The following is a 58,181-nucleotide window of genomic DNA, read 5'->3' on the forward strand; positions in this document are numbered from 1 at the left end:
AAATTTAAATATGGCCTCTTGAATTTTGGGAAAATGCTTGATTTTAATGTCCTACCCTCTTTATTTATGTTTTCTTTCTTTCTTTATTATTTCATGGATTCTGGATGTAGTAAAAATTCAGTAATACTTAGCTTCATTACTGAGTTTAGGACAGATGTATGATTTGGAGGGACCAAACTTCTATAATTGTCTTGTTTATTATTTCAGGGATTCTGTCAATAATAAGAATTCAATAAGAATTAAGCCCAATTTTATTGATTTCCTTTGAATTGAATAATTTACATACCTGAAACTGTGCACTGAGATTCTGACTGGCAGTCCTAGAATCCACACGTAACTAGAAGATTGCAGGTCAAGAAAACTGATTTAGGATGAAAGCAGCTCAATTTCCCATTAAATGCAATTTGTTTTCATCAAAGATCAGTCATTCCTGTTAGGTAAAGAATGTCTTTTTCCATCTATACAGAACATCGACATGTCCAGAAATTTCAGGCTTCATCTCTCCCAAGCTCGAAAGAATCAAATACCAACGCATAAGTGAAAAGCTAACAACAAAACTTTTTTAATGTTCCACCAAACTTGAATTAAAAAATAAAACTTCTTTTCATGAAGTTGCACACCGGGAGGAACAAAACCACCGAACATGACCTTAGACTAATTACAAGGTATTGGTCTTACTTTATGAGTCATTTTCTGGTGTTTTTTATATAGATGGGATATTTCTTCTTAAGGACAACTGGAAACACTGTGATATTCCCTGGCAATTTTAGTTCTTGAAGACTCCTCTGCTGTACATGAGTCTTCATGTAGTTTTTCTTTTGGAAAACAATATTTGATATAATGTAGGCTGTTTACATCAGCTGACATCAATAAGTTTGAAGGAACCACTGGACTCCTAGAGGATCTAAAATTCCAGAGAGACTAGAAGACTTTTTCCTTAACAAGGTCTCATGATGGAAGCCCATCCGGGGATTTGGTAAACACCAGAGGACAACCTGGATCTTGGAGGAAGCATTCCTTACAGCAGAGTTAGGAAACCTATTGACTTCAGATGCTGGATATTTTGGTTTACAACTCATAATTCTCTGATCATTTGCCATGCTGGCTTGTTTTATAGGAATTGTAGTCCAAAAGATCATGCCTTCAGTGGCATAATTGATATCGTCACTACACTTCCATAACTACATGGAAAATATTTGGGAGAAACACCATTTCAATATCTCTCCTCTTCCCTGAGCTCCAGAAATGCCAGTTTATTTTCAGTTCCATTCACATTTCTTCCCTATCTTCAGATCTCACACAATTTGAATCTCAAACAGTGTCGTTTGTTCATAATTAAACTATTCATGTTGTTGATTAAACTCTAGTGACTCATCTAGAACCTCATATAGTGTCCTAACAGTCAGGAAACACGCTGAGACGATGGTTAGTTCTCTATGTTTATTGCTGTTAATGAGACAGAATCCTAACAAACTGAAGAAGCGTGGGAAAAACCCAGACAGATAAACCGCAAAAGCTAAGGCGGGTCTGATCTGTGTCTCTTTGAATGGCTGCTTAATTCCTCAGTACTACGCATGCGTTTTGCCACCTGGATAGGGGCCCCCTCCTGCTCGCCATCAGTATCACGACATATGGGCAGATGTTGAAACTGAAATTATAAGCAAATCAATCAATCCTGGCTTTAGTAATCATAAGAGTGCATGACTTGCTATTCCTGTGACAGCAGTTCTATCATTTTAGAAATTGAGGCTGCCCCACAGGCTGCCCCATCCAGCCAAGATTCTAAGCAGGTCACATCATAAAACAATATATCACAAATATATATTAAAATATTCCCCATAGTTAATTAGGTAACGAAGACAGCCAGAGAGACGACCTTGGCGAACGTATTCAGAAATGGTTACAAAAGCAAAAGGATGCTTTAAGCCCAGGCCTTTTTGCTTCAAGATCCATCAGTAAACCAGCTGTTCTTGAAAACCCTCCTGAAGTTTTGTTAGATGAAGGGGCACTCAGGAAGCCCTCACTGGGACCTCTTGCCATTGTCCCACTGGCAAGGGCCTTGGTAACAGCTCTCCACCAAGCACACCTCTGCTGGTGGTGACTGAGGGGTGTATACTGCAGAACCAGTTAGCCAGCTAATGCCCCCACTAAGCAGGACCATTTCTGAGTGCAGCCAAGGGTGTTGCCAGCCCTTATGGGGATTTGGGTGGCTTATAAATTTAATAAAGTATTACTGTTGGTTGCACAGTCAACCATTTAGACTGGGTTTGGCATTTTTGTCCACCTATTGAGTCTTCCCCTTCAGCAAAGGATCGTTACCTTGTCATGGTGCTGGAGCTTGAGCACCTCAACTATGCCATGAGCTAAACCGTGAAGGGCCACCCAAGACGGGAAGGTCATGATAGAGAGCTCAGACTAAATGCGATCCCTGGGGAAGGTAATGGCAACCCACCCCAGTATTCTTGCCGTGAAAACTAAATGGATCAGTACAACCAGAGATATGTCGGTATACCATTGGAAGATGAGACCCCCAGGTCGGAATATGGTCAAAATGCTACTGGGGAGGAACAGAGGATGAGTTCAATTAGCCCCAGACGTGATGACGCAGCTAGCTCAAAGCCGAAAGGATGGCTAGTGGCCGACGGTGCTGGTGGTGAATGGCGAATCCGATGTTCTAAGGATCAACACACCATTGGAACCTGGAATGTAAGATCTATGAGCCAGGGCAAATTGGATGTGGTTATTGGTGAGATGTCAAGATTAAAGATAGACATTTTGGGCATCAGTGAACTGAAATGGACTGGAATGGGCCACTTCACATCAAATGACCACCAAATCTACTACTGTGGACAAGAGGACCACAGAAGAAATGGAGTAGCTTTCATAATTAATATTAAAGTGGCTAAAGCAGTGCTCGGATACAATCCAAAAAACGATAGAATGGTCTCAATTCGAATTCAGGACAAGCCATCTAACATCACAGTGATCCAAATATACGCCCCAACCACAGATGCTGAAGAAGCTGAAGTAGAGCAGTTCTATGAGGATCTGCTGCACCTACTGGAAAACACGCCTAAAAGAGATGTTATTTTCATCATGGGAGACTGGAATGCTAAGGTGGGCAGTCAAATGACACCTGGAATTACAGGTAAGTATGGCCTGGGTGAACAAAACGAAGCAGGACATAGGCTGATAGAATTTTGCCAAGACAACTCAATGTGCATAACAAACACTCTCTTCCAGCAACCTAAGAGACGGCTTTATACATGGACTTCCCCAGATGGACAACACCGAAACCAGATTGACTACATCCTTTGCAGCCAAAGGTGGTGGACATCTATACAGTTGGTAAAAACAAGACCTGGAGCTGACTGTAGTTCAGATCACGAACTTCTTCTTGCACAATTTAGGATCAGACTAAAGAGATTAGGGAAGACCCACAGATCAGCTAGATATGAGCTCACTAATATTCCTAAGGAATATGCAGTGGAGGTGAAGAATCGATTTAAGGGACTGGACTTAGTAGATAGGGTCCCAGAAGAACTATGGACAGAAGTCCGCAACATTGTCCAAGAGGCGGCAACAAAATATATCCCAAAGAAAGAGAAAACCAAGAAGGCAAAATGGCTGTCTGCTGAGACACTAGAAGTAGCCCAAGGAAGAAGGAAAGCAAAAGGCAACAGTGATAGGGGGAGATATGCCCAATTAAATGCAAAATTCCAGAGGTTAGCCAGAAGAGATAAGGAATTATTTTTAAACAAGCAATGCGCGGAAGTGGAAGAAGACAATAGAACAAGAAGGACAAGAGACCTCTTCCAGAAAATTAGGAACATCAGAGGTAAATTCCAGGCAAAAATGGGTATGATCAAAAACAAAGATGGCAAGGACCTAACAGAAGAAGAAGAGATCAAGAAAAGGTGGCAAGAATATACAGAAGACCTGTATAGGAAGGATAACAATATCGGGGATAGCTTTGACAGTGTGGTCAGTGAGCTAGAGCCAGACATCCTGAAGAGTGAGGTTGAATGGGTCTTAAGAAGCATTGCTAATAACAAGGCAGTAGGAGACGATGGCATCCCAGCTGAACTGTTCAAAATCTTGCGAGATGATGCTGTCAAGGTAATGCATGCTATATGCCAGCAAATTTGGAAAACACAAGAATGGCCATCAGATTGGAAAAAATCAACTTATATCCCCATACCAAAAAAGGGAAACACTAAAGAATGTTCAAACTATCGAACAGTGGCACTCATTTCACATGCCAGTAAGGTAATGCTCAAGGTCCTGCAAGGTAGACTTCAGCAATTCATGGAGCGAGAATTGCCAGATGTACAAGCTGGGTTTAGAAAAGGCAGAGGAACTAGGGACCAAATTGCCAATATCCGCTGGATAATGGAAAAAGCCAGGGAGTTTCAGAAAATCATCTATTTCTGTTTTATTGACTATTCTAAAGCCTTTGACTGTGTGGACCATAACAAATTGTGGCAAGTTCTTAGTGGTATGGGGATACCAAGTCATCTTGTCTGCTTCCTGAAGAATCTCTATAACGACCAAGTAGCAACAGTAAGAACAGACCACGGAACAACGAACTGGTTTAAGATTGGGAAAGGAGTACGGCAAGGCTGTATACTCTCACCCTACCTATTCAACTTGTACGCTGAACACATCATGCGACATGCTGGGCTTGAGGAATCCAAGGCTGGAGTTAAAATTGCTGGAAGAAACATTAACAATCTCAGATATGCAGATGATACCACTTTGATGGCTGAAAGCGAAGAGGAACTGAGGAGCCTTATGATGAAGGTGAAAGAAGAAAGTGCAAAAGCTGGCTTGCAGCTAAACCTCAAAAAAACCAAGATTATGGCAACCAGCTTGATTGATAACTGACAAATAGAGGGAGAAAATGTAGAAGCAGTGAAAGACTTTGTATTCCTAGGTGCAAAGATTACTGCAGATGCTGACTGCAGTCAGGAAATCAGAAGACGCTTAATCCTTGGGAGAAGAGCAATGACCAATCTCGATAAAATAGTTAAGGGCAGAGACCTCACACTGACAACAAAGGCCCGCATAGTTAAAGCAATGGTGTTCCCCGTAGTAACATATGGCTGCGAGAGCTGGACCATGAGGAAGGCTGAGAGAAGGCAGATCGATGCTTTGGAACTGTGGTGTTGGAGGAAAATGCTGAGAGTGCCTTGGACTGCCAGAAGATCAAACCAGTCCATCCTCCAGGAAATAAAGCCAGACTGCTCACTTGAGGGAATGATATTAAAGGCAAAACTGAAATACTTTGGCCACATAATGAGAAGACAGGACACCCTGAAGAAGATGCTGATGCTAGGGAGAGTGGAGGGCAAAAGGAAGAGGGGCCGACCAAGGGCAAGGTGGATGGATGATATTCTAGAGGTGACGGACCTGTCCCTGGGGGAGCTGGGGGTGTTGACGACCGACAAGAAGCTCTGGCGTGGGCTGGTCCATGAAGTCACGAAGAGTCGGAAGCGACTAAACAAATAAACAACAAATTGAGTCTTCCCAAGGACTGGGATAGGCAGATGTTGTTGTTTAATAATATTAAAGGTATCATCGCAAAATATAAGCTGTTCCAAGTAAAGCTGCCTTTTGCAATTGGCAGATGGTGATTTTGTCAATGCCGAAGGTGTTCAAGTGCTGCTCCAGATGTTTTGGAATTGCACCCAAGGAGCCTACTATTAATAGAAGAGAAAGAACTGGAGAAAATCTTTGCTCTCTTTTGCCACAGTCATTCTACTTCTGTTTGCAGAAATTTATATTTTGTGATTTTCTCCAGTTCTTTCTCTTCTCTTCTGCTGTCTCCAGATATTGCAGTGTCCCCTATCCAGACTTTTTTGTCTTTCTTATCAACAGTTGTTAAGTCTGGAGTGTTGTGTGGCAGATGCTTGTCTTTTTGAATTCTAAAATCCCAGAGCACTTTGGCTTCTTCATTTTTTATTACTTTAGCTATTTTGTACTCCCACCAATGTTTCCTTGCAGGCAGGTGGTATTTCTTGCAGATATTCCCATGCACCGTTGTTGTTACTTTGTCATGTCATGGTTTAAAATCATGTGAACACCAGACAGTATGGAAGAAAATGAATGGAACGGAAATAAACTGGCATTTCTGTATCTCAGGGCAGAGCAGGAGGAGACACATTCCAGTGGTGCTTGGCCCAAAGTTTTTCCATGTGGTTATTGATCACCATGACAGATAGTATGCTCAGGAACAATATAAATTATTCCACTGGCAGGCATTCCCTTTTGGACTACAATCCCTATAAAACTCAGTCAGCAGGGGAAATGGTCAGAGAGTCCTGGAAATGGAAATCAAAATATCCAGCATCTGGGTTTCCTAACTCTGCTGGAAGCAATGCTTTCCCCAAGGTCCAGATTTTCCTCTGGTGTTCGTTTACCAAATCCCCAGGATGAATCCTCAAGCTTCTCTCAAGAGATCTGGTTACAGAAAAAAGTCCTCTTGTCTCTCTAGAATTTATGATCCTCTAGGAGCTGAGTGGTTTTAAAGGCTCCTCCCTAGTCTTTCATGTTGGCTGATGCAGAAAGCCTACAAGTATGAAATGCTTTTGTCCAGAGGAAGGGATATAGGAAGGCTCATCTGTGGCAGGAGTATCTTCAAGACCTTGAATTGCCAGAGCATATTAGCGCGTTTCCAGTTTTTCACAAGAAGAAATATTTCGTCTTTCAAAAAATATCCGAAAACTATTCAAAGGTAAGATTAATACTTAGTACTTTCCCTAAAGTCATGTTTGGGGGGTTGGTTCTTCCTTTTGTACAACGTCATGAAAAGTTCTATTTTAAATGATATTAAGTAGAACTCGAGGAGAGTTTTATTGTTAATGTTCCACTTATACTTTAGTAGTTGATTTTTTTCAACCTGGAACAGATCATGCCTGTAATTTCTGCACATTTTGATGTTCTGCCTAGCTAGAAAAAGTGTTCTTTACCTAACAGGAATGGCTGCTCATTGATGATAAACAATAGAAGCAAATCACATTTAATAGGCAATTAACCCACTTTTGGTCTAAACCAGTTTTCTCAACCCTGCAATCTTCCAGCTATCTTAGGATTTCAGCATTTCCAGTCACAATTTAATCACACAGTTTCAGTGATGGAGAATTCTTGATTCAAATGAAATTGATCCAATTCTTACTGAATTCTTGTATTGACACAATCCCTGAAATAATAAACAAGAAAGTTATAAAAGCATGGTCCAGCCAAACCAAACATCTGCCCTAAATTCAAGATGGCCATATTTAAATTCTGGCATTGAAAATTCAGCCGAATCTATTCAGAGATATACTCCTAGAATGGTTGCCTGAGTTACTAGTAGTATGTAATCACTCCCAAAATGCACATGGCACTAAATTAAATTTGTACTCCCCATTTCCTGTTTTCAAGGAATTGATCCAACTTCCTACTTCTAGTATAAGGAAACAGGATATAGATTTCAAGGGTAACAAGCCCATTTCATTTTTAAAAATTGTGAAGAAGAACGGTTTAATTACTCATTTAACATTCCTCTTGTGTTCTCAGGCATTGGTGTGGATGATACCATGAAAGAAGACAACCAGTCCTGTCTGACAGAGTTTGTCCTGCAGGGCTTCTCAGATTTCAAGACTATGCAAGAACTTCTCTTTTGCCTGGTTCTAATATTCTACTTCATGACCTTGATGGGCAACAGCCTGATTTTGATCCTCACCAGTCTCAGTCCTACCCTCCATACCCCAATGTACTTCTTCCTCTGGAACTTGTCCTTTCTGGAAATTGGTTACACCTCGACCATCAGCCCAAAGATGCTTGTGAATTTGTTATCAGAGAAACAGACTATATCCTTTTGGGGCTGTGGATGTCAAATGTGTTTCTTCATTCTCTTTGGTCTCACTGAGTGTTGTCTTCTTTGTGCTATGGCATATGACCGCTATGTTGCCATTTGCAAACCCTTGCAATACCCCTACATCATGAACTACAAGGAGTGTGCTAAGCTTGCTGTGGCCTCATGGGCCATTGGGGTTTTTGTGAGTTTGGGGCAATCTACTTCCATCTTCACCCTTCCCTTTTGTGGGTCAAATCGAATCAGCCACTTCTTCTGTGATATTAAGCATGTTCTGAGACTGGCTTCTACCAACACTTACAAAGATGAATTGGCCATTTCCATACTAGCAGTTCTAATTATCCTGGTACCCCTTTTGCTCATCCTTTTTTCCTACATCCTCATCATCTCCTCTATTCTCAGGATGCCAGTGGCCAAGAACAGGAGCAAAGCATTTTCCACTTGTTCCTCACATCTCACGGTTGTCTTCATTTTCTATGGAACCGCAATTGTTACCTACATTCGTCCCAGCTCAGCACATTCAATGGACAGTAGCAGATTTCTCGCCCTGCTCTACACAGTAGTGACCCCAAGCTTGAACCCCATCATTTACAGCTTGAGGAATAAAGAGATAAAAGCTGCTTTCATGAAATCTGTAGCAAGGAAACAGGTCTTCATGGAGTAATCCAAGGATATCAATAGGTTTGATCTCTTCAACAGAATGCAGTTCTCATGCACATATTTAGGAGGTGGAATGGACTTCAGGTGATACCAGTGGCAGATATTGCTCTTTCCTCCAGAATGACTGAGAAGTGTGATAGATGTATTTAAACTAAGGAGAGAGCTCTGAAAGAAAATCTAAGCTCATTATTCTGATAAAATTCAAATAAAGGGTTGAGTGGCCACTTCCTTAAAAGGAAAGTGGCCAGTCAGCTCAGAAAGTGTGCAGAAAAAGGGGACAAAAGGAAGGAGATAAAAGATGCTTTCAGATTAAAAAAAACAGTAGCAAGGAAATGGATCTTCTTAATGTAATAATCCAAGCATATAGTTGTTTCCATCCCTTTATCAGATTGCAGTGCTTGTGCATGTGTTTACAAGTAAAAATGAACTCTAGAAGATTCTAGTAGCAGATGTTACCCTTCCCTCCCACATGACCCAGATTTGGAGAGAGATTTATTAAAAGAAGGGAAGAGCCCTGGCAGGAAACCTAAGTTTTTTATTCTGGTAAAACATAAGGAAAGGATTGACCGGCCACACCCTTACAAGGAAGGCTGCCAGACAGTTCAGGGAATGTGGGGAGAAAGGGGGATGAAATAAGAAAGAGGCAGTGTGTAGGGGAGAAGGACCAAGGTCAGGTGCAGGGAGGATGAGACTTAGAGGTTCACTGCAAGAACAATGCCTGGGTGTCAGCCACACCTCCTGCTGGGGAACAGGCGGCTCTTGGTCCACTGGGGTGTCAAAGGATGTTTTAGGGTTCTGTTTGAATCAGGGGCCATGACACAAGCGCATTGAAGGGCAGATTGATTTATTGACAGCTCTGGATTAAAGGGCATGCATAAAGGGGCATGGGGTTAAAGTCCCTCTTCTTAGACTTATTTAGATTAGAATAGACACGTGACTGGATACAGCAGCAATTTATTTCCTTGGATGGAACACACCAGGGGCCTAGTGATGCCCACGAGGTAAATAGGGTGTGACTACGAGGCAGTGGGGAAGACTACCAACACAACAGGGGTTTTCAAAAAAAAGAAACAAGGTGGGCAACAGTCTATCAACACAGTCTCCGTGTAGGGAGTTGCTATCTTGCTTCCCAACAGCTCTGCTCACCTGGTGGTATCACCATCATTCCTCGGTCAGCTCAAGGTTCTACGACTGAGTTTTAGTTACTCTGGAAAAGTGTTCTTGTAGGCAGGATAGTCGTCTAATGTGAAACTATATAGCTGGGCCAGCGCTTTCTTTTTGCCGGGAAGACATATTGTCATGAGTAAGGACGGCGAGCAGCATTTCTTGGTTTTCTGCAGACATTTCTAAAAATCTCCGTAATTCCTTGTTCCTCCCTCTTTCGATGGGAGTAGGAGTTTGTTAGGATTGATGTCCTGACTCCCAGGAAACACTCTGAGACAGGGAACTGTTCTCTAATGTTTTATTGCTAATACATAACAGTAATCCTAACAAACTGAACAAGCGTGGGAAAAACCCAGCCATATAAACCCCGCAGGTTAAGGCGGTCCCAATCTGTGCCTCTTGGAATGGCTCACCAATTCCTCAGTGCTACGCATGCGCTTAACAGTCTGGAAAGGAGCCCCCTGCTCGCCATCCTTACTCATGACACATATTTGGGTTAGGAGCTTTTAACCTGAATTGCAGAACTCCTACCCTGTGAGGTGTATTACTTTCATGCACAGGGAGATCAAGGGGGACCAGACAGTATTATTTATTCAAATGCAAGTGCATATACAACTGAGCCCTGAATTCAGAGATGGTGCAATGTGAGAACTTTGGACTAATTTTGATTTTTTTTTAAAAAAATTCCCTGATGTTCCATTCTTATTAAAATTGCAACAATAATAAACTAACTCTGTTCCTTCTTATTAAAAAACCTCTTATCCATTTATGCATTTATGTGATATCAGTGGGTAATGGTCCTGTATTGAAATATTTCACCCCACATTCTTCTCATTCTTCACTGACAAGCCTATTGAATCCCTGATTTAACATCTACAAATGCAGTCATACAAGTCTGGTGACGGAACAACCATGCAAGGATGTAGCTAGTTGTGGGAGATGTGGTCTCCCCTGACAGGGATGTTGCCTCTCGGCCACTGGGTGCAGAAATCCAGGTGATCCCCTGGATATTTCCCAACCGTTGTTCCCGAAGAGACTGCAGCCATAGTGGCGTTTCAAGAATGGGGGCGACAAAGTACATCAGAACTGTAAAATCTTTAGCATAAAAATAGTCCCGTATCAAAATCTGATATTGAGGCATATTCATTTCCGCGAAGTCCTTACAGTGCTCTGAGTACAAGCTGCTTCTGTTTTCGTTCCATTGAAGATGTATTGATGATGGTGGGAAGGAGAATTGCAGGAATAGTTATGGTAATCCTGAGTTTTGAAATGTGAGTGGCTGTATAGTTTACAGGATTGCCTAATTCTATCCTCCTTGTCTCAGAATTCTTGATTCACTGTAGTTCTCCATTTCTTTGTTTCGAAGGTTGGCGGTTCGAATCTGTGTGACGGGGTGAGCTCCTGTTGCTAGTCCCAGCTCCTGCCAACCTAGCAGTTCGAAAACATGCAAATGTGAGTCGATTCATAGGTACCGCTTCGGCGGGCAGGTAACGGTGTTCCGTGTAATCATGCCGGCCACATGACCATGGAAGTGTCTACGGACAAACGCCGGCTCTTCGGCTTTGAAACGGAGATGAGCACCACCCCCTAGAGTCGGACATGACTGGGCTTAATGTCAAGGGAAACCTTTACCTTTTTCCCATACAGCATGTTCACATATTCCCATACACATATTCACATCCTGGCCCGGATGGTTGCTGGAGGAAGGCCTTTGTCCTGTGCCAACTGCCTAACTTGTATTTTTTAGCATTCCCCTTTTCCCCTTCTCAGAATTTCCCCCCTTGCAGAGGGCAGAGATTGCCCAAACAAGCTATCTCTTCCCAAGCTGCTCTTCAGCGCAGCACTTCCCTAAAAGGTGCCAGCCACAGGTTAATTAGCACCCTTGGCCAGCTTGTGCTGCTGTCTGAAGTCGACCCTAATCGGTTTGATCCCAAAGACCTTCTTAAGTGGCTTGGGCTTGCAGCCCCCAGCATGCTAAGCAAGCAGCCAGTGCCAAGGCATTCCTTTCAATGGGTGTTCCCCTCATTGTGTACTCAAAGGCATTCCCTTCAATGTGTGCTCTCCCATTGTGAACTTGCTACTTTCTTCTAATCTCTTCCTCTCCAATCAATGTAAATACAGACATTAATTTCCCCTTGCTGGTTACCCCAGAACTGAGGGGAGGATTCCAAAGGGTGGCGGAGTGGGGAAAAAGGCCTGTAAGAGCTACCCCTTTTTCCCAGCTTCCCTGTGAGTCGAGTTCCAGAACATGAACCTTCCCCGCCGTTTGGGCTCACCTGGCTGTTTGGGGTCGTATCCTCCTGACGCTGTAACTATTTCGGTGTGATTTCTTAATAAACTTTTGTTAAAATGTACCACCATCCTGGCGCCTCTCTTGGCGTTCTCTTTCTTTGGTCTCCGACCTGCAAATCCTAAACTAAGTGTCGACACGCAGATGAACAGAAACAGCCTTATGTGTCCTAACAGCCAGGAACCACGCTGAGACGAGGAGTAGGTCTCTAGTGTTTATTACTGCTACATAAGATGGAAAATCCTAACAAACTGAAGAAGCGTGGGAAAACCCAGGCAGATCAACCCCAAGAGTTAAGGCGGGTCTGGTCTGTGTCTCTTTGAATGGCTGCTTAATTTCTCAGTACTACGCATGCATTTTCCCCCCTGGATAGGGGCCCCCTCCTGCTCGCCATCAGTACTCATGGCATTATGTATGTGAAGGTAGTGGCTTGCACTGAAAAGTGGGAGGCACAGGTGGAGAAAGCCTTACGCTTCCCATCAGTGGAATGGATCCTCAGAATGGTGGCAATAATGTGAGTATAGGAAATCAAGGTGATTAGAAAAGCCCCCACGCCAGATACACCACCCACAATGAGGACAACCATCTCAGCCACGTAGGTGGAAGCACAAGATAAGGCCAACACTGGTGGGATGTCACAGTAGTATTGGTTGATTCTATTGGAGTTGCAGGAAGGTAGGGTGAAAGTCAAGGTTGTGTGCAACAAGGAGTCGAGGAAGCCGGTGATCCATGTTCCCACAGCCATCTGAAGTCATCTGGCTCCCTTCATTAACTAACTACCTATTTGTTTGTTTGTTCAAATTATATAGCTGTCCATCTCACATAGGTGACTCTGGGCAGCTCACACAGTTAAAAAGAAAAAAGAAAAAGAAAAAAAATACAAATACAAATACAAATAAGTAAGCAAAAGAATAACTGCAAAAAAGCCATTAAAAACAATTAAACCCATAAAGCATAATGTGCAGGAGAGTGCAATCCATACCTTACAAATGATACAACTCTTTTGTAGGCTCCATATCTCCACCAGATCCCCAGACCCAATGGCAAAGCTATAGCCAAACTATACAGAATGTTTATATGGATCTTTTCAAAATGTTGGTTTATAATGTCAGCTGCTCAGAATATTGGCATGATGGGGCAATCAGTAATTTGAGTATAAGTCGATAGAATCAATAAATGCTACTACCACCTGAATCCCCTCTGAATCACTCAACTTCTACTAAGTTGATAAAACTGCCATAACAGGAATAGGAAGTCATGCATTCTTAAGATGATAAAAGCCAGGATTGATTGATTGATTGATTGATTTGCTTATTTCAGTTTCTACATCTGCCCACTCATAAGATTCTGGGTTGACTTCAAAAAGTTAAAACCAATAATAGGAATAGTTTAATTATGAAGAGCAGAAGAACCAGGTTAGGGGCAGATCATCATGGAGAAAATCTATCTACTAAAAATAGACAAAGACTTGATGGCACATAATCAATCAATCAGTCAATTATGAAGAACACACTACACTGTTTGAGATTAAAATCATCTGAACATTAGGTGGTATGGAAGAAATGTAAATGGAACTGAAAATAAACTGGCATTTCTGTTGCTCAGGGAAGAGATACTAAAATAATACTTTACCCAAAGATTTTACATATGGTTATTAACCACCATGGCAGGAAGAGTAGGCACAATATCAGTTATTCCATTGTAGGCATTATCTTTTGGACTACAATTCCTATAAGACCCAGCCACCATGCAAATGGTCAGAAAATCTTGGAAATTATGTACGAAAATATCCAACAACTAAGGGCACTGGGTTTCCCAACTCTGCTGTAAACAATGCTTTTCACCAGGTCAAATTTTCCCCCTGACATTCATCTATCAAATCCCCAGGATGAATCCTCAGGCTTCTGTCAGGAGACCTTATTAGAGAAAAGTCCTCTAGTATCTCTAGAATTTATGATCCTCTAGGAGTCAAGTGGTTTTAAAGGCTCCTTCGTAGACCTTGATGTTGGCTGATGCAAAACACCTACATATATGAAATACTATTTTCCAGAGGAAGGGATACAGGAAGACTCACATAGGACAAGGGAATCTTCAAAACCTCGAATTGCCAATGAATGTCAGAGCATTTCCAGTTTTTCACAAGAACAAGTATCCCATCTTTCTAAAAATTTCAGAAAACAGTTCAAAAGTAAGATCAATCCCTCAATGTTTACCTAAGGTCACGTTTGGTGGGTTGATTCTTCCCATTGTGCAATTTCTTGAAAATGTATTTTATTTGTAAATGATATTCAGTGAAACATTAAGGAAATTTTATTTTCAGCTTTTTGCTTGTACATTTGTATTGTATTTTGTATTTTGGGCCTGGAACAGATAGTGACTGCACAAATATATGATCACCAACAAATATACTATCTAGGTGGAAAACAGCATTCTTTAATTAACAGGAATTGCGGATAATTGATGATAAAGAATGGGCATAAATCTCATTTAATGGGAAATTAAGCTCCTGTCAGTCTAAATCAGTTTTCTCTGAACTCCAAAGCTTCACCTACCTTAGGATTTCAGAATTCCCATTCAGAATGTCAGCCAATTTCAGATATGAAAAGCATGTTATTTCAGGAGAATCCGTTAAAAAAATGAAACGTACTGTTATGGAATTCTTATTATGACATAATTCCTGAAATATTAAACAAAGAAATTATAAGAGGGCAGAACATCCTAATTAAACTTGTGTCCTAAACTGAAGATGGAACACATTTAAAATATTAGCACCGAAAATTCTGACCAATCAATTTTAGGAAAGGATACTAGAATGGTTGCCTAGGATGATGTAATCACATAATACATAGAACACTAAATTAAAATTGCAGACTCCCTTTCCTTTTTCCAAGGACTTGACCCAACCTATTCTTTTTTAGTAACCAGATTATTTGTCACAGAAAAAATCCATCTTTGTGGTCAGTAAGAGTCGACACTGACTTGATGACACAAAATCAATTTATCAGAATAGAATATAGGCCCCTTGTGTAAGAAGCATCTTCAATTGTTAATAATTGTTAATGATAATTGTTTAATATTTTATTAACATTTCTCGTGTGTTCTCAGGCTTTGATCTGGATGATACCATGAAAAAAGACAACCATTCCTGTTTGACCGAGATTGTCCTGCTGGGCTTCTCAGATTTCAAGACTCTGAGAGAAATTCTGTTTTGTCTGGTCCTAATGTTCTACATCATGGCCTTGATGGGCAACAGCCTGATTTTGATCCTTACCAGTCTCAATCCCACCTTTCATACCCCAATGTACTTCTTCCTCTGGAACTTGTCCTTTCTGGAAGTTGGCTACACCTCAACCATCAGCCCAAAGATGCTAGTGGATTTGTTATCTGATAACCAGAATATATCATTTTGGGGCTGTGGATGTCAAATGTGTTTCTTCCTTCTCTTTGGTGTCACTGAGTGTTGTCTTCTTTGTGCTATGGCATATGACCGCTATGTTGCCATTTGCAAACCCTTGCAATACCCCTACATCATGAACTTCAGGGAATGTGCTAACCTTGCTGCTGCCTCATGGGCCATTGGGATTTTGGTGGGTGTGGGGCACTCTATTTCAATCTTCACCCTTCCCTTCTGCGGGTCGAATAGAATCAGCCATTTTCTCTGTGATCTTATGCCTGTTTTGAGACTGGCTTCCACCAATACCTACAAAAATGAAGTGGCTATTGCCACACTAACCGTGGTATTTGTCCTGGTACCCCTTTTGCTCATCCTCTATTCCTACATCCTGATAATCTCCACTATTCTCATGAGGCCGGTGGCTAAAAACAGGCACAAAGCATTTTCCACGTGTTCCTCACATCTCATTGTTGTCTTCCTTTACTACGGAACTATCACTGCTACCTACATTCACCCCAACTCAGAGTATTCCATGGACAGTCACAGAATGCTTGCCCTCCTCTACACAGTTGTGACCCCGACCTTGAACCCCATCATTTACACGCTGAGGAATAAAGAGATAAAAACTGCTTTCAAGAAATCCATAGCAAGGAAATGGGTCTTCTTTAGGTAATAGTCCAATTATCTAACTTAGTTTCATCTCTTCAACGGATCACCTTCTCATCCACATACTTATGGGATACAATGAACTCTAGAAAATTCCACTTGCTGATGTTACCCTTAACTCTGGAATGACTAGGATCTGGAGTTAGATTTATTTAAAGAAGGGAAGAGTCCTGAAAAGAAACTTAAATGTATTATTCTGGTAGAATGCAAGCAAAAGGTTGACTGTCCATTTTCTTAGAAGGAAGGCTGCCAGGCAGTTCAAGGTATGTAGAGAAAAAGAGGCAGTGTGAGGATTAGGAGACTAAGGTCAGATGCAAGGAGGCTGAGGCCATAGAGGTCCACTACAATAACAATCCACAGGTGTCAACCGCTCCTCCCACTCTTGGTCCTTTGGGGTGAACAGGCAGCGGGACGAGGCCGAAGATCACAGCTGTGGGACAGCTACTATGTGCCCATGGCATGAGACTTCCAGTCAGCAGCTGCCAGCGTCCTGATCTGGGTGGGCTTTCCTAGTATCTATAATAAATACGGTCTGGGTAAAACCTGACAGGCAGGTTGAAGGTTGGATGACATTAAAAAGAGAGAAAGGAAAAGGAGATGATCAATATCTGTATCAACCAGAAGGAAAGGGACTCTGCCAGCTCTTGTAATTAATCAAGCATTTGGAATAAAGCACAAAGGAGTCTGGATGGTGCATTTCTTAAAGAAAAGAAAAAGGGCATTCCGTGTTCATACAATGTTATTCTTAACGTTTTAATTCTTCAGAAATAACTGACCCTCTGAATAAAGGTGATGGAATATAATAAGCCTTTCGCTCCACTCAGCTTCTCTGAGTTATTACGTTATTAGGAGTGGAACTGGGAAAACAGGAAATAGCAATATAAGATCCCTTTGCAGTATAATAATTTGTGTTTGGGGCATTGGGGTTTCTCAAGTATATCTATTCATCCCCAAAAGAGAGAAATTTGCTTTCATGAAATTAGCAAGTATCACAAACCCCTTCCAGTTCCCACTGCAAATGAAACACCTAAAGAAAGTCTTATTCTAATTGGTTTTTATTCTGCTATAAAGCAAACAGAATGGTGTAAAACCAGTGTTTTTCAGACTTGGCTACTTTAAGGTGAGAGGACTTCAACTCCCAGGATTTGAAGTCCACATATCTTAAAGTGGCCAAGCTTGAAAAACATTGATGTAAACTAAAACCAATAACATGATATATGCAAGGCTTCCTTGGGAGAAGAGCAATGACAAATCTCAATAAAATAGTCAAGAGCAGAGACATCACACTGACAACAAAGGCCCGCATAGTTAAAGCAATGGTGTTCCCTGTAGTAACATATGGCTGCGAGAGCTGGACCATAAGGAAGGCTGAGAGAAGGAAGATCGATGCTTTGGAATTGTGGTGTTGGAGGAAAATTCTGAGTGCCTTGGACTGCCAGAAGATCAAACCAGTCCATCCTCCAGGAAATAAAGCCAGACTGCTCACTTGAGGGAATGATATTAAAGGCAAAACTGAAGTACTTTGGCCACATAATGAGAAGACAGGACACCCTGGAGAAGATGCCGATGCTAGGGAGAGTGGAGGGCAAAAGGAAGAGGGGCCGACCAAGGGCAAGGTGGATGGACGATATTCTAGAGGTGACGGACTCGTCCCTGGGGGAGCTGGGGGTGTTGACAACCAACAGGAAGCTCTGGCGTGGGCTGGTCCATGAAGTCATGAAGAGTCGGAAGCGACTGAATGAATAAACAACAACAACAAAATGCAAGGCTTAGAAAGTATCAAAAATATCTTAGAGGATTCGAAGTCAAGCAGTATGTTTAAAAAACAGGCATGTTTCTCTCTCCCTAGATGGTCTAGGGAGAAAGCAAATCAATTGTATGTGATCTAGCTTCCAGTGAATAATAATGCCCTATCGTTATGGCATTTCTTATTTACATGTGAACTATTGCATGTAGATGACAAATATTTTTAAGTCATAAGGCTCCTCTGAAGACCCTGAGATGGGATATTTTTCAAGGACAACCAGCAGGTGCTTCCTGGTTCCCTTATCTCACCATAGCATTCCTAGCAGTTCAGGCATTGTCCATGTTATATTTTTGCAGACCCAAGGAAATCAACCATTTCATTATAAGCAACCTCTCCTTGCAGGAAAATCATCCTGACTGAGGTATTGCACATGTCCTTCTCCACTGCTCAAAGCGACCTTGGCACCCTTGGTGTTTATCATTGTAGCATTCCTGTACTTCTCCTGGCCATCTTGAGAAGCTCTTGAGCAGGAAAGTAGAAGGCCTTCTCAGTCAGCACTTTCCACTTCAATGTGGTGAACTTGAATTATGGGACCATCATTGTCATGGATGAGGTACCCCAGAAATCACTCCCCAGACTTCCAGAAAGCAGTACTTTTTGTATATAATTGTGCACACAGTGCATGGCATGTATTTAATTGCATCATATGCAGCTTTCTTAAGAAAAACGTCAGGGTCTTCAAGGTGTCTCATAGTTTAGGAAGAATTTGGGGATTACAGAGCGCCTTGTCATGTAGTCTTAATGACATAGATGTCCTTGAAAAATATCCCATAGCAGTGTACTCAGGGTCTTCAGAGGAGCCTTAGGACTTAAAAATATTTGTCATCTGGTGTCATCTCAAATAGTACATTTTTCATCAATCTTTCTTCTCAGCCATCAAGGGTCCTTTGGGCCTTATTTTTATGGCTGAGTCAATACTATAAGATGAAGGGGGGGAACACTGCAGGACTGGCCACCAGTAATAGAATTTCAGATTGGGACTTCTGCTGTCAGGGACAGAACACACCCAATATTAGGGTTTACCAGTATGGGCTAAATTTCACTCTTCAAAACGTCTTCATTTTCTTATATACTCTTGGGACACTGTTTTGTGGCTTTTTTTGTAAATACAGTGCAAAATGAAGTGTGAGATGGAAGTGCTGGTATTCTAAACTGCCACATTCCAGCATGTGTGTCATATCTTCTGTTCTTTCCTTTCTACAACAATCAAGTAGTAAACAACTACATCACAGCTACCTCACATTTTATGCCTTGATGCATCATATTAATACTGTACATGCAATATCATTTTGTTTTGTTACCATTCAGTGACATTTAGAAATATGATTCATGGACTCTTTCAAAATGGGTAGTTCTTTTAAAAATCATCAATCGATTGTAAGCCTATATTTATAGCCTGCCACCTTCTGGAGACAAGGTCACGTGGATCTTGTGTGAGGTGTGAAGAACAGCATGGGGGTGGGAGAAATGAGATTTGAATGAGGGAAACTAGAAAAATGGACATGTCCAGGGGAAAAGAAATTACCCCACCACTTTTCTTAACCTTTTATTCACCCACCCCTGTACAGCGTTAAAATCATTTAATTTCAACTCCCTCAGGAAACATCGGCATCCAGAGAGCGTATGTCCAGACAGAAAGGTATGCTATTCCCAGACATGCCACTTAAAGGTGCTGTTCAGTGCAGGCTGTTCCTGCCTGCATCTTACACCTGCCACTCTGTGTTGGACTCTCTCTGAGGCCTCTCTGCACAGTCTTCCCCTCGGGTCCTGCCTAGTGTGGTAGACCCCTGCTTCTGTGGATCTGGGGCTTAGTGCCTGTTCTTGTGCTGCTACAATCAGGGCCTCAGTGCTGCCCTTTAGTCCCGCCCTTTCCAGCCATTGGTAGGATTTCCCAAGGTCAGCCACCTCAGCTACCTGTCAGTGGTACATCCCATGCAGGTTCTTGTCTTGCCATGGCACTTCCTCTGCTTTTTATCTTGGATTTGCAAAAGGGATATGCTAAGCTGATGAAGGACTTTCTGAGAAGAGAAATCAACTGAGAAAGAGAATAAACTTTTGGGATACTATTTAAAGGCGTTAAAGGTCAAGATTCTTAAAAGTAAATGGAAGGAGTACAAAGTTGATTTATTTGATCAAGGTTAAAATATATACAACATGTTGTTGTTTCTGGTAGCTCTTAATGGATTTTTTTTTCTTTTACTAAGACCAAATGATGAGGCTTTAAAGATTTCTTTATAGATAAGACATAACAAATGGGAAAAAGAGATTCTTTGCTGTATTTTTAAAGAAACTGATAACATGTGGAAAGGAAAGGAATATAAAACTGTTTTATTTGATTAAGGTCAAAATATATGTTACTGTTTCTGGTAACTCTTAATGGACTTTGCTGATTAGGGCTGAATGATAAAGCTTTATAATTTGTTTTTTGATAAGAGATCAACAAAGGGAAGAAGAGATCTTTTGTTGAAATATCAGAGAAGGTGATAAGTTACTAGTTATTTGTACTTGCCTTGATGGAGGGGACAGTCATATATATCGAGTGTAGGCTGTGTGTGTGTGTGTGTATTCTTTAATTTTTTCTTTTCTCTCTGCACTTTTTATTTGTCTTTTTGTCTTTTTCTTAGTTTGTATTAGTTTTTTTATCTCTGTATTCACAAACTTGAATAAAAATTATTATTAAAAAAAGAACAGTTTCATGTACCAAGTTCTAACATTTATTTCAAGTAAAAGAGATGAAAATGTACCCTCTCCCAATGCAAAAATAAATAGCTACCATTAGAAAAGAAAACATGCACTGGATTGGTCCCCAGGGCAACAATGTTCATCAGCACAGAAAGTACCAGACAGTCTTAAAATTCTGATGAGGAGGCAGGTTCATTACAGTGCGTTTTATGCTCTTGATGTGACCTGCTTATTATTTATTTATTTATTTTTATCAAATTTGTCACCACTCATCTCCTCTCACCAGAGGGATTCTGGGTGGTTTACAACAAGAGTAATCAATTAAAAAATAAATATAAAATACAATACAATATATAAAAATATAAACACCAGTAATAAAAACTATGAAGATAGGAGTAAAATAACGTCCAAGTGGCACTTTATGCTTTCATTCCATTCTGGTTTATAACACAGCTTAGAAGCTGGCACAGAAAAAGAAAATTATCTTAGATAGCTTCAATGACCATGCCAGAGAAACACAGGTCATTGCTCTTACACATTCAGCCCTCCCAAGCGTAAAGAATCACACGCTTAGACATATTAGGTTAAGAAGTAAAAAGAAGCTTACTGACTTTATTCTTTGTTGTTCCTGCTACATCCATCTTGGTGGAAAAGATGAAGTTCTTTTGTTCTTCTTTTCTTTCTAATTACATAGTTTGCCCTAAACTCTCAGCCCTACAGCTGCCAAGAGCTGTGTGGAAGAAAGGGGCAGCATCCCTCATCAAGGCCCAAGCACATGGCCCTGATGAAGAGAGCAGCATCCATGCTGCCTCTCCCCGGGTGGAGAAGGGGGAAAAGGAGAGAGAAAGAGGGAGTGGCAACAAACAGCTTTCTCAGAGTTGCTTTTGTGGGGCAACTTAATTTACATGTTAATGAGGCATGCTGGGTTTGCCAAAACTTCCAACAGTTTCTTCTTGGGCTACTGGATCTTTTGGTTTGCTTAAGATATTCTGGAGGGCTTTGGTTGGTGATGCCGTGTGGTTGTAACAGAATCCTTTCTGTGTGCTCTGAAAACACACAAGGGGGAGAGTCATCCTTTCTGGCACCAGCCAAATTTCCTCTGTGAAGTCTGCAGTGCAGTGGGAATTACAGAGGCTGGGGAAATGGAGACGCTAAAGCTTTGTCAGCAACTGTGTTCTTTCCCGAGCAAATCTCAGCCAAAGAACTATTTCTCAGAGCAGCAGGAGAAGGTCCTGAGTTCAGAATGATATGCCCCCTCGTGCCGCTCTTCCTGACATGGCAAAGTGCTGCAACAGAGAAGAAAGCAGAGCAAATCTTGCCAAAGTTTAATCAGGCACAGTTGGGGTTTATCAGCAGCTGGCTCATACCATGGGCTAAACTATGGTTTATAGTTTATCAGTCATGATGCTTATAAGCCATGGAGGGCCCGATCAATTCCAGATCAAGATGAGGCCTTCTTTCGGTTTCCGATGGCCTCATCACTTTGCTGTTGAAGATTTGCTATGAAACAGGATTTGGAGTGGAAAAATGAAGCAAAAGCCAGATATAAATTGGGGGTGTACAGCCAGTTTGGGGAAACAACAGCTTTTTCCTTCAGACTAAAAGCAGCAGGGTTAAGCGTTCTGTTTTTGTTTTGTTTTGTTACTGAACAGGGGCATCTGCAGGGTTGGTTAAAAAGGCAAGATGCAGCCATAACCACATGCTCTCGGCCCCTTTCTAACATCATGGGCACATAAAAGGGAGGCAGGGCTTTGTGCAGCCAGATCTTGACATTTTTTGCCCACTCCCCCATGAATGGAGTCTTTGCTATTGAACTATTTTAGTGAATAGAGTGAGGTGTTGCGTTCACATAGGGCCCCAAGTGCTTCTCCCGAATCCCTTTTGAAGGAGGAAGAGTGTAATGATTGCCCCAGCCCAAATACTCAGACTCACAAGAGGCTGCTATATGAAATCTGATTTATTAAGGAACTTAGGACAAATACAGAGAAAGCTGAGAATGAGCAAAAGCGTGCCAAATACAAACTTAAACCCTTGGTGCAAACGTATCCCGCCTCCCTCGTAACAGCCCCGCCCGTCACAGGTGCTAGCAATCGTCAGAGCTGCTAGCCTGGGAAAGTAACCTTGAACACAGTAGATAATGCAAATACATTCCAGAGCAAAGCCAAAAGATAAATACTCCCATCCTCCCGAGAAAGATGAAACACGCATCCAGCTAATGACATGCGAAACGTTACGATGTATCAAAGACATTGAAATGGCGAACATGACAAAGAGCCTTTTTAAAGAGAATGTTTTCCATTTCACCTACATAAATTAAGCTTGCACCAAGAGTTCTCTAGGGTATTAACTCTGCAATTGCTGTTTTTTCCCAGTTGAAATAGTATAGCAATAATGCACCCAAATTTCACCATTATTTTGCATTTTGTACTCTGAAGACTACTTTCGTTTGCTTTGTTACTGTTATTTTGTCTACTTTATTGTATAAACTGTGGTGGACTGGTGAAGGTGCTGGACCAGGAGTGGCGGGGTCCATGTTCTAGTCCTACCTCAACCATGGAAGCTTCCTGGGTGACTGGGCCGGTCCATTTCTCTCGGTCCCAGGGGTGAGTAGTTCAGTGGTGAAGGTGCTGGACCAGGAGTGGCGGGGTCCATGTTCTAGTCCTACCTCAACCACGGAAGCTTGCTGGGTGACTGGGCCGGTCCATTTCTCTCAGTCCCAGAGGTGAGTAGTTCAGTGGTGAAGGTGCTGGACCAGGAGTGGCGGGGTCCATGTTCTAGTCCTACCTCAACCACGGAAGCTTCCTGGGTGACTGGGCCGGTCCATTTCTCTCGGTCCCAGAGGTGAGTAGTTCAGTGGTGAAGGTGCTGGACCAGGAGTGGCGGGGTCCATGTTCTAGTCCTACCTCAACCACGGAAGCTTCCTGGGTGACTGGGCCGGTCCATTTCTCTCGGTCCCAGAGGTGAGTAGTTCAGTGGTGAAGGTGCTGGACCAGGAGTGGCGGGGTCCATGTTCTAGTCCTACCTCAACCACGGAAGCTTCCTGGGTGACTGGGCCGGTCCATTTCTCTCGGTCCCAGAGGTGAGTAGTTCAGTGGTGAAGGTGCTGGACCAGGAGTGGCGGGGTCCATGTTCTAGTCCTACCTCAACCACGGAAGCTTCCTGGGTGACTGGGCCGGTCCATTTCTCTCGGTCCCAGAGGTGAGTAGTTCAGTGGTGAAGGTGCTGGACCAGGAGTGGCGGGGTCCATGTTCTAGTCCTACCTCAACCACGGAAGCTTGCTGGGTGACTGGGCCAGTCCATTTCTCTCAGTCCCAGAGGTGAGTAGTTCAGTGGTGAAGGTGCTGGACCAGGAGTGGCGGGGTCCATGTTCTAGTCCTACCTCAACCACGGAAGCTTCCTGGGTGACTGGGCCGGTCCATTTCTCTCAGTCCTAGAGGTGAGTAGTTCAGTGGTGAAGGTGCTGGACCAGGAGTGGCGGGGTCCATGTTCTAGTCCTACCTCAACCACGGAAGGTTCCTGGGTGACTGGGCCGGTCCATTTCTCTCGGTCCCAGAGGTGAGTAGTTCAGTGGTGAAGGTGCTGGACCAGGAGTGGCGGGGTCCATGTTCTAGTCCTACCTCAACCACGGAAGCTTGCTGGGTGACTGGGCCAGTCCATTTCTCTCAGTCCCAGAGGTGAGTAGTTCAGTGGTGAAGGTGCTGGACCAGGAGTGGCGGGGTCCATGTTCTAGTCCTACCTCAACCACGGAAGCTTCCTGGGTGACTGGGCCGGTCCATTTCTCTCAGTCCCAGAGGTGAGTAGTTCAGTGGTGAAGGTGCTGGACCAGGAGTGGCGGGGTCCATGTTCTAGTCCTACCTCAACCACGGAAGCTTCCTGGGTGACTGGGCCGGTCCATTTCTCTCAGTCCCAGAGGCGAGTAGTTCGGTGGTGAAGGTGCTGGACCAGGAGTGGCGGGGTCCATGTTCTAGTCCTACCTCAACCACGGAAGCTTCCTGGGTGACTGGGCCGGTCCATTTCTCTCAGTCCCAGAGGTGAGTAGTTCAGTGGTGAAGGTGCTGGACCAGGAGTGGCGGGGTCCACGTTCTAGTCCTACCTCAACCACGGAAGCTTCCTGGGTGACTGGGCCGGTCCATTTCTCTCGGTCCCAGAGGTGAGTAGTTCAGTGGCGAAGGTGCTGGACCAGGAGCAGGGAGTCCACCCTCAACCACAGAAGCTCTGTGGGGACTTTGGGTCAGTCCATCTTTCTCTCAACTTAACCTTTCTTCCAGGGTTGCTGTTGTTGGAGAAAAATGGGAGCCCTACAGATCCCATCTTTAGCTCCTCTATGTAGGATGGGCTATCCCAGATCCAACAAATAAATAATGTATTGTACATGCCAGCACAACTGTCAATAAACTCAATTCACTTTGTTTATTTGCTTTTCAATTTCTACGTTCAACTCCCCGATTCTTTATTTGCAGTAGATGCTTCAGCAGCACTTTGGAATCGGTTCTGGATATAGCAACTGCCTCTGGTCCCAAGGCTGCTGTTCTATTTTATTTTAGACTTTTAATTACATGGTGCCAGGCCGGTAAGAGACTTTCAAAGACTATGTTGCATCATTTTCAAAGTGTGCACAGCCCTGATATTAAACTATATGAACCGGGAAGTTTCAAAAAAAGAGACATATAGTAAAAGAAACCACAATGTTTTGGTTTTTTTCTCACATTCCCTTTTTTATTTTTATACATATACGTCTAATTTACAGAGTTACATGAGCGAAAACAAGAGATGGGGCTATTCCCCCAAATGGCTGATCATATTAATTTTAATATGGAGGGAGGAAAGGATGAATGAAGGTCACATGGAAGAATGCAATGAGCAGAACCAAGGGCAATGATCCTGCATTAAGGATTGAAAGCCAGAAGGAGCCTGGCAGCACCTTTTCTGACTAGCAGATTTTATCAAAAGGTCAAAGCTTCTGTGAAATGCAGCTGACTTCATCAGATGCATCATCATCTTCGGCCTTTTAGTAAAACGTTCTCATTTGAAAAGGCACCACCCGACTCCTCCTGATTTTCTGCCACCATGGATGAACACGGTTCTTCTCCTTCAGGGACTCGCTTGGCCGGAAGAGTAAAGAGTTTATCACAGGAAGAGTTACTCCTGAGAGGAGGCAGGTGGATAGGTGAGGACTATAGAAATCAATCAAAGAAACAAACAAACAAACAAACAAACAAACAAACTTGCTACGGTATGTTTTGTGCATTTGTTGAAATGCCTTCCAACAACAGTGATTTGGCTCCATTGTTAGTAACTTTTACTAATGGTAGAGTCCCTCTCACCCCATCCCCACCACCAAGCTCAGCTCCTGGTAGCTACAGGAACACACCCCTATCATTTTCTTGACAACAATACAGAAGTGTTTTGTCACTCTTTTTAGACTTTTTTTCACTTTCCCAGTCCATCTTATAGCCCAGCGATTTCCTAGTGGTCTCCCATCCAAGTACTAACCAGACCTGGCCCCATAGATTTACAAAATCAGTTCCCGTAGCCTAGGTGCTGCCTCCTGCTGTGCCCATTTACTTTTAGCCAGTTGGTAAAAACTCTACACTCCTCAACCAAACTTTCACACCACAACGTCATTCCCCGATTTCAGGAAGACCCCTTGTTTTATTGTAATTTCTGCATTTAGTATTCAAACGTTTTTAGTATTTAGGCTAAAGTACCTTGAACAATGACAGAGTAGCAGGACAAGTCAAAATACATTAATTAGATGCTGCTTTTCCTTGAATCAGAATTAGGGTTGCGTTGGGTATCCATGCAGTAGCAATTCCAAGGATGACTAAATTACATATCACAGAACGTAAAACAAAGCTTGCTGAACCCACCATTCCACCTAGAGCTATTTAGGAATTAACACCCTCTTCAAAGCTCCTTTCACTTCCTTGTTCCTAAGGCTATAGGTCAAGGGATTCAACATGGGGGTAATCACCCCGTAGAGCGTGCCCACCAGCCTGTCCTGGTCTGGATGGCGGCTGAGGAAGGCCTGGCGTAAGTGAAGATCGTCGTCCCATGGAAAAGACAGACCATGATTAGATGAGAGGCACAAGTGGAGAAGGCCTTGCACTTCCCTTCAGCAGGACGGATCCTCAGAATCGAGGAGATAATATGAACGTAAGAGATCAGAGTGACCAGAAATGCCCCCACTCCAAAAATTCCCCCAAGGACAACCATCTCGGCTGCATAGGCAGAAGCACACGATAAAGCCAACACTGGTGGGATGTCACAATGATATTGGTTGACTTTATTCAGTTTGCAGTAAGGATGTGTGAAGGTCATTACAGTGTGCAACAAGAAGTTGAGGAAGCCGGTGATCCATGTGCCTGAAGCCATCTGCAGGCAAAGCTGGTCCTCCCAGAGAGATGCACTGGGGAATTTTTTTCTGCATTTCTTTTCTCTACAGTCCCCAGCCAGATCCAAACCTTTTTCAAACTCAGACATTCTTTTGGATGTTTTCTTTCCCCAGGCCAAATTTGGTTCCATTCTGTTTTTGGAAAGTTAGTCTGCTGACTGACAGACCCTTGATCCTCCTTTACTAATATCTTTCCCACGTTCCATTGAGTTGGAAAGAATAAAAATGATGAATGGCAGCAACTCAGTGCTTGTGGGGGAATTGTGTCCATCTTTCTGAGGAAATAAGCGGTGGAAATAGAAACATCCTGCAGGAAGTGGAGGTAGGATTATGTCTCCTTTCGTGGCCATTTTGTGACAGTCCCCACAACTTTCTAAACGTTCCCATTAGCCCAAAGGTTTGGGGACATCTGTATTCAGACGTAATGTGAGTTATTTGGTTTCAGATTGGCTTAGTGTATGACTCTATCTGTAATAGTTTCTAAACATGCTTTACAATTTAAAGTGCTGTGTGAATGATTATGGTGCATTAATTAAGCACAATTTAACAAATCATGGCTCAGTGCCATGTGTCCACTCTGTTTACATATAAAAGTTTTACAGCTAATGAACTCCAAGGGCTAAAGAACAATGAGGAGGAAAGAAAACAAAGGTAAATGATGCAAGTTCTGTTTATCTTGGTGAACAAATCTCAGCAGGCATTATTAAGTATAATGAAATTAATGACAAGATCCTCATTTCCTCTGACAATGGAGAGTTTCCTGTAAGAGACTCAGAAGTGTAACAAGGTGAATAATGGTATCTCCTGAGCCCCAATGGCTCAAAGTCATAGATCTTCTCTTGGGCTCCATCAGAGAGAAGGAAGTGGTTTTCCTCCTCTATAGTCCCACCCGTACTGAAGTAGTACCTCCATGGTGAGGACTGGACTGCTCTTTGAATACACCTTGGCCCGACTTGGGGGGTGGGCAACCCAAGGTCCTCGGGGTGCACGACTCCCCTCTGTTGCAACCCTTGGAGACCACACTGCCACATTTTGGCAGGAAAGCACCAAGCCCAAAAGTTTGGGGACATCTGTATTCAGACGTAATGTGAGTTATTTGGTTTCAGATTGGCTTAGTGTATGATTCTATCTGTAATAGCACCAAGAAACCATTGCCATTTTCCACCATTTTTCAGAGGAAGGCTGTATTCAAAAGAAGTGTAACCCGATTGTTTGGCTGAGCATTCCAGATGAAAAACCTCACTCCCCTTCCAAAACAGAATAAAAGTGGTCATGGGAGGCAGGTCAGACACACACGCACACACACATCCAGCGCACCCACTTGGTAGGTCATTTAAGAAGAACAAACAAACAGCTGCCAAAATATTGCTTGCCTGTCCCTGACATGACTGGATGGTCAACCTGCACAACTCGGAAGAGGTTCAGACCATTATTGCTTCAAGATGATCTGAATTAACAAGCAAAACTAAGTATCCCATTGACAAAGCGTCCACTTCAAGGGCAATTAAGCCAGTTGAAAGGAGATTCATTCATTCATTCATTCATTCATGCCCCCATGTAGTCTCTTCAGTTGGAGACCACAAAGCCCATCCGAAACCTGACACTAAATTGTAATCTTTTTATGTGACAGAAAGGAGAAATTACTAAATACATAGGAAGTCATTGCATTATCTGTATGACATTACCTAAATGTCAAATGAATTTAAACCTCGGACCATGGCCTCTGGCAGATCATCCAAAGGCCAGGAACAGCCCTCAGCTCAAAAAAGGGACCCATCCATGAGTATTGGTAGATAGGTGGGTGATGAATGTGTTGACCGAATATATCTGGAACATCTACAGCCTTAGACCATTTTTTCCAGCTGGCCCTCCATAACTGGGATTATGCTGGGTGGTTACATCTTTCCCAGCTCCTTCACCTCCAAGCAAAATAACAGGGGGTGAACTACAAATCTTGAGTTATGTATTGGCTGATCTGGTTAAAGACAAAAATGTAACAGAGGACTGAGGGCTACACTCCTCCTAAATTTTGTAGGAAAACTGACAGCATGAGAATGAGGAAGTTTCTTTAAAATGAAGGATTGTAGGAGAAATTTCCCAGACATAGCTTTAAACCAGAAACCAGGACACAATGACATTGATGCACAAATTGGTTTATTGACAGCACTGGGGGCAAAGACAGACATTAAGAGAGGATGGTTACAGTCCCCTTTCTGGACTTACAGAAATGAGAGTGACTGGGCACAACAACAAGCTTTTTGACTGGTAGAGCACATCATCTATCCAGTGAGGTCAAGGAGGCAGTTACGTAATAATGGCCAGGATTACCCAGACAGTGGGGGTTTTGAAAGAACACAAAGGCAGCATTCCAGGAACTGAGTTGATTTCTAGTGGGTTACTTGATCTCAGACTGTCCTTGTTTCCCAGGATATACTGTTCACCTCCTAGTATCTTTCCTCAGCCAATCAGCATTCCTTGGACTTCTAAACAGTTTGATGGCTGAGCTGAGAGTTTAGTTTCCCAGGAAAGTGTATTGGGGCACCAGGCAATTTAGTGGCCTAAAGAGCCACCGTATAGCTGAGTTAGCACTTTCCCCCCCCAGAAAGACGTTTTGGGGTCAGGGGATGTTTGGCTTGATCTGCAGCATTCTATGTCAGGATGCAATGCAACACCCAGTGTGATACACAAGGATTCTTTTAATTTTAGAAAGGTTCTTCTAATTTAAAAAATGCCTTATAGCAATCAGGGTTGAAAGTGTAGGTTGAGCAGATGAGGATCCAGTATCTATGCGCCCCTAAATAATGAAGACTCCCTCAAATCAACCTGAGCTCCTGATGATCATACACTTCAACGGATTTATACCCCACCGTTCTATCTATTTGACAGTCAAAGCAACTTACAGCTTTAAAGAAAATACACAACACTAATTGCCACATTAATACTGTTACAGTCCAGACTAAAACTAAGCATTAAAACAAATAGATGAGGTTTTCTTGGCTGTGAAACAGGAGTGGTGTGTCCCTGCTTTCTTTCAGGATTTCTTTTTTTTTTTTGGCTTCCCACTCCAGCCTACAGCCGAGACTTCCCAATGCTTCTCCATCCATAAGCTGATGGCTGATCCTTTAACTAGGTGGTGCCACCTGCCGGGGATACTTCCCTCCAGTGTTTCTGTAGACCACAATGTTTATACTACCATCTCCATTTGAACAAAGCTAAGAGAAAGAGTATGTGCATGGGGGTGCCTACAAGACCTTTCAAGAGTGCAAACTTAATATTCACTTCCATTCTGCAGAACAAGGGAAAAGACCTATGGAAGAAGAGGAAGAGGAAGAGGAAGAACCAAAGTACTTTCTTTCAGTCATTGACCAGCTTTACATAACCGAAAACATAGAAATAAAATGAGATACCAGCTAAAATAAGAGAAACAAAATGGAAGACAAAAGGTAAACTGAACACACGCAGCACAGGTGAAAGTCTCTCATTTCAGCTAAACTACGTTGAATCCTGAGGAGGACAAAGGAACATCCAGTTACTCTAAAATGCATCCTGTCTATTGGACAACAAATAAGCAGATGAAGTGTTCACAAAAATCTACAATTTAGCCTAACGGGGCACTAAAGAGAGAGGATCATGCATTTTAACAAGGAATAATTGTCAACAGAAGTGGGATTATTCCAGGGTTGTGCTATTTCACAATCGATTTCAGAACAGGGATACAGAACTCAGGGCCTCCAGATAGTCTGCAACTCCTTCCTCACGATCTCACAGGGCTGGCCAATGGGCTACTAAGTGTAATTCAGAAACCTCTCAAGGATCACAGGTTCCCTATGCCTGTTTTAGACCCATGGGCTGGTGTTCATTGGCTGCTTTGCAACTGATTGACATCTGTGCAGATGTTAGCTCAACCACTCTGACAATTTACAGAAATGGGTTTCAAACATCCATCCTTAAAAATTGCCTGGAACAACTCATACAAGGTTACTAACAGCAGATGAAATCCTTCTCTCAGAGGGCCAGTCTGGGCCTTTGTTCCTTTTTTGCCCACCACTAGGGCTAAAATCTCGTGTCCAAAAAGGTTTTGCCCGCTACGGACACGATCGATTGGTGTGATAGCCTCGTTGTGATTATGGCGTGAGTACATACATTTGCAGAGGTAGCTCTCAGCCATTGATCAACAACCCTAAAACCCCAACCCCAACCCTAACTCCTGCTGGTTGGGGTGGGGAGGGGGGAGTGCCAGACAGCCAAAACAAGTACATGTAACTGATTGGTGTAAGAAACACACTCACAGACAAAAACTTTTGGTGGACAAAAAAGGAAGGATCCCAACGTTCATAGCTAGATTACAATCATTCAGATTACTTTTCTTGCCAAGGAGTAACAACTAACCAAGATTTATACTCTCTTCGATTGGTGTTATGTACTTGTCCCATACTTGTCTCAGTAGAGACACAAAAATATAAAAATGTATAAAAATGTAGGTGATAACTAGTTTTTGTCAGGAAAAAATATTCAAGGAAGGATTATGTGGATAAGTGCAGGAGGTCACAGGATGCCGAACCATTCCAATAACAGTCACTTTTGTTCTTCTGAACAGCACAATTTGTTGCTTATCATTCTTCTCAGAGCCACCTTAACCTCCTTGTTCCTCAGGCTGTAAATTATGGGGTTCAGCATGGATGACACAACTGTATAGAACAGGGCCAACAGTTTGTCACTCTCGGCCGAATAGCTGGATTTGGGCCGAAGGTATGTGATAATGCCTGACCCATAAAATAGCGAGACCACAATGAGGTGAGAGGAACAGGTGGAGAAAGCTTTCTGACGGCCCTCAGCTGATGGCATCTTCAAAACAGAGATGACAACATAGACATAAGAGGTAAGGATCAGCAGGAAAGGTGCTGTAATAAAAAGGAGAGCTACCATATATACGGCAATTACGTTTCTGGAGGTGTCACCACAAGCCAGTGTCAGGAGTGGGGGGATGTCACAGAAGAAGTGGTTGATCCTATTGGGGCCACAGAAGGTCAAGCTAAAGACATAGTTGGTCTGACCCAGCCCCACCATCAGTCCCACTGACCAGGAGGCTACTGAGAGCTGGACACAGGCTGCTGGGTTCATGATGGTGGAATAACGCAAGGGGTTACAGATAGCCACATAGCGGTCATAGGCCATGGCTGCAAGGAGACAGCATTCTGTAATTCCAAACAGGGTGAAGAAATACATCTGGGTAGCGCAGCCCCAGAGAGCATTCTTCCCATGCTCTGACATCAGGCTTGCTAGCATCTTAGGAACAATGGCAGTTGTGTAGCATATTTCTAAGAGCGAAAGGTTGGTCAAGAAAAAGTACATGGGTGTATGAAGGGTCGGACTGAGCCTGATCACAGTGGTGATGACAGTATTTCCAGCAAGGGACATGGCATACATGGATAAAACCAGAACAAAGAGGGTCGCCCGCAGTTGTGGCAGTTCAGAAAACCCAGCAAAGATGAACTCACTCACCAGCGAAGACTGATTGGACATAGTTCATATCAGATAATGACTCATCTGCAAACATAAGAGACAACAAAGAATCACCAATGATAAATTATCCATTTCTCTGTTTGCTGCCGCTGTTTAATACAAAGATGAACTTCTGTCTCCTTGCTGGTGACACGCTCTAACCTCTCACGCTACCTGTAGGGTAATGCATAGAAGTAAGAAAAAAGGAGAAAACAAGGGTGGTGCATGTATGCATGCACACAGATACACACACACACACACACACAGAGCCCAATTGTACTTTATTCACTATATTTTGTTTAAAAGAAACCATGGCTTGGTGCAACGTATGCATCTAGCCATGTCTGAACCTGAATAAACCTGAGCTTCATAAACCTCCCAGTTCTTTTTAAGTCCTAAGACCATATTTGGGGAATTCCTGCTAGTGACAAAAAGAAGACAAATTAAGCTTTAACTTCAGTTCATTCTACTGAATTTTGGAGGAAAACTTACCATAAACGATAAAGCCAAAAGTGCCAGCTTATAGATTCCACCATAGGCTTCTCTCAAAGTTCTTTGGAAGGAAGGACTTGGGTTACAGTCTAACTTTGGTCTAGAGTGGAAGATCTCTAGATTAAAACCATTAGACCATTAAGCAGAATTGGGTGGAGTAGAGGAAGATAGAAATGGTAGTAATAAATACATTTAAAATCTTAAGCTGATTATGTTTATTTGGGTACATAAAATATTAATGTAACTTATTCTATATAGCCAGTCACAATTTCCTACAAATTCCAAGTGAATCACTATGAGGTTCTCCAGATGCACCTCCGCATGGAATGTTTGCCATCACAAGCAGTGAAGTGCACAGAATTATTCCAGCCTCTTGGAAAGAAAAATTGATTGTTTTATCTGAGATTCTATCAAACAAGCAACTCTCAAATTGGCCTTCACGAGCAACTGCAAACAACACAGCTAGAACCCGTTGGAACCCAAAATCCTTTTTCTAACAATATTTTTAAATCTTGAAGTTATATAAAAAAAATTAAGACAACATCTCTCTGTTCAGGATCACAGAAAGTTGCTCTTACCTTTGAAAACATGATCCAATCTATTGTCGGGGAAGAAAATCCCAGGCTGACTCAACCGGTGTCTTTCTACATTGCTTCATTCCCCATGAGGCTTCATCAGTAAACAGGTGTCCTTCCTCTCCCAGAAGCAATCGGCTATGACATGCCCCCCATTGTCTTTTGGCAGTCAGAATGTTGTTATTGTTTTCTTATTGTTTGACTTACAGAGGTGGAAAAATCTACTTCTAGCATTTCCTTTCAAGGAGAATGAGCCACAGAAGTATCTGCTGCCTATGAGAAGCTTCTCCTTCTCAAAATGTCTTCCAAATGAAGACATACAATCTCCTAAACACAAATTTTAAGGCACTAAATACTCAGTGGGGGGAAAACATCTGCAAGGAATGCTGGTTCCATAAAATAAGAATGTGGAGGCATAGTTCACTGTCATAAGTGAGTAAGAGCACAGGGTTTTCAAACAAAATGCAGGCTGAAACCCGCCTGTTAGTATAGTCAAGAATTAGGAAATCTAGTCTGCAGAAGAGCATCCATTGTAGGTAGTCCTAATCTCAAAGCTTGCCACAGAGACCCTCACAACCTGCGGATTGATTAAGCTTGACTTTGTGGAAACCTCATCTCTTCTTGAATGTTCTTCTCCAGATGTCCTTTGGAAAGTTCAAGCCAACTGTCATGTGGCTTCATGAATACACTCAGTTCCACCAAGCTTCAACAACATGACATGATAGGCATTTTCAGACTATTCACAACTGAAATAAAGTCAAGGCAAAGCCCAATAACTCTTACGCAGTTCTTGCCAGATCCGTGGGGACAGGAGACGGAGAGGTTCACCATTGAGGCCATCTTTGTTGACCCCAGGGCTAAACATGGGGTACAGGCACTTGGAGAAGACATCCAGAAAGGTGAAAATATGGGTCATGGTGTCAGCATCATAAAAAGAGACCTGTCCCCCTTCATAATCCAAATAGACCCCCACTTTCTGAGGCTTGGTCTTGAGAAACAACTGCCTGGAGGGAGAGTCAAGGGCCTTGTATTCATTGCCATTCCGTAGCCAAATGGCCCAAAAACCATTGCTGGGCTTGACAGTCACCTTAGCCTCCTTCCTGTTCACCGACTCCTTGGCCACCCCAATATCCCAGCTAGTTTTATTCCCAACTTCTACCTCCCAATAATGGCGTCCTGAAGTAAAGCCCTGAGCACCCAACACACATACAGACTTGCTAAATCTTTCAGGACCATCAGGGACCTCTTCTTCAGGGTTATCTTCCACATGCACAGTGTCAAGATCCTTGGAGAGCACAAGGTTGGGATGGTTGGTGGCAGGATCCAAGGTTATATGGGAGGGGACTGTTGGGATAAGAACAATAAGGGGGTTATCTGTATTTGCCAGCTCAGCTTTTGAAATCTTCCCCCAAAAAGATGTTTAAAAAAGCATGTCTATGCCAAGCAGACAACTCAGTTTCAAATCAGTTTTCAGCAATGCCAACCAAGAAATCCTGTTATTTTCATACTAAAAACTAGCCATATTTCAATGAAATTGGGACACAGAACCACCACACTAACTTTATTAGTTGTTGTTTCTCTGGACACACACATGATCTTTCCAGCTGTCTGACTGATGAGCTACTCTTAGTAGGTATGGTATAGAATCCCAGTTCCCTGAAGGCATCTTTTCCAAGTTCTAAAAGTGGATTTCTTCCTGCACTGCTCTGCTCTGAAGACATTTGAAATAATCCTCTAATGATGGTGTGCAAGTAGAGGTCAAACCACTTGCAAAAGAACAAAGGAAGTCCACTTCAGCAAAGGTCAGGCAGAATCAGCAGAACAGTTCTCAGCAAAAAGCATTTTCCACAATAGAGGTTATATGATCCCTGTGTGGCTAAATGTTTTGCAAAGCGCGAGCCAGCATGGAAAAGCTCTGAGTTTTTTGCCAGCTTGCAAAAGCTCTGAATCTAATAAGTTCAGCTTTGGGGCAGCTTTGAATGTTAGTAAACATTACAATCCCCTCCAAAAAAGATGGAAACAAATTCTGAAGTGGGAAGGAAGGTGGGATCTTGCAATCCTTCCAAAGAGCTGGGAGTAGTTACACCTCACTTGTACCCATGGACCTTTCACCTTGGTCCTCATCATTCTGTGAAATAGGTTAAGCTGAAAGATGGTGCCAGGCTGAAGGTCCGTCTTCGAGCCTGCTGTCCTCAACCTGGTTTCATCCAGATGTTGGGCACTAGAATTCCCATCATCCATAAGCCTTAAGCATACTGTTACGCTCTTTGGCAGCTGCCTAAACATGATGCTTTCCAGGCACAATTTTTGCAGAGCCCACTTGAGCAGCATTGAAAAGGATGGGGTTACAACTCCAGCTACTGAACCATTTAGATCCAGTGGGTGCATTACAACTGAAACGTTCTGATTTCCTTTCTAACAGCTTTCCTCTGATCTGGAAAAGAGGTGTGTCTTTTCACTGATAATGGAGAAGCTCGCATCTGGCTATTTATGTTACTGTCATGTTCACTGTTTCAATGTGCCCTGTACATCGTAACCTTTCACATGCCATGGTGCTGACGCGTGTTTCTGTTGGGAGGGAGCTGCTGTGCAACCTTGTGCCAAGCTCTGTGTCTAGGTTCATTTCAATGGAATGTGTTTGGGTTATGGGCTCTGCTCAAGGACGTTTCCCGCGGACCAGCAGAGGCCGTTAGGAGCACCTGGGATTGTGAGCCTGGGAAGATTCCACAGGGGAGGGATCTCGTTTGTACCGAGGGTTTTTTAGTTTGCATTTGGCGTGCTTTTCCCATTCTCAGCTTTCTTTGTGATCCTGCATACTATTCTTTAATAAATCAGATATCTTTATGAACCTGTTCATGAGTCTGATGGTGTTTTAGGACAGGCAATCATTACAGTTACAGCCTCCCGAATCCTTATCGGCCTGGGAACCAACCATAACATTGGTTATCTGCAGTTGATGGGAGCTGTACTCCACAACAGAGAAAGAAGCCCATTTTAGGCAAGGCTGCAGCAAACTACCGGCCTGAGCTGAGATTAAAAGCCAAGCCTCCCGGCTCTTAGTTTAATACCATAGCCCAGCGTTCCTCAACCCTGACAACTTTAAGATGTCTGGACTTCAACTCCCAGAATTCCCCAGCCAGCCACGGCTGACTGGGGAATTCTGGGAGTTGAAGTCCACACATCTTAAAGTTGCTAAGGTTGAGAAACACTGCTGTAACCATTATGCCACCCTTACCATGATCCAGAGTTGAAATGAGTTGTGCGCTATCAAATCATCACAAAAGAATTCACTCAGCTTTGCTGCAATTTTCCTGCTGTTCCCCCATGATACTCACAAGGTCTTAAGGCCAGCAACATCTCTCTCCAGACCATGTACTGAATAGGCCCTTTGAACTGACCTAAACTGAAATCACGAGAAATCACAGGCAGCGGACTTCCTTTGTCTTCCCTGGGACAGTCTCTGCAAAGAAAGGAAAACACAGTAAGATCTGTAGGATGCTGTGGCTGGCTCTTGATCGCCATCTGGTGGACTTATCCGGGAATTTCTGAGGCTCTCTAAGTATCCCTGCCAGCCTTTCTCAACCTTTTGATCCTGGAGGAACCCTTGAAATATTTTCCAGGCCTCAGGGAACCCCTGCATATTCAGGTTCAAATATAGGCCAGAAGTCACAAAATTATTATAGTCATTTCATGGGTAGGCCTGTATATGTGCATTAACAGTAACAGTGTTCTTAAACTAAAAAATAAAGAATGAAACTTAGCTCTTTCATGTGAAGTTGCCCGAATTTGAAATAATTTTTAAATAAACCATGATCTCCCAGGGAACTCCTAGTGACCTCCTGCAGAACCCCAGGGTTCCACAGAACCCTGGCTGAGAAACCCTGATCCCACCTTTCCTTGGGGGGTTTAAAATGATGCACTGGAATCTTTTGTTGTTGTTGTTCCTTTGAGTCAGTGTTGACTCTTGGTGACTGCCTGGACAAGTCCCTGCAACTTTCTTGGCAAGATTTCAGAAGTGGTTTGCCATTGCCTCCTTCCTAGGGCTGAGAGCGCACAACTGGCCCAAGGTCACCCTGGCTTCGGGCCTAAGACAAAAACTAGAACTCACGGTCTCCCGGTTTCTAGCCTGGTACCTTTACCAACTACAGCAAACCGGCTCTACTGAGGAATCAGCCCTCATTTTATCCTCACAGCAGTCCTTCAGGGTTGCCCTGAGATTTGTTTATGACTAATATTTTTGGGCAGATCCTGGAATCTGGAATCAGAGGCGACAAGGATCAGCAGTGAGAACTGCCGATGTCATGCTGGTATAGTCTCCTACTGATTCAAGAAGGAGTGCAGAGCAGCTCAGCAGAGGGGAAAAGCCCCAAGCCAGACAAACAGCAGCAGACTATATTGTAGTTACTATAAATAAGCCAAATTAATGCTGCTTAGCAGAAAGCCCACCCAAGTTATAAAGGCCCAACAGAGCATAAGGAAACTGGTTGAGCAAGAAAACATACTCACTTTCCTATGAAGGCTTTGATATCCTGTGGAAGGAGATAGGAAGAATGATCAGAGAAAGGCCAGCTGTTAAGAATACTTTCCTGTCTTCCTTGGCCCATGGACATTTCTTAAACTGATCCTCCAACATTCATCTAATGGAAGAAAGAGGGATGCAACCAACTTTCCAAATGAATCATAGAATCGTTGGGCTGGAAGCGTTCTTGGGGATCTTCTAGTCCAATCCCCTACCCAGGGCAGGAGTTCTCGTACCGTCTCACGTGAATGGCTGTCCCACCATTGCTTGAAAACCTCCACTGATGGAGCCTCCACAACTCTAAAGCAGTTGGAGGCAGACTATTCCACTGTTTAATGGCTCTCATGGGCAGGAAATTCTTCCTTATTTGGGGCGTGGTTCTCTCTGTAGACTATACAGCGTCCACCCACTGGTTCTTCTCCTACCCTTGGGGGTTAAGGAGAACAAACCCATACCCTCTTCCTTGCGAGAGCCTTTCAAGTATTTGAAGACTGCGCAGTGGAGAGTAAATATTCCTTTTTGCAGGAAGATCACACAACTGAGCCAGGCTTGGTTAGATGGCAACTTCCGGAGGTCTAGAGATTCTTTGGAAAGAAAACACTGTGTTGGCTTAAAGACCGTTAGACACAACATGGCTGTGGCCTGATTGCAAGACTGGAAAGCCTTGGGTCAGGTTCAAGGAAGGCTCTGCGTGTGATCTTGAACGGTGGAAATACAAGAGGAAGACATATGCGCGTGCGCACAGAGAGAGAGGAGAGAGAGAGAGAGGCTGCTTGAGGAATGCACTGACCTGAAGGAAACTTTCAGGATCTGATTCCTCTGCAAGCCGAGCCTGGATCTTAGCTATTTGCTCATCGGCCATGTGGATTTGCTCTTGGCTATTCCGCTGGTTCCTGTCCAGTTCGCTCAGAAGTAGCTCTTCCTCCCTCCGGATCTCTCTGATCAGCGCTGCCTCTTTCTCCTGAAGCCACTGGTGAAGCTCCGTGAACTGGGCAGAGAGGTTTTGCTCCAGTCGCAGCCGCTGGGCCTTGGGAGGGGAGGAGGAATGTGTGAGATGCCCACAGTCTCTGGCGCCAAGAAAGCCCCTTCAGCTTGGCCTTTCACGTAGTTTAGCGCAAAATCATGTCAGGTCTCCCTCTAGTCAAGCTCAGCTTCTGATAACGCGGACTCATCGGTGACATTTCTTTAAATAGTATTTGTTACCTTCTATAATTTTTTTTAACTTGCCAGTCTAACCTACAGTCCTGATATTTTCTGGTGGTCTCCTGTCTAAACACTAACCAGTGACAACCCTGCAAAGCCTTATTCTTGTCTGTCTGTCTGTCTGTCTGTCTGTCTGTCTATCTATCTATCTATCTATCTATCTATCTATCTATCATCTATCCATCCATCCATCCATCCATACCTATCGCGTTTATAGATTGTTTTTTATTGTTATTTTAGAGCAGTATTTCTCAACCTTGGCAACTTGAAGATGCGTGGACTTCAACTCCCATAATTGCAAGTCTGGCTGGGGAATTCTGGGAATTGAAGCCCACACATCTTAAAGTTGCCAAGGTTGAGAAACACCCCCTTTTCTCCCTCCTCCTACTATCCCTAAATTCCATTATGGAAAACAGGAGGGAGGGAGGTTGTAATTTCCACAAGGGGAGGCTAGCTAAGCCACTTTTAAATAAACCTCTGCTGAGCTGCACAACTGCACAATGAGCTCCAATCCTAGAACAATTTCCCCCAACTTGGGGCCCTCCAGTTGTGTTGCAGCTCTACTTCCCAGAAAGTCGAGTCCAAATGCAGTTCATTTCAGAGCTATAGCCCTGTCACATCTGTCTGTCACCATGCTGAGGAAGGCGTTGGTAGAGTTTAAAACAAGCATCTGGTCCCAAATGTCGCACAGACGTTGCAACTCTAAACGCTGTGGGGGTGAAGACAAAACGGTATTTCAAAGCACGCAGGGATGCAGGGGCCGCACAGTCCTGGGAAAAGGCGCTGACGCTTTAAAAGCTTCTGCTGCAAAGCATGTGGTTGCCTTCAAATGGAAAGCGTTGCACCACCCTATCGAAGAGGACAAGTATCTGGCAAGACTTGAACATGGGTAGATAATACCGTATTGACCGTATTTTACTTTTAGATTCTTTCTTTCCAAATCACCTACGTAATAATTCAAGATAGAAGCTGGCATGTAGCAAAGCCAAAGACCAGCCTCTTGGTTGAGAAGAATGTCTGTCAGACCTTGGTAAACCGTAAAGTTTTTCTGCAAAACAGTAAAAATGGGGGTTGGCAGCCGCTCGGTGCTTGGTGCCGTTGTGTCTACTATTCTGCAGAAAAGCAAAGCAACAGATAGAAGGCCGTGGGCTGAAGGTTGAGGGGAGGAGAGAATTTCAGCATGTTGCCTTCTGGAAAACAGTGTTATGCAAGTGGTCACACTACCTTGACAGTTGTTTTGTGAATCAGCAATCCCACCCGTGCACACACACGTTTTGCAAGTGTCCACAACAGGCCCACAAAACGTTCAGCATACTTACCAGCTCCAAAAGTTTGCCAAGCCCCAGTTCAGAACAATCCCTACAGCATGATACCCTCTAGTCCAGATGCTGTGGCCAGCCAGATGTTTCTGGGAAGCCCACCAGCAGAACGTCCCCAGGCACAGATATTTGGTGGCACATAATTTCTATGTATCATGAATCCATCTAACCATTGTTAGTGTGACTAGTGGCCAGTGATAGCATTGTTATCTTCTTGAATATGTCTACAGGCAGTCCTCGCTTAACAACCCTAATTGGGACCAGCAACTCCATTGCTAAGCAAAGCAGTCATAACTTCAAGCAGTCGCTAAATGAATGGTCATTAAGCAAGGACTACCTGTACTTCCATTTTAAAAACTAAACTTGCCTTCACTTCCTTAACTCCCAGTTGCTTTCTCTTGCTTTCTTTCAGTTAATCTGTATCTTCAGCCACTCATTTTACATGGACATCCCCAAGAACATCTGTTATGGGTCTCTCTTTCTAGAACTACAAAATTCTAAAGCAATATTGGTTGGAGTATATGCCCCTAATGATAATCAGAATAAATTCTATCAAAATTTATCAAATGAACTTTCTGAATTATCCTATAACAATTGGATTATGATGGGAGATTGGAACAGAGTTACCTTACCAATTATTGACAGAAAATCTGAACAACAAATAAAAAAAAATCAAGGAAAATTGCCCCAATCTTTTTTTGATATGTCAGAAAATTTGCCTATTGTAGATGCCTGGAGATATAAAAACAGTACGGCTAGAGATTATACATTTTATTCAGACAGATTCAAATCGTTCTCCAGGATCGATATGATATGGTTATCTAAAAATTTGGCAAATAACATTTTAAATGTATCAATTCTCCCCCAATCCTTCTCAGACCATAATCCAGTTCAATTGGTTATAAAACTCCACCCAAAAAGTTATAGGTGGAGATTAAATGAAACCTTGTTGAGAAACAAAGAACTTGTAGAAGATTGCCAAAAGAAATTAAAAGAATTCTTTGAATGGAATTTAAATAATGAAGTGAGTATTGGGACAGTATGGGATACTAGCAAGGCATATATGAGAGGATATTTTATGTATTTAAATAGTTGCTTAAAGAGGAAAACACAACAAAAAATTCAAACGGTTCTTGATCAAATTAAGATAAAAGAAAAAAATCTTCAAATAAGACCATCAGATGAAGGTATAAATCATCAAATAAAAATTTTACAGCAGCAATTAAAAATACTCACAACAGATGAAATTGAAAGAAAATTGAGATATATTAAACAAAGAAATTTTGAATATGCTAATAAAGCTGGAAAATGGTTAGCCTACAAATTAAGAAAAGAAAAGGAAAAAAAAAATATTCCTAAAATTCGAGAAAATGGGAAAGAATTAGTTGACAATGAAAAAATTAAAAAGGCATTTCATAAATTCTTTACAAACCTATATAAGAAACAAGAAATTTCAATTGATAAAATTGAGAACTATTTATTAAAACAAAACTTAAAGAAATTAACTAAAGACCAAAAAGCATTAATTAACAATCCCATCACAACCCAGGAAATTATAGAGGCAATTAGAAAATTGAAAACAGGCAAAGTTCCAGGTCCCGATGGATTTTCAGCAGGTTATTATAAATATTTTCAAGATAAAATTTTGTTACCACTTAAAGCTTCAGCAAAGGATCGTTACCTTGTCGTGGTGCTGGAGCTTGAGCACCTCAATGATGCCATGAGCTAAACCGTGAAGGGCCACCCAAGACGGGAAGGTCATGACAGAGAGGTCAGACTAAATGCGATCCCTGGGGAAGGTAATGGCAACCCACCCCAGTATTCTTGCCGTGAAAACTAAATGGATCAGTACAACCAGAGATATGTCGGTATACCATTGAAAGATGAGACCCCCAGGTCGGAAGATGGTCAAAATGCTACTGGGGAGGAACAGAGGATGAGTTCAATTAGCCCCAGACGTGATGACGCAGCTAGCTCAAAGCCGAAAGGATGGCTAGTGGCCGACGGTGCTGGTGGTGAATGGCGAATCCGATGTTCTAAGGATCAACACACCATTGGAACCTGGAATGTAAGATCTATGAGCCAGGGCAAATTGGATGTGGTTATTGGTGAGATGTCAAGATTAAAGATAGACATTCTGGGCGTCAGTGAACTGAAATGGACTGGAATGGGCCACTTCACATCAAATGACCACCAGATCTACTACTGTGGACAAGAGGACCACAGAAGAAATGGAGTAGCCTTCCTAATTAATAGTAAAGTGGCTAAAGCAGTGCTTGGATACAATCCAAAAAACGATAGAATGATCTCAGTTCAAATTCAGGGCACGCCATCTAACATCACAGTGATCCAAATATACGCCCCAACCACAGATGCTGAAGAAGCTGAAGTAGAGCAGTTCTATGAGGATCTGCTGCACCTACTGGAAAACATGCCTAAAAGAGATGTTATTTTCATCACGGGAGACTGGAATGCTAAGGTGGGCAGTCAAATGACACCTGGAATTACAGGTAAGCATGGCCTGGGTGAACAAAACGAAGCAGGACATAGGCTGATAGAATTTTGCCAAGACAACTCAATGTGCATAAGAAACACTCTATTCTAGCAACCTAAGAGACGGCTTTATACATGGACTTCCCCAGATGGACAACACCGAAACCAGATTGACTACATCCTTTGCAGCCAAAGGTGGCGGACATCTATACACTCGGTAAAAACAAGACCTGGAGCTGACTGTAGTTCAGATCATGAACTTCTTCTTGCACAATTTAGGATCAGACTAAAGAGATTAGGGAAGACCCACAGATCAGCTAGATATGAGCTCACTAATATTCCTCAGGAATATGCAGTGGAGGTGAAGAATCAATTTAAGGGACTGGACTTAGTAGATAGGGTCCCAGAGGAACTATGGACAGAAGTCCGCAACATTGTCCAAGAGGTGGCAACAAAATATATCCCAAAGAGAGAGAAAACCAAGAAGGCAAAATGGCTGTCTGCTGAGACACTAGAAGTAGCCCAAGAAAGAAGGAAAGCAAAAGGCAACAGTGATAGGGGGAGATATGCCCAATTAAATGCAAAATTCCAGAGGTTAGCCAGAAGAGATAAGGAATTATTTTTAAACAAGCAATGCGCGGAAGTGGAAGAAGACAATAGAATAGGAAGGACAAGAGACCTCTTCCAGAAAATTAGAAACATCGGAGGTAAATTCCAGGCCAAAATGGGTATGATCAAAAACAAAGATGGCAAGGACCTAACAGAAGAAGAAGAGATCAAGAAAAGGTGGCAAGAATATACGGAAGACCTGTATAGGAAGGATAACAATATCGGGGATAGCTTTGACGGTGTGGTCAGTGAGCTAGAGCCAGACATCCTGAAGAGTGAGGTTGAATGGGCCTTAAGAAGCATTGCTAATAACAAGGCAGCAGGAGACGACGGCATCCCAGCTGAACTGTTCAAAATCTTGCGAGATGATGCTGTCAAGGTAATGCATGCTATGTGCCAGCAAATTTGGAAAACACAGGAATGGCCATCAGATTGGAAAAAATCAACTTATATCCCCATACCAAAAAAGGGGAACACTAAAGAATGTTCAAACTATCGAACAGTGGCACTCATTTCATATGCCAGTAAGGTAATGCTCAAGATCCTGCAAGGTAGACTTCAGCAGTTCATGGAGCGAGAATTGCCAGATGTACAAGCTGGATTTAGAAAAGGCAGAGGAACTAGGGACCAAATTGCCAATATCCGATGGATAATGGAAAAAGCCAGGGAGTTTCAGAAAATCATCTATTTCTGTTTTATCGAGTATTCTAAAGCCTTTGACTGTGTGGCCCATAACAAATTGTGGCAAGTTCTTAGTGGTATGGGGATACCAAGTCATCTTGTCTGCCTCCTGAAGAATCTGTATAACGACCAAGTAGCAACAGTAAGAACAGACCATGGAACAACGGACTGGTTTAAGATTGGGAAAGGAGTACGGCAGGGTTGTATACTCTCACCCTACCTATTCAACTTGTACGCAGAACACATCATGCGACATGCTGGGCTTGAGGAATCCAAGGCTGGAGTTAAAATCGCTGGAAGAAACATTAACAATCTCAGATATGCAGATGATACCACTTTGATGGCTGAAAGCGAAGAGGAACTGAGGAGCCTTATGATGAAGGTGAAAGAAGAAAGTGCAAAAGCTGGCTTGCAGCTAAACCTCAAAAAAACCCAACAAGATTATGGCAACCAGCTTGATTGATAACTGGCAAATAGAGGGAGAAAATGTAGAAGCAGTGAAAGACTTTGTATTCCTAGGTGCAAAGATTACTGCGGATGCTGACTGCAGTCAGGAAATCAGAAGACGCTTAATCCTTGGGAGAAGAGCAATGACAAATCTCGATAAAATAGTTAAGGGCAGAGACCTCACACTGACAACAAAGGCCCGCATAGTTAAAGCAATGGTGTTCCCCATAGTAACATATGGCTGTGAGAGCTGGACCATAAGGAAGGCTGAGCGAAGGAAGATCGATGCTTTTGAACTGTGGTGTTGGAAGAAAATTCTGAGAGTGCCTTAGACTGCAAGAAGATCAAAGCAGTCCATCCTCCAGGAAATAAAGCCAGACTGCTCACTTGAGGGAATGATATTAAAGGCAAAACTGAAATACTTTGGCCACATAATGAGAAGACAGGACACCCTGGAGAAGATGCTGATGCTAGGGAGAGTGGAAGGCAAAAGGAAGAGGGGCCGACCAAGGGCAAGATGGATGGATGATATTCTAGAGGTGACGGACTCGTCCCTGTGGGAGCTGGGGGTGTTGACGACTGACAGGAATCTCTGGCATGGGCTGGTCCATGAAGTCACGAAGAGTCGGAAGTGACTAAACGAATAAACAACAACAACAACAACCACTTAAAGATTTAATGAATGCGATTCTGTTAGGAAATCCAATACCAAAATCTTGGTCAGAGGCAAATATCATACTAATCCCAAAAGAAAAACAAGACCCGTCACTATGCAAAAATTATAGACCTAATTCGTTATTAAACAATGACTATAAAATATTTCCTTTAATTCTAACTGAAAGACTAAAAACAATACTACAAGAAATAATATATTATGACCAAAATGGTTTTTTACCCCAAAGATATATAAAAAACAATATAAGGACGGTTTTAAATATAATAGAGTATGCCCAATTTCATAATGAAAAACAGATTATGTTGTTATTTTTAGATGCTGAAAAAGCTTTTGACAAGCTAAATTGGAATTTTATGCTTAAGGCTTTAGAATTGATGGATTTTGGCGATATATTTATAAAAGCAATAAAATCAATTTATACATTTCAAAAAGCCAGAATTGTGATCAATGAAGAGATAACACAAGAATGTCAAATAGAAAAAGGAACAAGGCAAGGTTGTCCGCTATCTCCTTTATTATTTATATTGGTATTGGAGGTTCTAACAGAAGCTATCAAAAAGGATCATCGAATTGAAGGGATAAAGATTAAACAAGAAACATATAAATTAAGAGCCTTTGCGGATGATTTAGTTATCACTTTATAAAACCCGTTAATATTAATTGATTACTTATTAAAGACACTACAAGAATATGGAGAATTAGCTGGTTTTAAAATAAATAATCAAAAAACGATGATAAATTTAAACATGCCACAAAATAATCAGAATGTATTAGAAATTAAATCAGGATTTAATAGTGTTAAAAAAGTTAGATATCTAGGGATAGAGATTTCAGCCAAAACTAATGATTTATTTCAAAATAATTATGTTAAAATATGGAAGGAAATTAAACAAGATTTATTGAGGTGGGAAAAATTAAACTTATCACTTATGGGACGAATCTCTGCAATTAAGATGAATATTTTGCCGAAGATGCTATTTTTATTTCAAACCATTCCAATATTTATAACTGATAAAAAATTTAAATTATGGCAAAAAGATCTTTCAAAATTTATTTGGCAAGGGAAAAGACCAAGAATTAAATTCAAATTACTACAAGAGGATAAGGAAAGAGGAGGCTTGGGTCTTCCCAATTTCAGGTTATATTATGAGGCATGCGGTCTATTATGGTTAAAAGAATGGATTACCCTACAAGATTATAAATTACTAAATTTAGCAGGACATGATTTAAAATTTGGATGGCATGGCTTCTTATGGTATAACAAATTGAAAGTAAATAAAACATTTAATAATCATTGTATTAGACAGTCCATTCTTAAAATTTGGGAAAAATATAAATATTTTAACATTGACAATACCACTATGGATTTCCCCACAAGAAGCTTTTGTAAGGTGAGAAACAATAGGAAACCATAAGTGGCTAAAATATTCAGATTTAATAAAATTTGAAGGGACCAAATTTACATTGAAGACATGAGAAGAACTGGAAAGTGAAGGATATTCATGTCAATGGTTTACATACATTCAATTAAAAGAACAATTTAAAATAGATGCCAAAAGTTACAAATTTACAAAAAAACTATCTTGGTGGTGTTGAGGTTTTCCTACTAACGATTAAGACTGCTATTGTACCGAAACATTTTGGCCGGGTGAAGAGGTTGTATTTGATTGTCTCCTTTCACGTGCTTGATGCAAATCGCCTGGGGGGAGGAACCTGCCCGGACTTGTTTCTTACTTCCTCTTTTTTTTCTCTCTGCTGGCATGTAGCAAGCCAGGTAGCTCTCAATGAGAGCTAAGTCCTTTAAATATGTTTTGTTTTTGTTTTGCTTTCTGTAAATAAATTATTTTTATAGAAATGCCTGGTGTGTGTGACTTTTCTGATCTCTCCTGGGCTAAAGGCTTTCCCTGCATTCTGCCAACAGGTGGGATGAACAAATGTATACTAATAATGACCACATGATCTCTAAAACATATAAAATGCTATTACAAATGAGAATATTCAATGTATAAATTAAGCAATGTATGAACAAATGGGAGAAAAATTTTGGATACAATATTGAATACGATGTTTGGGAAAGAATGTGGACTAAGGGATTAAAATTTACATTAAATTATAATTTAAAAGAAAATTTTTATAAAATGATGTACATGTGGTATATTACTCCTGAAAAATTATCAAAAATGTTTCGAAATACGTCAAATGTTTGTTGGAAATGTAAAAAAGAAATTGGAACTTTATACCATATGTGGTGGACCTGTAAAAAAGCGAAAAATTTTTGGTCATCTATACATAATATAATTTGTAAAGTATTGACAGTAAACATTGATAAATCACCAGAATTCTACTTATTGGGCTTTATGAACAAAGATTTGGAAAAAAACTATGGAAAACTTCTACTGTATTTGATTACTTCGGCCCGAATTACTTATGCCGCAAAGTGGAAAGAAGAATTAATCCCATCTGTGGAAGAATGGATACTTAAATCCCTAAACTTGGCACAAATGGCAAAACTAACGGACCAATTAAACGATAAAACTATGGAAGATTTTCAAAAGGACTGGACACCATTTTTTAAATATGTGGAATGGACTCAAAAGTTAATATGAACATATAGTATGTAAATAGCAAATTATTTTAATTATATAATCTCTTATTAGAATTAATGAAGGCAATTTAGAGAATTAAGGAAAAAAAATAATACGCTAGGATATTAAGCTGTACCGTCTAGAAAGTTGGAAACCCAAATCTTTCTATTTATTTATTTATTTCTCATTTTATTCTTTTATTTTTATATATATATATTTTTTTCATTTCTCTCTCTTCTTTTTCTCCTCCTCCCTTTTTTTTCTTCTCTTCTTCTCTTTTTTGTATTGTAAGATATTATTGTTTGTATGTAATTTTATGTTTATTTAAATACATTAATAAAGATTCATTAAAAAAAGAACTTCTCATAATCTGTCTATTCTAATTTGAATAAGTTTAAGAAGAGGGACTTTAACCCCATGCCCCTTTATGCATGCCCTTTAGTCCAGAGCTGTCAATAAATCAATCTGCCCTTCAATGCGCTTGTGTCATGGCCCCTGATTCAAACAGAACCCTAAAACATCCTTTGACACCCCAGTGGACCAAGAGCCACCTGTTCCCCAGCAGGAGGTGTGGTTGACACCCAGGCATTGTTCTTGCAGTGAACCTCTAAGTCTCATCCTCCCTGCACCTGACCTTGGTCCTTCTCCCCTACACACTGCCTCTTTCTTATTTCATCCCCCTTTCTCCCCACATTCCCTGAACTGTCTGGCAGCCTTCCTTGTAAGGGCGTGGCCGGTCAATCCTTTCCTTATGTTTTACCAGAATAAAAAACTTAGGTTTCCTGCCAGGGCTCTTCCCTTCTTTTAATAAATCTCTCTCCAAATCTGGGTCATGTGGGAGGGAAGGGTAACATCTGCTACTAGCATCTTCTAGAGTTCATTTTTACTTGTAAACACATGCACAAGCACTGCAATCTGATAAAGGGGTGAAAACAACTATATGCTTGGATTATTACATTAAGAAGATCCATTTCCTTGCTACTGTTTTTTTTTAATCTGAAAGCATCTTTTATCTCCTTCCTTTTGTCCCCTTTTTCTGCACAGTTTCTGAGCTGGCTGGCCACTTTCCTTTTAAGGAAGTGGCCACTCCACCCTTTATTTGAATTTTATCAGAATAATGAGCTTAGATTTTCTTTCAGAGCTCTCTCCTTAGTTTAAATACATCTATCACACTTCTCAGTCATTCTGGAGGAAAGAGCAATATCTGCCACTGGTATCACCTGGAGTCCATTCCACCTCCTAAATATGTGCATGAGAACTGCATTCTGTTGAAGAGATCAAACCTATTGATATCCTTGGATTATTCCATGAAGACCTGCTTCCTGGCTACTGATTTCATGAAAGCAGCTTTTATCTCTTTATTCCTCAAGCTGTAAATGATGGGGTTCAAGCTTGGGGTTACTACTGTGTAGAGCAGGGCGACAAATCTGTTATTGTCCATGGAATGTGCTGAGCTGGGACGAATGTAGGTAACAATTGTGGTTCCATAGAAAATGAAGACAACAGTGAGATGGGAGGAACAAGTGGCAAATGCTTTGCTCCTGTTCTTGGCCACTGGCATCCTGAGAATAGAGGAGATGATGAGGATGTAGGAAAAAAGGATGAGCAAAAGGGGTACCAGGATAATTAGAACTGCTAGTATGGAAATGGCCAATTCATCTTTGTAAGTGTTGGTAGAAGCCAGTCTCAGAACATGCTTAATATCACAGAAGAAGTGGCTGATTCGATTTGACCCACAGAAGGGAAGGGTGAAGATGGAAGTAGATTGCCCCAAACTCACAAAAACCCCAATGGCCCATGAGGCCACAGCAAGCTTAGCACACTCCCTGAAGTTCATGATGTAGGGATATTGCAAGGGTTTGCAAATGGCAACATAGCGGTCATATGCCATAGCACAAAGAAGACAACACTCAGTGAGACCAAAGAGAATGAAGAAACACATTTGACATCCACAGCCCCAAAAGGATATAGTCTGTTTCTCTGATAACAAATTCACAAGCATCTTTGGGCTGATGGTCGAGGTGTAACCAATTTCCAGAAAGGACAAGTTCCAGAGGAAGAAGTACATTGGGGTATGGAGGGTAGGACTGAGACTGGTGAGGATCAAAATCAGGCTGTTGCCCATCAAGGTCATGGAGTAGAACATTAGAACCAGGCAAAAGAGAAGTTCTTGCATAGTCTGGAAATCTGAGAAGCCCTGCAGGACAAACTCTGTCAGACAGGACTGGTTGTCTTCTTTCATGGTATCATCCAGACCAATGCCTGAGAACACAAGAGGAATGTTAAATGAGTAATTAAACCGTTCTTCTTCACAATTTTAAAAAATGAAATGGACTTGTTACCCTTGAAATCTATATCCTGTTTCCTTACACTACTAGTCGTAAGTTGGATCAATAAAACATTTCATGAGGTTTCACAACAAGAAGAACCAATCCATCAAAAATGACCTTAGGGTAAGTTCTCATCTTACTTTTGTACTATTTTCTGATATTTTTAGAAAGATGGGATATTTCTTCTTGTGAAAAACTGGAAATGCACTAAAATGCACGGGCAATTCAAGGTCTTGAAGATTTCTCTGCCATATATGAGTCTTCCTGTATCCCTTCCTCTGGAAAAAAGTCTTTCATATATGTAGGTGTTTTGCATCAGCCAACATTAGAGACCATGGAGGAGCCTTTAAAACTAGTTGACTCCTAGAGGATCAGAAATCCTAGAGAGACGGGAGGATGTTTTCTGTAACAAGGTCTCCTGACAGAAGCCCGAGGATTCATACTGGGGATTGGTAAATGGATGGACCTTGGGGAAAGTATTCTTTACAGCAGAGTTAGGAAACCCAGTGCCCTCAGATGTTGGATATTTTGGTTTCCAGTTTCCCCTGTTGACTGAGTCTTATAGGAATTGTAGTCCAAAAGTTAAGGCCTACCAGAGGGTTAATTTACATTGTTCCTGAGCACACTATCTGTCATGGTGATCAGTAACTATGTGGAAAATCTTTGGACTGAGAGCACTTTTAAGGACTCCTCCTTCTCCCTGAGCTACAGAAATGCCATTTTATTTCAGGTCCATTCTTACTTCTTCCATACTCTCTGATGTTCACATGAATCTCAATCAGTGGAATGTGTTTTCCATAATTAAACTATTCAGATTGTCGTGTTTGATCCTTATAAGTCCCTATGATCTTGTATAAAGAATATCTATAGCATATCTCCTTGGTTCGTATGCCCCAGACAGGCCGGATCCTCTTGAAGATGGTTTCTTCTAACACATCAAGAGGATTACATATTCAGGGAAGTTGATTTAGGGAAAAGTCTACCGGGATCCCATTCGTTGCAAGTGGGGCCCATTGCTTCTTTTTAATGACCAAGGGATGAATGTGTTTTTCCATCTATTTCCAGCACAGCAGAATTTCAGGAATTACCTGTTCCTCCCTTCAGAGAACTAAACAACACAGAAGCTCCTAAAACAAAACAAAATAAAAAATCCTGCAAATAGAACTCCCAATTCCTACTGAAAAATCATTAAAAAAACTTTTTAGACAAACATCTATGGAGGAAGGATACTAGGTTTAAATAACTTATGGCACACAGTGGTTACCTTTTTGGACTGTTCTTTGACAACATTCATATAAATGATAAATATTGACCAAATTAAATACAGCTGAAATTTTCCAGCATTTTTGGGAAGTCAATGGCTGGAGATTCTTTTGTGGAGGACTTTTAATTCAGACTTATCTCCCAGAATATTATTGATTAGTCACTTTCCGGTTAGACTACTGCAATGGACAAAAAATGTCAAGATCTGGCTGCACAAAGCCCTGCCTCCCTTTTATGTGCCCATGATGTTAGGAAGGGGCCGAGAGCATGTGGTTATGGCTGCATCTTGCCTTTTTAACCAACCCTGCAGATGCCCCTGTTCAGTAACAAAACAAAACAAAAACAGAACGCTTAACCCTGCTGCTTTTAGTCTGAAGGAAAAAGCTGTTGTTTCCCCAAACTGGCTGTACACCCCCAATTTATATCGGGGTTTTGCTTCATTTTTCCACCCCCAATCCTGTTTCATTGCAAATCTTCAACCGCAAAGTGATGAGGCCATCGGAAACGAAAGAAGGCCTCATCTTGATCTGGAATTGATCGGGCCCTCCATGGCTTATAAGCATCATGACTGATAAACTATAAACCATAGTTTAGCCCATGGTATGAGCCAGCTGCTGATAAACCCCAACTGTGCCTGATTAAACTTTGGCACGATTTGCTCTGCTTTCTTCTCTGTTGCAGCACTTTGCCATGTCAGGAAGAGCGGAACGAGGGGGAATATCGTTCTGAACTCAGGACCTTCTCCTGCTGCTCTGAGAAATAGTTCTTTGGCTGAGATTTGCTTGGGAAAGAACAAAGTTGCTGACAAAGCTTTAGCGTCTCCATTTCCCCAGCCTCTGTAATTCCCACTGCACTGCAGACTTCACGGAGGAAATTTGGCTGGTGCCAGAAAGGATGACTCTCCCCCTTGTGTGTTTTCAGAGCACACAGAAAGGGTTCTGTTACAACCACATGGCATCACCGTAGCACACAAACCAACCAAAGCCCTCCAGAACATCTTAAGCAAACCAAAAGACCCAGTAGCCCAAGAAGAAACAACAGGAGTTATCTGCAACATACAGTGTAAGGACTGTAAGAGCCACTAGGTAGGACAGACAGGCAGAAGACTAGCAGAGCACATTCATGAACACCAACTAGCAATCAGAAGACACAATGAAAACTCCGTAATCTCATAAAAACATGGACAGACGCAACCAGAGTTTCAGCTGGGAAACTGTGAGCATTCTAGACCAAGCTAAGTCCAAAAATGCTAGGGAATTCCTGGAAACTTGGCACTCAGAAAAATCAGCCATCAACAGGCACATAGGGATAAACCAGCTTTACACACCATTCAAAAGAGACAGTAAAAAAGCTAAAGGCCAGAACACTTCCTCTCCAGTGCCTAGACCCAGATAAGCAGGGATCAACCCCAGACAAACAACCAAGCAGAAAACAATACCCTACTCAAGGAACTACCAAGGAGAAAACCACACCCCCAACAACACTGGCAGGGCAAGCCACTGTACATAAACAGGGAGCAAACCCCACTAGCACTGATGATGTTGCCTACAGTAGTTGGGTAATGAAAAGTCTGCAAGCAAGCAACCAAGCTCAGAGAGCACCAAGGACTCCACAGAATTCTCGGCTTTCAGGGCTAAGGAGATGGATAAGCAGCAGCCGTTGAGAGTGAGTACTGGGGGGTATTGACCTTATGGATCCATTGTGAGGGCTAGGGCTGAGTGAGAAGGAGGAAGGGAGGAAATGTGGCAGCTAGGATTTTGCCCAGCCAGGACCAACCAAGCCCAGCAGGAACAGATGGAACAGGAGAGGTTCAAGGAAGGTTCTGAAACAGAAGCTTGCAGGCACAGATATCTCGGTCAGAATTCAAAATAGAAGAAGACCACCACGGAAATTGACCAAGGTCTATTTACTGCAGGGTTTGGTTTTTGCAGTGATTAACCAAAAGCCTCTGAGAAGCTCTTTTCACCTCTGCTCCTCAACAACTGTGAAAGGTAACAGAGAATGCTCACGTTTAGTAGTTGTGAGAGCCTTCTCCTCCAAGTGTTTGCCCAATCCTCTTTGCAAGTCCACCAGCTCGATGGCCATCATGTGGTACCAATGTCCTTCTGCCTTTCCAGACACCACATTCCTTTTTAATGTAGCTGAATTACTCAACCCCATTCACTATATTTTGCACCGTCCACGTACCATTCATGATTTTCTATACGTCTACCATGCATTTCCTTATCTGGTCTTTTTTTCTGAGTCAGAAAGTCCCAAAGGTTTTGAAAGGGGGAATTTTCTCAAAGCTTTCATGCTGCCTTATTGGGAAATTCATTCAGATCCCCTGCTCCTGCCAGCAAACTCCTCTGCAAAACTGTCTTCAGGAATACTCCCCCTCCCCCGCGAGTCCAGGAATAAGATGCAAAGACTTAAGCTAGTTGTTGGAGGTCAATGCATTAATGCTGGGTTATTCTGAAACATAGTTGGGAGCAACTGGTTCAGACTGAAATAAATATTTCATAATAGATAAAAGGTAACAGGTTAAAAAAATCCTCCAATAAATAAAACTTTATTTTTCTACTGAATGATGTACTGCTCCCAAATGAAAATTTGACTGATTTTGGAACAAACTGACCTGCAATCATGATCAGAACAGATTGGGATGGGATTTAATAGACCAAGAGAGATGGAGAAATCAGAGGTTGCCATCTGAATTATGAGGGTGCATAAGACTCCAGGGTTGCCTGATGGTTTTAATACAGGGCTTTATACATTTTATAAAGAACTTCTCTTAATCCCACCGGATTAAGCATGTCAAAATGAAAGGGCATTGTTTTTCCGAACATGGAGAGAATTAATGAGTCCAACGCCCACTTCTCAAAAGAACCAACGAAAGTGGAGTCTTTCCAATTTTACTTTAAAATGTAATTTCAGTTGTATTTAGTTCTCTTATTGCAAATAGATTTAAAGCCACTGATATAGAAACCTATAAATCAAATTGGCTTTTGTTCCTGAAAGAAGGATGTCAGATTCAAGCAAGGACGGTTTTATTCATTCAGACCCTTTCAACAAATATCTACTTGGGATTAATCTCTTGTTTCAATATGTTTTAAATCTGAGCTGCTTATTGTTCTGTCCTTGCAAGAAAGAAAGTTTGATGCTTTAAATTACTACATTTTGCATTTATTCTACTTTTTGCTTTCTAATATCCAGGTAGTATTGCCAACTATGGATATTGGGAACATCTGGGGAGGGTCTGACTGGGGATCAGCCTATTTTTCTCTCAAATAGATAAAAGGTAGTATGATTGACAAAGAATTATTTCTTGGAATGGAAATATGGCCTTCTGTTGTCTTTGACTCCTACTTTTTCACATGTTTTATACGGTACATCTCTTTTTCTTTCAATCTCTTACAGGGAGAGTGTTCCTCTCTGAGCAAGGGAACAGAGAACAGGACCAAAGTGACAGAATTTGTTCTAATGGGACTTTCGGACCTCCCAGCCATCTGCTTCTCCTTGTTTGTCATCATTGTGCTTATCTATCTAGTCACACTACTGGCCAATGGCACCATCCTCCTTGCCATAGGAGCCAACTCTCAGTTGCACAACCCCATGTATTTCTTCCTCAGTAATCTTTCCTTGCTAGACATCTTCTGCCCCACAGCTACAGTGCCCAAGATGCTGGAGAATCTCTTGACAGAATGCAGTTCCATTTCCTTTGCTGGCTGTGTGTTACAACTCTACTTCCTGGTGGCCCTGGCTGGGACTGAGGTCTTCCTCTTGGCTGTCATGGCCTATGACCGCTATGTGGCCATATGCAACCCTTTGCGATACATGGTCATCATGAACAAAAAGCGTTGTCTTCAGATGACTGCAGGAACATGGATCACCGGCTTCCTCAACTCCTTGTTGCACACAACCTTGACTTTCACCCTACCTTACTGCAACTCCAATAGAATCAACCAATACTACTGTGACATCCCACCAGTGTTGGCCTTATCTTGTGCTTCCACCTACATGGCTGAGATGGTTGTCCTCATTGTGGGTGGTGTATTTGGTGTGAGGGCTTTTCTAATCACCTTGATTTCCTATACTCACATTATTGCCACCATTCTGAAGATCCGTTCTGCCGAGGGGAAGCGTAAAGCTTTTTCTACCTGCGCCTCCCACTTAATAGTGGTCTGTCTTTTCTATGGAACCACTATCTTCACATACATAAGGCCTTCCTCCAGCCACCATCCAGATCAGGATAGGTTAGTGAGCATGCTCTATGGGATGATTACTCCCATGTTAAACCCCTTGATTTATAGCCTTAGAAACAAAGAAGTGAAAAGGGCCCTTGAGCGCCTAATCGTTCATCGATTCCATTAACACTGGAAGAATTTAATTTAATCAGATTGTTAGAGAAAAGTATTTTTTTTAAGCTTAGTTTAGTTTATCTGATCCTAAGATGTGTCAAGAATTCTGAGACAAGGAGGAATAGAATTTGGCAGCCCTATCTGTCTATCGTCTATCATCATTCTACATCTCTAAAACTCTCATGTCTGCAACCTTTCACTGGGCAAAATGATGCCTAGTAACCCAAGAAGAGTTGAACCAGGATACCTCAAATGGGCTAAATTACAGAATGTGTCCAAAATCCAGGACCCATGACTCCTGTGGAATAAAATTTGGCAAATTGTATAAAACATTTTATGACATAAAAATTATCATAAAACATGACGTAATACAAAATGTCATAAAACATTTCCTGTGGTCAGCTCCTGACGTTTGACTGGGCTATAGTTCGACATGGGCTACTTTCAAGGCAGATACATCTCTGAATGTCTCCCTGAATTTTTAAGAACTTTTCCAGTGAAGGCAGTGCGTTAGAAGCTCTGCCACTGTTGAAGGCATTGAGGAATCTGGTAAGGAAATCGCTCTGAAATGACGACCCAACAGGTCATGGGTTGTCTAGTAAACTATACAACAAGTCACATTTCTAGACAGGATTACCATAACTATTCTGGCCACCAACATTACTAAACCTGAATGGAATGAAAGCATAAAGTGCCACTTGGACGTTATTTTTACTCCTATCTTCATAGCTTTTATTAATGGTGTTTACATTTTTATATATTGTGTTGTATTTTATATTTATTTTTTAATTGATTACTCTTGTTGTAAACCACCCAGAATCCCTCTGGTGAGAGGAGATGGGTGGTGATAAGAATGAATGAATGAATGAATAAATAAATAATAAGCAGGTCACATCAAGAGCATAAAATGCACTGTAATGAACCTGCCTCCTCCTCAGAATTTTAAGACTGTCTGGTACTTTCTATGCTGATGAACATTGTTGCCCTGGGGACCAATCCACTGCATGTTTTCTTTTCTAATGGTAGCTATTTATTTTTGCATTGGGAGAGGGTACATTTGCATCTGTTTTACTTGAAATAAATGTTAGAACTTGGTACATGAAACTGTTCTTTTTTTAATAATAATTTTTATTCAAGTTTGTGAATACAGAGATAAAAAAACTAATACAAACTAAGAAAAAGACAAAAAGACAAATAAAAAGTGCAGAGAGAAAAGAAAAAATTAAAGAATACACACACACACACACAGCCTACACTCTATATATATGACTGTCCCCTCCATCAAGGCAAGTACAAATAACTAGTAACTTATCACCTTCTCTGATATTTCAACAAAAGATCTCTTCTTCCCTTTGTTGATCTCTTATCAAAAAACAAATTATAAAGCTTTATCATTCAGCCCTAATCAGCAAAGTCCATTAAGAGTTACCAGAAACAGTAACGTATATTTTGACCTTAATCAAATAAAACAGTTTTATATTCCTTTCCTTTCCACATGTTATCAGTTTCTTTAAAAATACAGCAAAGAATCTTTTTCCCATTTGTTATGTCTTATCTATAAAGAAATCTTTAAAGCCTCATCATTTGGTCTTAGTAAAAGAAAAAAAAATCCATTAAGAGCTACCAGAAACAACAACATGCTGTATATATTTTAACCTTGATCAAATAAATCAACTTTGTATTCCTTCCATTTACTTTTAAGAATCTTGACCTTTAACGCCTTTAAATAGTATCCCAAAAGTTTATTCTCTTTCTCAGTTGATTTCTCTTCTCAGAAAGTCCTTCATCAGCTTAGCATATCCCTTTTGCAAATCCAAGATAAAAAGCAGAGGAAGTGCCATGGCAAGACAAGAACCTGCATGGGATGTACCACTGACAGGTAGCTGAGGTGGCTGACCTTGGGAAATCCTACCAGTGGCTGGAAAGGGCGGGACTAAAGGGCAGCACTGAGGCCCTGATTGTAGCAGCACAAGAACAGGCACTAAGCCCCAGATCCACAGAAGCAGGGGTCTACCACACTAGGCAGGACCCGAGGGGAAGACTGTGCAGAGAGGCCTCAGAGAGAGTCCAACACAGAGTGGCAGGTGTAAGATGCAGGCAGGAACAGCCTGCACTGAACTGCACCTTTAAGTGGCATGTCTGGGAATAGCATACCTTTCTGTCTGGCATACGCTCTCTGGATGCCGATGTTTCCTGAGGGAGTTGAAATTAAATGATTTTAACGCTGTACAG

The 58,181-nt window shown here is 41.9% G+C and overlaps 6 protein-coding genes across 8 annotated transcripts; 3 read left to right on the forward strand and 3 right to left on the reverse strand.

Annotated features, from left to right (window-relative positions):
• The first annotated feature begins 7,580 nt into the window (after nucleotides 1–7,580).
• On the forward strand, nucleotides 7,581–8,522 carry LOC134497411 (olfactory receptor 10AG1-like). The gene has a single exon (XM_063303068.1). The coding sequence runs from the start codon at nucleotides 7,581–7,583 to the stop codon at nucleotides 8,520–8,522; it is 942 nt and encodes a 313-aa protein (XP_063159138.1).
• Nucleotides 8,523–15,097: 6,575 nt separating this feature from the next.
• On the forward strand, nucleotides 15,098–16,039 carry LOC134497412 (olfactory receptor 10AG1-like). Its single transcript, XM_063303069.1, has one exon. The coding sequence runs from the start codon at nucleotides 15,098–15,100 to the stop codon at nucleotides 16,037–16,039; it is 942 nt and encodes a 313-aa protein (XP_063159139.1).
• Nucleotides 16,040–31,389: 15,350 nt separating this feature from the next.
• On the reverse strand, nucleotides 31,390–32,987 carry LOC134495794 (olfactory receptor 10AG1-like). 2 transcript variants are annotated; one of them, XM_063301449.1, is made up of 2 exons: nucleotides 32,910–32,987; nucleotides 31,390–32,462 (listed from the first exon to the last, which is right to left on the reverse strand). In XM_063301449.1, the coding sequence occupies exon 2, from the start codon at nucleotides 32,436–32,438 to the stop codon at nucleotides 31,491–31,493; it is 948 nt and encodes a 315-aa protein (XP_063157519.1). In that variant the 5' UTR covers nucleotides 32,439–32,462; nucleotides 32,910–32,987; the 3' UTR covers nucleotides 31,390–31,490. The 2 variants fall into 2 exon arrangements, with proteins under 2 accessions (XP_063157519.1, XP_063157520.1); XM_063301450.1 differs by having other exon boundaries at nucleotides 31,390–32,587; nucleotides 32,906–32,954.
• Nucleotides 32,988–34,241: 1,254 nt separating this feature from the next.
• On the reverse strand, nucleotides 34,242–40,182 carry LOC134496794 (zinc-binding protein A33-like). The gene is made up of 5 exons (XM_063302506.1): nucleotides 40,156–40,182; nucleotides 38,794–39,030; nucleotides 37,991–38,013; nucleotides 36,820–36,944; nucleotides 34,242–34,828 (listed from the first exon to the last, which is right to left on the reverse strand). The coding sequence occupies exons 1-5, from the start codon at nucleotides 40,180–40,182 to the stop codon at nucleotides 34,242–34,244; spliced, it is 999 nt and encodes a 332-aa protein (XP_063158576.1).
• A 9,134-nt stretch (nucleotides 40,183–49,316) lies between these two features.
• Nucleotides 49,317–50,258, reverse strand: LOC134496795 (olfactory receptor 10AG1-like). Its single transcript, XM_063302507.1, has one exon. It carries the CDS (start codon nucleotides 50,256–50,258, stop codon nucleotides 49,317–49,319), a length of 942 nt encoding a protein of 313 aa, XP_063158577.1.
• Nucleotides 50,259–50,295: 37 nt separating this feature from the next.
• On the forward strand, nucleotides 50,296–55,962 carry LOC134497414 (olfactory receptor 5V1-like). 2 transcript variants are annotated; one of them, XM_063303071.1, is made up of 2 exons: nucleotides 50,296–50,306; nucleotides 55,047–55,962. In XM_063303071.1, the coding sequence occupies exons 1-2, from the start codon at nucleotides 50,296–50,298 to the stop codon at nucleotides 55,960–55,962; spliced, it is 927 nt and encodes a 308-aa protein (XP_063159141.1). The 2 variants fall into 2 exon arrangements, with proteins under 2 accessions (XP_063159141.1, XP_063159140.1); XM_063303070.1 differs by lacking the exon at nucleotides 50,296–50,306 and adding an exon at nucleotides 54,436–54,452.
• The last annotated feature ends 2,219 nt before the right edge of the window (nucleotides 55,963–58,181 follow it).

The sequence above is a fragment of the Candoia aspera genome, chromosome 4 (assembly GCF_035149785.1).
Source record: "Candoia aspera isolate rCanAsp1 chromosome 4, rCanAsp1.hap2, whole genome shotgun sequence".
NCBI classification, from domain to species: domain Eukaryota; kingdom Metazoa; phylum Chordata; class Lepidosauria; order Squamata; family Boidae; genus Candoia; species Candoia aspera.

Coding starts and splice junctions, on each gene's coding strand:
- LOC134497411 (XM_063303068.1), top strand. CDS start 7,581: ATGAAAGAAGACAACCAGTCCTGTCTGACAGAGTTTGTCCTGCAGGGC.
- LOC134496794 (XM_063302506.1), bottom strand. CDS start 40,182: ATGCCAGCTTCTATCTTGAATTATTAC. Junction 39,031..40,155: donor CTTCTATCTTGAATTATTAC/GTAGGTGATTTG, acceptor TCCCCTCCCAAG/GCCCAGCGGCTGCGACTGGA. Junction 36,945..37,990: donor ATCAAAGCCTTCATAGGAAA/GTGAGTATGTTT, acceptor CTTTCTTTGCAG/AGACTGTCCCAGGGAAGACA.
- LOC134497412 (XM_063303069.1), top strand. CDS start 15,098: ATGAAAAAAGACAACCATTCCTGTTTGACCGAGATTGTCCTGCTGGGC.
- LOC134495794 (XM_063301449.1), bottom strand. CDS start 32,438: ATGTCCAATCAGTCTTCGCTGGTGAGTGAGTTCATCTTTGCTGGGTTT.
- LOC134496795 (XM_063302507.1), bottom strand. CDS start 50,258: ATGAAAGAAGACAACCAGTCCTGTCTGACAGAGTTTGTCCTGCAGGGC.